The sequence below is a fragment of the Lagopus muta genome, chromosome 2 (genome assembly GCF_023343835.1).
Source record: "Lagopus muta isolate bLagMut1 chromosome 2, bLagMut1 primary, whole genome shotgun sequence".
Lineage (NCBI taxonomy): Eukaryota > Metazoa > Chordata > Aves > Galliformes > Phasianidae > Lagopus > Lagopus muta.
The window spans coordinates 23382095-23443042 of record NC_064434.1 but is presented as its reverse complement, the minus strand read 5'-3'; the positions used below and the strand labels follow the sequence as shown (position 1 = coordinate 23443042).

At 38.3% G+C, this 60948-nt stretch overlaps 2 protein-coding genes across 2 annotated transcripts; both read right to left on the bottom strand.

Annotated features, from left to right (window-relative positions):
• Positions 1-802: 802 nt before the first annotated feature.
• Positions 803-17304, bottom strand: GFRAL (GDNF family receptor alpha like). Its single transcript, XM_048934776.1, has 7 exons — positions 17249-17304; positions 13990-14124; positions 7098-7250; positions 5285-5713; positions 4511-4567; positions 3530-3857; positions 803-1070 (listed from the first exon to the last, which is right to left on the bottom strand). The coding sequence occupies exons 1-7, from the start codon at positions 17268-17270 to the stop codon at positions 803-805; spliced, it is 1392 nt and encodes a 463-aa protein (XP_048790733.1). The 5' UTR covers positions 17271-17304.
• Positions 17305-21711: 4407 nt separating this feature from the next.
• HCRTR2 (hypocretin receptor 2) lies at positions 21712-54157 on the bottom strand. Its single transcript, XM_048936201.1, has 8 exons — positions 53929-54157; positions 41068-41246; positions 39183-39426; positions 32560-32675; positions 27091-27311; positions 25541-25662; positions 24235-24435; positions 21712-22177 (listed from the first exon to the last, which is right to left on the bottom strand). The coding sequence occupies exons 1-8, from the start codon at positions 54155-54157 to the stop codon at positions 21984-21986; spliced, it is 1506 nt and encodes a 501-aa protein (XP_048792158.1). The 3' UTR covers positions 21712-21983.
• Between the last annotated feature and the right edge of the window lie 6791 nt (positions 54158-60948).

The following is a 60948-nucleotide window of genomic DNA, read 5'->3' as shown; positions in this document are numbered from 1 at the left end:
GCAAGGAGTTTTATATTTAGCACATACTGGCATGCATCATTCTGTGCCACTGCATAGAAAGAAAAACAAATGAATTCCTCTCCTGAAAAAGGCAGAATTTATTGCATTACCTTCTGTGTCCCAGTTTCTAACACAAACAGGATCTGTGCTCAGAAGTTAAAGCTAGAGAACTGTCAGTTTAGTTTTGTATTCTTTCTCATTGCTGTTAAGTAACCACTTGAAGGTAGCAGATCATTAATTCTTTTTATGAAGCTTCACAACACAGTTAAACTGTGTCTAAGATAACAATCATTTGTAAGGTTAACATCTACTAAATCGTTTCTTAATGTGTGTTAGCCAACTTAAAGTTTAGCTAGGCTAATATTTAGTCTCCAAGAAGAAAAGGAAAGAAAGAAATCATAAAAACATAATGTATATTGTGTTCTATGTACCAATATGTATGATATTGATTGTTCTAATGCTGTGCCAAAGTACAACATTAAGTCAGTGACAGAAAGACTCTGAAGCTTTTCTAATCTGCATAATATTTCTCACCCCCAAAATTGTTATTTCACTGTTATTCCAACCAGAAAATTAATGTAGTGAGACTTGTAGCCAATGTATTGACAGTATAAAATATCGCCCACAACCAGATAAAACAACTTGCACATGCAATCTGTGTTTCAATTTTGATTAAAAACCTACAGATATAATAAACCTTGGTGAAATCCATGGTATTATAGCAGAGATATGGTTAAGATTTGCTGCAAGTTAGCATTTTAATTTAAGATTTTAAATTAATTATTCTTTAAAGTAACATCTGTTACTCACGTAGCTGACTGAAGCAGGATGTGCTGTGAAGCATGTGATGGAAGAGCTTGCACAGCGACTGTTCTGCCGGTGGTGAATTCTGACAGGTGCACTCCACACGTAGCATTGTGCCCCAGTTGCCGATGTAGGCTGCTTTGCAATCAGCGTTTGCAGAACAGGGCATGTCATCTTTAATTAAAGTTTCAAGACAAGCTTCATCATCATAGCACTCTTTGGTCACATGTCTCCAACATTTGTCCCAAAAAGCTTTGTATTTTTTCCTGGCAGAAAAAAAAGAAGTGTACAGTGATGGTTTTGAAACTGTGATTTCACAAAAAGAAAGTTAAGGATGATCATAAAAAGAGAGTGTATTCTTGAAGTGCCATGTAAGCTTTAAAAATCAAAATATTCAGTAGGTGGCATAAATTCTGCTCTGATTTGATTGCACCTTGTTTGTTTCAGTGAAATTGCAAAATTGTAACTTGAAATTACACCATTACTCAAAAAGTTTTTTGAAACAATCAGCTGTACCCCAAACCAGCATCTGTGTAGTCTTTCCAAGGGTCCAGCAGAAATCTTTGTGAATGCCAGCAGTCCCACATCCTCAGGGACAGTAGGTGGAGGAATAAGACCGCTCACCACCATGAAAACGGAAGAGGCACCTTTCTATGGGATGAGATTGTTGGGCAGCATGATAAGAAAAATGAATATTGAGTTTAATTGAAATAAAATAATCTGCATACAGTGCTAAAAGCCAACCAACTAACCAAAAATTCCAGATAGAACGCTAACAAAATACAAAATGACCAAGGATATGGAGAAGGAATTTCATTGCAGATACTTGCCCTTAAAAATTAATTGACAGTGAAGAGATGTTACGTGAGGAATTGTTTCTAACTCTATGGACTTAAATTATTTTAGTTTATTTGCTCTTAGAGTAGAATAAAATTAATATTTAGTGCTTTTGGTATGACCAAAGAGAAGACTTACTAAAGATTAATTAAGTAATCTGTAGATATTGGCTGGAAACCAGTTTATCACTTATATTAAATCTTGGCAGACAAGAAAGGTAAAATGTTGTTATGTAGTGTACTGTAGTATCTTAAAATATTCTTTCATTAATCATAACATTAGGCTGTTAATTTACTACTGCTATTGTGTAATTGTTACAAGCAAGTCACGTAGAAAAATGTTCTTGGACCTTATTGTAAATATTTTTATTACACCAGCAAAGGTTTCAAAGCAGATGCCACCTCTGTGCTAATGGAATTATTTTTGTTCACCTTCAGATTTACAGATATGGCTAGCTATAATTCACAAACTAATTTAGCTAATTATGTCCACTTATTGTCAGTGCCAGGAAACATTAATGCTCCCAAAATAATGGGTAATTCAGCAAGTCTCCATTATGGTATTGCATGTGTACACATGTACATGCACAGACTTACATTCGTAGCCCAGTTCTTCCTGACATAAAAAAGGGCATTTCCCACTGACGTCAATCTGAGTAGCCTGCTCTGAACTGAAAGTGTCTCTTGGTCTCCTGCATTGTTTACTGAGAGTAAAATTATGCACAGCTTTGAAGGGAAATTGAGGTGTAATCCACAAGAGAACCAGTGACTACACTGAAAACCAATGTGAGCCAACTGGCCATCCCCAAAAGGTGTCCATTAAATAGAAGAGAGAGTATGGGCTAATCCTGTTGCATATTTTCTGAACTAAAATAAAATCTGAAAACTGTTCCTCCTCATGACTTTGGTGGTCTGTGTATTGTTCCAGGGCAGCTTTTTTTCATGTTCATTTGAGAATAAAAGAATAATATGAAAGTTTTACAAAGGGCCAAGTTAGTCTAACAGCAGTTGGATCTGAAGGATGAGATGCTAAGGTGGAAGAGGTAATTACTTTAACCAAACTTCTCCCAGTCTGCTGCATAATTTGTGTAAACTGCTAGGGGGCAAAGGAGCAGACTGGCAGGTGTTATCTGAAGAAAGTGGTAATGAAAATACTATACAGAATAGTTTGTCCAGCCAAAATGGTGTTAAGAGTCATGAAACAGGCACAAGAAAAGGCCACTGATGATCCAAGACCTGTCTGAAAATGAATGTTTGTGGTTTGCTTGTGGGATTACTTATTGAATTACCAGTTTCAATGCAGACATCTATGATAGATGTCCAAATGGAACCTGCTGCTTTGTAGTCTCTTTTCAGACTAGACTTCAATGAATTGCTGTCTGTGCCAAGGGATAGATAACCTAACTTTTTTGACTGGGTAATTGGGTAAATTATCCTAATCAAACCTATTAATGTGCCATATGTAGCCTAGTAAAATGTTCTCTGCCCACATCTGATTTTAAATATTCACTGCAGTTCTTACACACGATGATTTAAAGATCCCCTCTATTTGAGTTTGTGTGAAGAGGGTCTCTAGATGCCTATAGTTATCATGCAAGAGTAAGTCAAAGAGGAGAAAAGCACCTGGTGGGAAGGTGGTGTGTAAAAAATGTATCCTAAAACTGATAACTAAGATGTAAAGATCAAAGATTAAAGGCGGTAATTCTCTGCTGTTTGTATCCATAAAGTATGACTTTTTGAAATGTCAAGCACAAGAGATGATATAGAATAGATACAGTGCTGAAAATCATTTTGTTATAGATGAGAAATACAAAAATTATTTGATCAAGTCACTATTCACAGGCACACAACTGGCCAAGATTAGGAAAAGTAATCATTCTTCTAGTTACCTGCACAATTCATCTTCCTCACACATGTGAATTACACTTAGACATGATGGGAGTGGAGCTGAAGTAATTGCACAGGGCTTGCCATGAAGAAGTTCTTTGGCACTGTGGCAGGATTCATCAGGCTGGACGCAGTCACAAAATGTCATCATTTGGGCGACTTCAGAAGGCATGTTGTGATAGAAGAACCTCATGGCCGCTTGGCATTCTTCCATGTTGCACTTCTTATTTACTGAACAGACCTTAAGGTACAGGGACAACTGTTTGTTACATACTTCATCTTCAACACAGTCCATGTTCACATCCAAACAGGATCTGTTTGCTGTGTATGCTAAAAAGAATAATGATTTTTAAAATGAAACTACAAGAAAATCTTACTCACGTGATGATTGGCAGTCAACCTGCCTGCATTATTCCCATTAAAAACAAGTTAGTCTTCCCAAAACTCTTAGCCAGCTTTTCCAACACTGTCTCTTCTAAGCTCATTTTGTTGTCCTCATATTCTACCCTTGCACTGCTTGCCTCTCACATGCAATCCCCTTGTAACTTGTTGCCCTACCAGATAATTGAGTAAGAAGAAAGTGAGAAATGGCAAGATGGAAATTTCTTTGGAGTATCCCATAGCTTCCAAGAGCTACTACTGGATTCTTAAAAACACTGACATCTCCACTATGACATTTTAAAATCTAGTTCAGGTAATTGTAGGCTGTGCTATAAGCCTTCCAAAACTATATAGCTATTTCTAACTCCAAAAGGGCTATGGGATAAGTTTTGCCTCGATAAATATAACAGAAACAGGACTGTTACCTATCATTTTTGGATTCTCATCTATCCAGTTGTTTAACTAAAATATTCAGGGTTCTACTGACTCCTTGCTCTTCAGTAATCTGAATGAAAACTATTCATTTTAATCTGGAGATACAATGCACATTATGTGAGAACAGAGATAAAATGGGTTTCTAGGATCCAGAAATAAATGCATACCTTGCTTGGAGAGAGATGATAAACTCCATTGTAGCTTTGTTTCCATACTAATATTGTCTAAAACAGAAAGATATGGATATACATATATGAGCAGTGTTGATAAATCATGCTGCAGCTTAGTTTTCAGCTTTAAAGCATTGTGTTTTGCTGAAGTAGTGCTGGTAAAAATAAACAAGAATAAAATAGATCAGCTCAGTGATCAGTCAGGAATTGTCAGCTTTTAACAAACTTTAGCAGCACTGTGACATGTATTTATAGACTTTGGGGTGAAAGCACATTTTCAAAATGGCTGTTGATACATAATTATACATTCATGTGAAATGAAGGAGAGTTTGTAGAGATGCTCAACTCAGAATAAAATCAGGGTTATTGTGAATAAATAAGGCCAGTGGCCTTAACGCATTCATCTGTATACACATTTTTTAAAACTCAGAAGGCTTGTTGCAGTATGAAGTCAATGCAGGCAGAGAATTCTTATTTTTACTTTTGAAAAATGCAAAATGAAACTTTTGAAAAATGTAAAATGAAACCTTTTTCTTTTTTTTCAGCTATAGTGTAGTGCTAAAAGAGACTGATGAGGGTCAGGAGTAACCAAATTAACCAACTGAAGGAAAATAGTGTTTTCACTCAGGCTTTCAGATTATTCATTTGCATTTAAATAAGCCTCTCAAAACTATCCTGTTTCCAATGGTAAACTGCAATGGTTTAAGAATTTGTTTTTTCCAGAGACGCACGCATGTATGAAAGGGTTCTGAGTTCTGGAATAGCACCAACCTATGTCAGTGTTCTGATTTTTATCATGATCATCACCATTATCATCATCTTCATCACCATTTTCACTAGCTACTGAATCTTGGTTCCCTTGAGAATACTGCAAACAAGGGTTGCTAAATATTCCCTTCCATATTCTAAGGCATCTCCTTTGTAGTGGCTCCGAGCACTTGCACTCTCCCAGCACTGTTTTCCTCAGTTCTTTCCATGCTGACAAACACTCCTGGCTGCCCATCCTACATTTTGCTGCCTCTGCCTGGCACGCTTGCTGGAAGCTCCTATACACTGAAGAGCAGTACAGATCCTCTTGACAGAATCTTTTCGCAGTGGTGCAATCCTTCTCTGATTCATCGGGGTGTCTCTGGCTTTGGGGCTTTCTGTGCTGCCTAAAACTCAGCTCAGCATTTGATCTTGATGAACTTTCCATGCTCTCTGTGCAAACAGAAAAAAAAGACAGACATTGAACAGAAGTTGCAACGTCAGCTCACAACAAATTTCAGAAAAGTGGATGAAATGGTCCTAATTGTGACATGACTAAATTCTGCTGTATGTATATATACATAATAGTTTCAGATATCTTTTTCATTCCTGGTATCTGTATAATGTATAGTCTAGTTCAGCAATTCAGTTGCCAAATGCCACTCACTGCAATTACAATATAAAGGGATTAATGTCAAATAATTTTAGCCATCTACAGATTGGACATATGGTGGATTATCATTTTAATGGAGAGGAGAGGAGAGGAGAGGAGAGGAGAGGAGAGGAGAGGAGAGGAGAGGAGAGGAGAGGAGAGGAGAGGAGAGGAGAGGAGAGGAGAGGAGAGGAGAGGAGAGGAGAGGAGAGGAGAGGAGAGGAGAGGAGAGGAGAGGAGAGGAGAGCCCTTTTCCCCCTCCCTCTCCAAAAAAATTAAAAAAAAATTAAACAAAGATAATTCTTTTGCTAAAAGCAAAATCAAGTGGTCCAATGACATGAACAGCAGATTTTAGCTTCCCACACTTCATGCTTCAGGTCAGGATGTTATTTCCTCTGGAATAAAGATATATATCCTACTAGTCTGTGTGTGATAAACACTCATTGATGTCAGCAGGGAGTGATGGATCAGATGAATCAGACCAGGGAATCAACCTCAGGGCTTACTTTCCAGACTCTTGTTCTCTGGCTGATTTTACTGCTCTCATGTCAGATTTACTATCATTAAATTGGGTGAGGAGCTGCCAGTCTGACATGCACCAAGTATTTCTCAGTTATAGAACGTATTTTCTAGTTCTCAGAACAGCATAAAACAAGTTAGAAGGAGCTGGGACCCTTATTTACAATGGAATTCTAAAGAGGAAGCTTTCTATGTATTAAGAACTGCTTTATTGTACAGCTAATTGTGAAGGCAGTCACAGTGTCCCCCATACCAAGTAAATGCAATGAAGATGCAAAGTGACTCAACAGCACGATGGGGCAAGCCACTCACTCTCACTCCCATTCACAAGGGCTTGATGTGAGTAACAGGGATCCAAGGCAATGAGGAGACCTCAGCACACCCAGTGTTTTCACTCTTGCTTCCCATTGCATGGAAGAAGGGTTTGCAAGACCATTTGAATTCCTCACATGCCTTTTACTAATTTTATTTATTTTAAAGCATTGCTTTCATGTGCATGCTAGAATGTTAATATCATAGAAAAGACAAAACGTAACTAAATTGAGGGGGGTAAATTGTAAGGTTTGAGAAATGCACAAATAAACTTGAATCTAGTTAAAATGAGGGTTGCAGAGTTATATTTTAATTTTACTTCTTCACAACTAAAACTTCCCGTTTAACTACTACCTTTGTCACCACTGCATCGATTCCCGAGTATAGCTGTGATGCTGCAGGGACCATCTGTAGTGCAGACACAGTTTTTAAAATCTGGATATTTGTCAGCCAGAGCCCGGATGATTCTATTACAGCCAATAGCATCTTCTGCCTTGCATCTATTACCTGGAACTCACAGTTAAAATTATAATGCTGTTAATGCTTATGAACACTTAAGGGATATGGTTACATAAAACAATTCAATTGAAGCACAGAAATAATATGTTTTGCCACAAGAAGATGGCTCAAACCTCATTTTCCTTGAAAACCTGACATAATTTACAAATTTTAAATAATATTTAGAACAATGTAATAAAGATGTAGGCACAATATTTCCTTCTTGTATTCGGCCTGACCTGCTGCCAGAATGTCTGTTTCTGCTCTCTCTTCCAAGGTACATGAAATGTTAAAATGATTACTTTTGACAGGAATTGAACAGAATTAGTGCACTTTTGGCTTAAAGAGTTCATTTAAGGGACCATGTTCACAGTGAGGTAAGCCAGCACACATCACTGTGCTGGAGGTTGGTGGTGGAAATACCTGCAGGGGAGGGGAGTAGAGGAGGAACGTAGCTGCGATCAGAGGCCACTCAGCAGCATGAGACAAAATAAATCAGTTAGCCCTCTGCTTTATGGTCTAAATGGTTTTACGAGTGCGTCCATTTTTGCTTGAGAAAGTTTCAAGTTGGTTAAGAAAGTTATACAGGAAACAATTTATTACCATTTTTAAAAAGCTTTATAATGTGAAAGCCATGTTCTGCCTTGTGAAAGTAGGCACGCAGCTCCCTAGACCAGCACATTCCCCTCTCTTTGCTGCATGAGTTATCTCGCCGTATTAGGGTAAGGCATACATATATGGGGCTCACAAGATTCAGACTGGTCATGGGGCAGCATGAAGATCTGTTTTAACCTACAAACTGCCTACGGCTCCTGTCTGTGCCCTGTTAGCAGTGGTGCCTGCCTTGCTGCCTTGCTGCTTTTCAGGCGAGCGGTGCCTTCTGTCACCACTGCTGCTGACAACTATAATGTGATTACAGTTTTAATGTCATTTACAGGTTGCTGACATGAATGGCAGCGGAAAGCAGCTGAGATGAAGGCCTGCAAGAGGAAGGAGTGCCTGAAGGAATGAGAATTAACTGCACAATAGTGTACACACCCATTTTACCAATCCTGAATCCTTTTTCAAATGGTGCCTGCACTGTACTTTCTCCGTTTCCATCACTGACTATGGAGGGTTTGGGGATCCACGAAGATGTGCACTGCTCCAGGGGTATGTTGTATTCTATCGCAGATTACAGCTCCCATCCTCTGCTTCCACTTCATCTCTTGTCTCAGTAAAGTCATGGTGCCTTGGCTTACCTCGATATCTCCATCCCATCTCAACTTGCCTTCTGCACTTTCAGCAGCAGTGTAACCCCCATCCCTGGAGTCTTTCAAGGCCAGGTTGGATGGGCCTTGGGCAGCCTGATATAGTGAGTAGCAACTCTGTGCATGGCAGGTGGTTGGAAATGGATAGGCTTTAAGGTCCCTTCCAACTCAAACCAGTCTCTGAGTATGATTCTGTGATTCTATGATTCTATGATTCTATGATTCTATGATTTTATGATGTAGAGAAAGACATGGCCTTTAGCTCTCATATTTCTTTCTCTTCTTAGTAGCCAAGGAACTCAGGAAGTCTAATGGGAGCTATGAAGGTCACTTTCTGACAGTAAAGACAGGGAGGAAAGTACATGGTGACATGGGGACTATGGAGATCCACTGAGGCAGGTGGGAGGATATTCTACTTTGTGAACTGAGAAAGGGAAAATAAAAGAATTTCAGGATACAACTTCAGGAGGACAAAATTCAGTTGTAGATAAACAACAGCAAAGATCAGCTTGTGTAAGAAGTGGTTAATTTACAAAATTTTGACTGTTTTCCTGATGGGCTTACAGATACTTCCAGGATGGAGTTGGGAAGAGATAAGAAAAAAAGAAACTCAAATCCCAGTATATTTCATGCAGGCTTCCCAGCCTCACTTGGCTCATTCAAGTTGATGGCACCAGCCACACTTCCATCACTGTGTCCTACAAACACACTGCTGAATTAGAGCAGCAGTGGGTAGGATGTAGGTTATGGGGTTATGAACTTACAAAGAGCATCAACAGAATCAGGAAGCATATCAGATTTACCCCTTGCCTGGCCTCTTGAAAGCTGTGTAGAAAGAACCTATTATCAGCGCTGGTCTGTTTGTACTCTCTGTTGATTCAGCTGTGATGAACAGCAGAAAATATTTTATTGCTGGTTTTCAATTATTTCGCTTTATCATTCATTAGTTCTAGGTAATAAATTTCAGCTTATACAAATGCTACCAAGGCATTTACAAAAAAAAAAAATTTCTGACCTAATGCTTGGCAATCATTCTTCATTATCTGATTGATTTATATGTATGTAATTTATGTACATGTGAGCACAGATAGAAGTGTGACAGAAAAGAAGCTTACAGTTCCAGGGTGATAATCTTTCTACTTGCACAGTCAGCTCTTCAGTCATCTCAGTGGTAATTGCATCAGAAGGAAAGCATGGGGTTTTTCCCCTCTAGCACTGGTGAAGCACATCTCAAGTACTGTGTCCCCCATACTGGATTCCTGAATATAGGAGGAACATGGGCATACTCAAGTGTGTCCTGCAAAGTTCCACGAATGATGAAGGGATTGGAGCCTAACCAAGAGAGTCTGAGAGAGATGGGATTGTTTAGCTGGGAGGACATAAAGCTCAGGGGCATACTGATTACACACATATTCATGCATATAAATACCTGATGAGAGGAAGATGAATCAGTCAGGCCCAATCCAGTGACAGAACAAAAGGCACAAACAGAAATGCAAGAAATTCCACTTAAAGATCAGGAAAAAACTTTTTTTTACTATGGGGGTGGTGAAACAGAAGAAGAGGTTGCCCAGGAAGATTGCAGAGGTCCATATTTGGAGATATTAAAAATCCAACTGGACACACTCCTGGAAGACAACTTATAATCAACACTACTTGACCAAGGGTCTTGCTCTAGATCTGCAGAGAACCTTTCCAGTCTCAGTGATTCTGTTATTCTAAGTAAACTCAGTAAAAAAGTATGCTCAGTGAAATAAAAAGAAGGAAAAAAAAAAAAAAAACACAACAAAACCAAACCTTAAAAATCTTCATTCTGCAATGGTGAAACATTTTTGATATTTTCAAAGCAAAAATTTTGGATTCAAAATTTTCAGAATGAAAAGCGAATATTTTAATCTTTTCCATCTCATGGACATTTTGATCCCCCTTTTTTTTTTCACAATATCAGGGCATGGAAAAGAAATTAGAAGAAGGGTTTGTCTCAGAAGACTATAAGTTGAGATTCTGAAAAAGTTTTTGTAGTAGAGAAGCAGTGATGGGCAGTGTGACTGAGAAAGGAGTCACTTAGGCTGAGTGTCCCCAGTCCTGCTCTGGAGAGTAATAAATGAAGGTCATGATAATGCATGTATTTAACTTGGAGGTTGTCTCCTGAGTGACTGAACTGCTGAACTTGTAACACAGAACAGGAGCATGATTATCATTTGTAGTTAGGTTTTCATAAAGAAAAAGCAATATTTACCCCGTTGCCTATTGTCTCCAACTGACATCTTTGTGCTCAACACTGAAGGGACTCTTTCCATTCACACAGCTCACCCTTTAAGTTTTTTCTCTTGCACAGGTGGAGTTCTCTTAACAGGTAGTATAATGTTCTCAGCAGTAATGCTGTTGTTTAAGTTTTTCTGTTGCTGTTGCAGTGGGCTCTCTTTGAGGTACCATCAGTGTCTGACTTTGGGTTCATACCCTCTGAGGTCATGGCACATACTATACACATTTAGAATAATTTGTCCTAGACATAATTTGAGTGTTCTGCAACACCAAAGAGTTCTTGCCAAAAGCTATTATCATAAGGAAATCTACAAATGCAAAACCAAACAAGCAATCATGGGAAGAGTTTAATTTTAGAAGGGTTCTCTGGCACAGTTATATGCCATTAATATCAGTGAATAAATACACAGGAGAATAAGTGAGGGAAATAGTATAACATGGGAACATGCAACAAATCTAAGGGGGATTCCAGAGAACTGATCATGCTGGTTCACCTCACCTGGCTGTGGTGAAAGCTACAGCGCAAATCCTGACCTTTATGTCAAGTAGCCTTGGTGCTAATGCCTTTGTGAATGACGTGAAAGATGCAAATTCATCTTCTAATTTGAGGAAGAAGTTTGGGTCTAGACAGTTCATCTTTAGCTCACTGTCTTGATCCTGAAAGTACAGCATATTCCAATACTTTTCTTCAAATACCAATTTTTGAAACTCATAAAATATTTAAAAACTCAACAGAGCACAAGCTGAAACCCAGTTCCTCTGGGGACTCTTGTAGCCATTAGGATATCATGTATTTTTCATTTACTCTCTCTGTTCTTAAAAGTACTTGGCCATTCTGTACGAAGCAGATTTGTATCTGGAACAGGACACACTAAGAAGGAACTCACAGATGACTTCCTGCCCTAATTATTTTAAATATTGCCTGTGACATGGGACACCTGAGTGCAAATCTCTGCAACAAATCAGACAGCAGGAGCATTCAAGTAGCTCACACTGCAGGTGTGAAGTCAGTGTCTTCTTCTGCCTGGTGTGCCACACAGACCAAACATGAGGCTGGCCTCTGAAGTTGCAACAAACAGAGGGACATTCATTTCATGAACTCTGCTTCATTTGAAGCTCTTAACGGATCATGGCATCAGGAGATGGCTGATTTTGTTCAGGATGTGTCCATACAAGGAGAAGGAGCATTCCCATGGTGATTCAAATACTTTGGTAATTCCCAGAAATCGAGAACCTACCTTATAGAATTAAGTTACTAGAAATGGCAGTTAAATATCTAAATCCTTTTGGCTGAATTTATGAATAAGACCAAGGCACAGGCTAGGCTAATGGCAAGTGTCTGTGCCTAGACTGCTGCATTTTAGTATCGTACCTGTAATGGATTGAGTCAGCTACGTGGTGAGGATAGTATGGACAACATAGCATAAAGGCAACAAAGCTGTGAGGTCTTGAACATAAGTCTTACAGGGAGCAGCTGAGAGAACTAGCACAGGGGAGACCTTATAGCTCTTTACAAATATCCGAAAGGACGCTGCGGCAAGGTGGGGGTCAGCCTCTTCTCCCACATAAACAGAGATAGGATGAGACGGAATGGCTTCAAGTTGTGCCAGGGGAGATTCAGGTTGGATGTTAAGAAAAATTTCTTCTCACTGGAATGGGCTGCCCAAGCAGTGGCTATGTCACTATCCCTGGAGGTGCTCATTTAGGAGGAAGTTTTTGACGCAGAGAGTGGTGACACAGTGGAACAGGTTGCCCAAGGAGGCTGTGGATGCCCCATCCCTGGAGGCTTTCAAAACCAGGCTGGATGTGGCTCTGGGCGGCCTGGTCTGGTGGTTGGCGACCCTGCACACAGTAGGAGGTTGAAACCAGATGATCATTATGGTCCATTTCAACCCAGGCCATTCTATGATTCTCCGGTTCATTCTATGAATCCATGAAACTAAGGGATGTGGTTTAGTCAGGAAATATTGGTGATAAGGGAATGATTGGGCTAGATAATCTTGGAGGTCTTTTCTAACCTTGGTGGTTCTATGATTCTATGATCTAGAATCACTCCTGAGAGGGATTTTTTTTACAGTCAGCACTAAATTTAGCTGTATGGGTCCATGCTGTCCCATAACACTTGAATTCAGAGTGCTGTCCCATAACGCTTGAATTCAGGGCCAGAAAACAGCCCCTGCACCATTTTATTTTTGTGTACAGACGTAGTTTTTGGTGAATCAAGGCTCTTGACGTTTATCAGCACACAGAAGAAACATTACTAGGTCATCTTAATGACACTGCCATGCTGTTTTGCCACTGTTTTTCTCCCTTCTGTATTCACATCATCTCGTAAGTGAATACTTAATAGTTAATGATGAGCTCTTTAAACCTTTACATAAAAATTTAGATTACGAAAAAGGGAGAGGTGGTGACTGATACCTAAGTACTTCTACATGGTTTGTTCAAGAAGATAATAGGTCTATGGAGAAAGCAACATCTTCTACAACTGAGATTAAGATGAGTTTTAGATCAGACATATACCTGGTTTTCTCCCACTTACAACATAATTATATTTCACTAGGAAGTGATGGAAATGATGCACCAAACACTGGAATTGCAGTAAAGAGAGAGAGACTGATTTTTGGTTTCTTTTATGTAAGAATCTGTTCAACAATTCAAGGAGGATTAGTCATATCCATAACCTGCAATTTAGTATACCATCACTCCCTGGAAGTGAATCACTCAGACATATGGGTACTATTCACTGAAAAAAGACAATATACCTTCCTACATAACAACTTTCTTTGAGGAATGCTTTATTTAATTTGCTTCTTACTATAATACAGTATTAAAAATTAGCAGACTACTCCATTGTTTTGGCTATGGTATGAAATCAACTTTGAATTACAGAGAAAAAGGCTGAAATCTTATTCTAGTTACATGCTGGAAAATGTTTATCATAATCCTACAGGAGAATAATTTCCTCTGAATTCAGATTTGCTGAGTTGGCTCGGACTCTGACATTGCTTATATTTTGGAAATTACATTTACCATCTTATGTAAGGGACATCATCACTGTTAGTAGCAATAGATAGTATCGGCTACCGTCAAGGATTTCAGACATCAACTGTCTGCTGATGCCATTTGCTCTTTGGAATCTCACTGATTTCAGTCTTTTACCACAGCAATATTATGGCTCACTAACAACTCAGTCATTCAAAAATGACAAAGTATATAACATAAAGAATTACCTGAAATATTGCAGACATCCTCAACAATAGTCCAGATGCTCTCACACCCATTTGCAACATTCATACATTGTTTACTGAAGTGCGGGCAATCAGTAGTCTGGGCAGTAGATACACTTGTGAAGTACATGAGCAGCACTGTAAAACAGAATATAATGACTATTTAACACAAGTATTGTCTTTTCTCATTAGCACTTAGATTATAACAATACAATTTACTGTATTTTATCTATAAAGTGATCTAGTAATTTACTTTTTATTAGAACAAAGGTTTTCCTCAGTTTTACAGCTGAAAACTCCAAAATTTTCAAACTTGCAGTGTGGCTTCTTTCAAATTGCTTTTATCCCAGTATTATGACATTAGCTATAGCTATGTATGACATCTGTGTACAGATATATAGAAATGACTGGAGTTCTGAGAGCCACAATAAAGTGCAGAAAGGAAGATTATGACATTCAGAGAATGTATCACTTTATTTGATTGCAGTTTAATGAAACTGCAGGGTACATAGGAATTCCTATGAATAGAAGATACAAAAGAGATCTGACAGCTCTACAAGTGTTAGATAATAGACTTTTATTCAATCTCTTTGATTTTATTTTGCAAATCATCATCATGAAAGCAATCCCCACATTTTTTATCTATTTCCCTGAGTGCACTGAACCTAAAGGCAGTGTTCATTGCATTAGAAAGTTTGAAAACTTATGAAAGACTGATAGAAAGTTTTCAAGGTAAAGAATTTTAAATCAGCACCATCTCTGGCTTATCTGTAGAAAATAAGATTGCTTTGCTCTGAGAAGACAAACCAGATGGGGGTTAGTTCTTTCATCAACATTTCCATGGTAACACAACCTCTAATTTGTAACCATGTATATTTGATGTAAAATTAAGTTTCAGACACTTATTTAAGGTTTTATCAAACTTGCTGCTGAACATTTTCTGGGATTTTGCTTTGGTTATTGGGCAGCACCATTTTTTATGACATTCAGGCAAATTCATGTGGAATTTGAGGAGTTTCCATCTCTCTTCAAATCCTTAAATATGAACTGTAGGAGAGATGAACTATTCTCTTTGTGTTTGTCAGGCCATTATTCAGATAAATTAAGTGTTTCAAATGATGCATTTGAGAAACAAAAAAACAAATATAGCTCTTAATAATCTCAAAGAGCTCCTACTACTTAGAAGTGATGCTATCCCTTCTGTAAATGATGTTTAGCTTGATATAATGATAGGGATCACTTCGTGGAGACACACTGATAAGGATGCTGTAACATTTAATACTTTATATCTAACAGGTGCAATAGCATTTAGTGTGCTGCAGAGACACAGAAGAGGCCACATGTGCTCATCATAAGACAGTGAAGTTGGTGCTTATCCTTTCCCACTTGTCCATAATCCTCCCATTTCTCAGATCTATGCTGAGCTGGTTGTGAGATCAATCATTTTAAGCCTGGAACAGTCATGCAGGCTGCTTCTCTTAATCAGCCTAGAAGACTGATAGAAGCAACTTCTGCAGTCAACACTGAAAAATGTCAAACTGGCTCACCCAAAGGAATAAGTTTTGGCTCATTATCACAAAAGGCAATTCTTGGGGTTGTTCATAAATGATTATTTCTAAATGTGAAGTTACTCACTGTTTATTTAGATGACAGAAAATGCAGCTATATGGTATAATGCTGGACAGGTGAAAATGACTTGCATATATAAGGCAATGAAAAATTATGTACCCAGGAACTTTTTAAGAAAGGACGCTTTGCTGGGTGATCATCTAAATATGCTTTAGGTACTGATACAATGGGAAATATACATCTTCAGCTAGGATCTGCAGCACAAAAGACTCTATTAAAGAGTATTCCTGTTAAGAAAGCATTTCAGTACCTGTAGCTAAAAATGAATAGTTAAACTGGGGATTAATTAAAAAGCTCATTAGCAACTTTGTTAGGATTATTTCAGAGTGCATGTATTTTGAACCCAACTGGAAACTGTGCAAAATGGAAGAGATGTTTTTGTAAAATAATCTGTAGCCTAATTTGTGAGTGAGGCTAATTCAGTCCTAAAAAAAGGACTTCTCCAGATATAATGATACACTGCGATCTTTTATATCTTCAGCAGCACACAGAGGGCATGCAGTGTCAAGTCGACACAAAGCAGACTGGTCTGATTTCAGACTCCAATACACTTCAGTTTAAGCACAATTGCATGAACTGATAGCCATTACTTTAATCACTCTCTTTATTTATTTAGTGTTTGGAGTACTCAAAACTGGTTTGCTATTAGGAAAGTTCAGGGCATCTAAAAAATATTTTGAGCTAAAACTTTTAGAGTGATATAGTTTGACACAAAGGCACTTAAATTTAGACTTCTACAGTAATCTCTTTTTGTACAAGTGTAAAGATGTGGTTGTTTTTTGTTTTTATTTGTTTGTTTTGCTTCGATTTTTTTTGTTTGTTTGTTTTTTGTTTTAAGAACTTGATGTCTAAAAAGGAAGGGGGAATATGGACATTGTAGCACCTTCATTGTTTAGATTAGGCACAGGGGAATTACAGTCTTTCTTTCAAGACTGAAGAATGATTATCTGCTAGATAATAATGAACAGGAAGCTAAGATTTCTCGAGCTGGGTCTTCTTAACCAGCAGCAAGAATAGATAGATAGCAAGCTCCAAAGGAGAAAAACAAACAGTAGTTGTTATCAGGAGTTGCAAATGTGAAAAAGGACAGCTTTATTCTAATAAAATCCCAGGCAGAACTCCCTATAGAATGTTTTTAACAGTGGACTAGAAGTTTAGAGTAAAGTTTAGAGTAGAGGAGCAGCATATATACAGAATGTACCGAGTGGGAAAAAGAGGGCAGAAAAAATAAAAAGAAAACTTGTCTCATACTCCTTTCTACCAATTCTTTTTCTAACAGCTTTGTTGATTTTCCTATTTTTATCCATTCACCCTCACGGGGAAATGTCAATAATTACCCACATAGCACTGCCAGCACTGAACGCTATCCCACTAGCAAACAAGTGCCTGTTTATTTACAAAAAACATCCCGTTTGCAGATCTCCTCACCAGCTCAACTTCTTATCAGTGCTGGCGGTGCTTCTCTGCCTTTACCTCTGACTCGTTAGCGGACCAGGCTGAAGAAGTCCAAGCCTCAAGGCCTATATAACACACACCGGTACGAGCCCTCTCCAGGTGTACGCTCACACTAGCGTCTCGCCAGTGGAAGGGGCCTCCTGGCGGCGCCGCATCCCCCCGCCGCCCGCGCACTTACCGAAGCAGAGCAGCGCGGCCATGGCCGGCCGTCGGCGGTGCAGCTCCGCGCCGAGCAGCGGCAGGTGCCGTGCGGCGTCTCCCCTTCAGCACCCGGCGCGGGGACAGCGCCCGTCCGGCCCGGCCCGGCCCCCGAGGAAGGCGCAGGGCGGGACGCGGGGGAGCGGGGCCGGGGCCGCGGCAGCGGCGGGGGAGGCAGAGTTGAGAGCCCACCCGGGCAGACTTCGTGCCTTCTTCTTCCCACCTCCTTCGGGCGGGAGCAGCCCAAGCCTCTCCCTACGCCCAGAGCTTCCCTTGCTGCATTTGTTACACCCTTCTCATTTGTCTCCTCGCAGTAGCGGTTGAGCTGGACTGCCTGTAGGTGAGAGGTAGTTCTTAGGCGTTTATCATGCAATTTGGCATTTCTCCTGTGTTCGGCTAGTACTTGATTTCAGGAGGAACAAACAGAGCACGGCTTTCGCTGTTTCCTATAATCTCTTCTGAAATGCCTTTTCAAACATTCAGTTTTGTTTAACTGTTGCCGCATTTGACCATCTTCTGTAAGCACTTTTCAGTGCACTTCAGAAGTGATTTTGGTTATTTTCATCTCAGATGTGGGACTGAATCATGGTCTACTAAAGGGAAAGAGTTACTGTGGACCACATTGGACAGCAGATCAGAGGAACAAACAGTAAGTATATACAGACTAGGAATTTTGCTAAGATACATATTTAAAAGAACACAACCCTTTGCAATACAAATGTCAGAAACTGACTTGACTACTTAAAAGATAAACCAACTATGAATTTTATAATAGGTGATAAGTCAGATAAGTTTGCCTCTGTAGATAAATGAGAGCTAAAGCATGGTTTCACTTTTCCAGTTTAAATACACTTCTGCAAGGAATAAGCTAAGAGAAACATGTTTACATAAATGGGTAATTTTCTTCAATTCCTGAACAACTCTCAGGCAACTTGACAGTTCAGCAACAAAACATATGAGTGAAGTCATGAACCTAAAAACCCAAATCAAACAGAAGTATGAGTAGATAGTACAGACCACAAGATTGATAATGCTGTAAGGGTTCAGATGGAAGGCCCACCCAGCCATGTCCTCCTAGTATACTAGATACTGTGGACAGGTGTAAGACTACAGCCAGTTTAGGGTGGTCCTTCCTGGAATACTCAAATGATAACCATTTGCTGCTTGAAGAACTTCTTGAATTGGAGGACCATGCCACAGCCTTCTCGCCTGTAAACATGTCAAAAATTCCCATGATCTCAGATAAAATTTTTGCATTCACACTCACAAGTAATATCACCTGACACAGGTATCACAAAATCACAGAATTGCAGGGGTTGGAAGGGACCTCAAGAGATCGCTTAGTCCAACCCCCCTGCTGAAGCAGGTTCCCTACAGACAAGCCTTGAATATCTACACAGAAGAAGAACCTGCAACCTTTTTGAGCAACCTATTCCTATGTTCAAAATTTTAGGCCATTACTCCTTGTCCTAATGCTACACACCATCAAGGAGAACCTGGCCTCATCCATTTGTCTCCGACTTCCCTTCAGATATTAATAAACATTAATCAGATCTCCTCCCAGTCTTCTTCCCAGGCTGAATGAACCTGGGTTACTCGGGCTTTTCACATATGGGAGATGATCCAGGCTCTCATCTTTGTGGTCCTCTGCTGGACTTCTTCTAGGAAATCCTGTCTTTTTTGAACTGGTGAGCTCAGAACTGGTTGCAATAGTATAAATGTGGCCTCAGCAGGTCAGAGTAGACGGGAAGGGTCACCTCCACACTATTTCTAATGCATTCCAAGGTACTATTGGCCTTCTTGGCCACAAGGGTACACTGCTGACTTATGGCCAACCTGTTGTCCATCAGGCCCCCCAGGTCTTTCTCTACAGAGCACATTTCCAGTAGGTTATCCCCTAATATGTACTGATGCATGCAGTTATTACTCCCCAGGTGCAAGACTCTACATTTGCTTTTATTAAACCTCAGGTGTGTCTGCCAATCTTCCCAGCTTTGTAACATCAGCAAACTTGCTGAGGGTGGGTTCTATCTCTTCATCCAGGTCACTGATGATGATGTTGAACAAGACTGGACCAAGCACTGACACCTGGGAATCACTGCTAGTTACATGCCTCCAAACAGACTCTGCTCTGCTGATCACTACTCTCTGAGCTCTATCGCTCAGACAGTTCTCAATCCACCTCACTATCCACTCATCTATCCCACATTTTCTAAGTCTCATAACAAAGACGTTGTGCGAGACAGTGTCAAATTCTTTGTTGAAGTCAGGGTACACAGCATCCACTGCTCTTCTCCTATCCAGCCAGTGATGACATCTTAAAAGGCTATCAGGTTGGTCAAGCATGACTTCCCCTTGGTGAATCTATGTTGACTACTCCTGATAATCTTCTTCTCTCGATTGCTTGGAGATGGCATGCAGGACAAGTTGTTCCATTACCTTTCCAGGGATGTAGGTAAGGCTCACTGGCCTAGTTTCCCAGATCCACCTTCTTTCCCTTTTTAAGACTGGAGTGACATTGATTATCCTTCAGTCTACAGGCACCTCTCGCATTTGCCAAGACCTTTCAAAAGTGAGACAGCAGTTCAGCAGTCACCTCTGCCAGTTCTCTCAGCACATGTGGGTACATCCCATGGAAGCCCATGGATTTGTTTGTGTTGATTTTGGATAGATACTCTCTGACCAGATCCTCCTCAACCACAGGAAAGGCTACCTTTAACTTTTTCTCTTACCTCCAGGGTCTGGGATTCCTGAGTGCTAGTCTTATTATTAGAGACTGAAGCAGAAGTGGCATTCAGAATCTCTGCTATTTCAATGTCTCCTGTTACCAAGGCACCCAACTCATTTATTAGGGGAAATCACATTTTCCCTAATCTTCCTTTTATTGTTGACATACTTAAAAAAACCCTTTTTGCTGTTCTTTACCTCCTTTGCAAGGAATACTTCCAAGAGGACCTTAGTCTTCCTTCCTTGTTGCATCCCCACAGGCCCTGACAACATTCCTATATTCTTCCCAGTTTTACAAACTCTTTTTCCACGTTTCATGGATCCTCTTCAGTACGTTCAATTATCACTGTAGGGTTTATCTTCAAAGAAAAATTCAGAAAAAGATATCTAAGTAGTTCTCAAATTGTATAAAATAAAATAAAATGAATAAAGAAATAACAATATCTGCCTCAAAAAATATTTCTTTCAGAAAACCCCACATTTTGGATGCACTTTTTTTTTTTTTTTTTTTTTTTTTTTTTCTCATCAAGATAATAAAGTATTTAACTGGGTAACCATATTTGATGTACTGGCAAGAATCAGTTAACACTGCACCCACCTTTACAATTTCAAACCTTAGATAAGTTTTGATTGTATCACTTGTGTCGGAAAGATATGCCTTTCACTCTGGCTAGAAAAAAAAAGAATTTTGTCAGTGAATAAATTACATCTCATACTGTTCATACTAAAGAATATGAAGTTGTAATTATGAATAAAATAAGTTCTTAGTAGTGTCATAATATTTTGAGGATATGAGTGGAAGTCAGAAAAGAAAACAAAGAGGAGAAAAAAGAATTGTTTTTTTTCTTGCAAAAGAAAAAATTAAGGCCAGATCCTCAATTTCCAGCATGTCAAAGGGTTGCAGGAGTCAAAAATTGCCAGTGGCCTTTACCCCAAGTACACTAAAGCTCCATGGATGTATCAGCTTAATTCACCAAGGAAAAATACTACAATATGTGATAGGAAGCCCCAGGCCAAAGAATTTCTCCCATAAATGAAAAGTAGATGAGTGAGTACTTCATCTGCTAGAGCAATGAAATATCTGCTCTAAAATTCCAGAGAGAAATACTTTATTTTAGTTGTTCAAAAATCAACATTTTCTTGGCACATGAAATTGTTAAATGTTTGTATCATTGGTGTTAAATGGCAGATGAGAGAGAAATTGTGAGAGCAAGCAAAATAACCAGTGTTTTCTATTTTAAGTGTCTTCGAAGATCTTCTGTAGCAGCACTTGCAGACATTATGGACTGAAAGGAATTACCAAAGTTAAAATGTCCAGTTCTTCAGAAGTGCTGATACTTGTTATTCCTAGTGGCCTGAGTAGGAATAGCACCTTTGAACATCATGCAAGTTTTATTTAAGTAGTTACCTTTTAGGCACTCATCTGAAGAATAAGAGACTGGCTATTTAGTGTAACTTTTGAAAATATGTGTGACTTTCAGCACTTTTAATTCTTATCTCAGAAGCATGTCTGTGCTTAGAAAAGTAGTCTGGAATCTCCCAAAATCAATCTGAAATGAAACTTCCTTAATACAGAATTTACTACAAGTGAAACAGCAGAAAAAGAAGTGCAAAGTAATTCCAGAATACCACTAGTGCATAAGTAAGTATTCCTTGTAAATAAGTCATTCATTAATAGAAACAGGATATAAATAAATGAGACTTCTTTCAAATACGTAGAGTTCTTTATATGGTACATTTTAGAACATTCCACAGCATCTAAAATATATAAAAATAAATATCTACAGTATTTACAAAGTATGATACAATCCACTCTTTAAAAAGACTTGTAAAGACATGTTGCTTAGCTCGTACTGAGGTAAGTAGGTTTCCATAAGACTGAGAAGAAGTAGAAGAGGCAGTCGTTTTGCAGGAATCCTTTTGTCCAGTTATTCCAGTCTGTAACACAGCTAAAAACAAATGCCATTCTCAGCTGTTTTGAGCCAAAGTCATCCTTGCTGCAATTCCATTGAGGTAAATTTAGTTACACTAGGGACAAATTTATCCCATTCTGCATTCTCTGTGTTGCCAGTGCATCCTGCAGAAATTCTCACTGCTTCATCTAAATTTGAAGACACGTTCGCCCCTGGTATGTGGAGATGCAGTTCCATTGATTTCAAAGGGCTGAAAGTAGCTGTAATACCTGTAAGATAAGAATTTTAAGATAATTTACTGCTTGTAACAGGTAGTTGGCTGGCTCACCCTGCAACTGGTATTTTCTCTGAAGGGTATAGAGGTGTTGATTTACTAACAAAATAATCTGCCAGAAAACATTTCAAATTTCACTGTAAATGTAAAAGACTTCTTGCCTGAAGCCTTAGGGGATTTTTGATGTATTAAACTTTTAAAAATTTAAATATGTTCAATTTATTAAACATGCATTATTTGGTAAATTGCCCTGTTGTTCCTTATCCATGTGACACTGAACAGCAGAGCACTACAGGTTCCTGTGTCAGTACAAAAGAATGACAAATAATAGACTAAAACATCACCTACAGTCCCATTGCCTTCTGGGTTTCACTGCTGTGATCTTGCTTGCACCATACATATAGAAATGACAACACTAAAGGAGAAGGGCAAATCTGGCTAACCTGGTCACAATATGGAAAGTAGACAGTAGTTAATGACCAACTATCTGCTGCCTGTTTTGGAGAGAGCTGAAAAGCTTTTTAGGCACTGTTGACTGTGTTTAAAGGGTGTCAGTACAGCTAGCAAAGCACTAGTGTCCGTTTAAACATATGAGGTTTACAGGTAGAGATGGGAAGTGTAACATGCTTCTGGACCAGCAACAGTATGCCTAAAAATCAGGAAAAATCTCAATAGGTAGTTTCTGATGCCCGTGTTTATATAACCTAATTGAGCCTAGATCTCTTTTGGTTGCTTAAACATCTAGAGCACTTATTTGTATGTACATATAGGTACTGAATAAAAATCCCATCCTACAATCCTAGAGGAAGAAAGTCCTCTCTTTAATATTGTCATATAGAAGGAATTCATTTCTGGATTTGATTTCCAGCATTTTAGTATAAAGTGCTTTAGACATTGTGGAGTATGCTAATCAGCCTTCAGCTGATGCTCCAGCAAAGCATCCAGCAGAAAATTATTTCTGGGTAATTAACACTGACAGATTGAAATTGAACTAAGTGAGTCACCTGGTGAATCTTCTACAGTAGTGGAAGGCATACACCTTCAGATGTAATTAATTTTGTTCTTTTTAAATACCTGTATTAAGAATTGATTACCTGCCCTTGGACATACTAAGTTCTCTGTTATCAATATATAGCTATATAGTCCTAGCCTAAGTAACTTCTAGACAAACAGTGCTCACATATCTTGGAGGGCAAGGATGAATTCCATCTCTTGTAAAATCCCACTAGAATATAACATATAACATGTATATATATAATAAGAAATACAAAATCATAATTTAGATGTCATTTTCCACTTATTCACAAGACTAGAGAATTGCACAGTCATTTTAGTGTCTACATGAAACTAGCAAAGTTTGAACAAGTTCTGCCTTTTATTTTTAACTGTGCTCATCAACCTGTATTGGAGAAAAATCAAGAGTGGCTTCTCCACTGATTCGGAATACATATAAAAACATATCCAATACAAAAAAGAACATAAAATGTGAGAAGTTCATGCCAATTTCTTATTTGATCAGCTCAACTCACATCAGAACTCTTGGTGAGCAGATCATTTGAAATAGCCAAAGACATTTGGGTATTTCAAGCTACACTTTTTTTTTTTTTTTTGGCTAATACAGGTGTCTGTTACAAAACGTCTTATAACTTCAGCTAGTTAGCTCTAAGTAAAATATATCTGTTTATAAACAGATTGCAACATCACAGAAAATTATTTTCACATCTTCAGCTATCTGTTCTGTGTTTACTTAGGAAATTAAAGGATGCAGAAATCCAAAGAAAATATTTAAATGAAATATTTTTACTCTATGCCTTCTCCAATTGCAGCTCAGACTTTGAAGGAGATTAAATGAAATTTTGATTCATAAATATATTATCACGTTTGCAGCATACTGTGTAAAATATATTTTGTAACTTACTTTTCTTACTGTCAGTTCTTAATTGTGAACACTTTTTCTCATTATACTCAAAGACTGTTCTATGCACAATTAGATTTTACTAGCACAGCATCAAAAGACGTGGGAACAATGTCAGTGGGTAATTAGTGCATTACCATTTGCCGTAAGTGTATTTATGTTGGTCAGTACAACATGTTCTGAATGTTTTGAAACATTGTCAAAATTGCTGATTTGGGTGGTCAGAGATTTTCGACTCTCTGTACTGGCACGACCTCTTGTGAGTCGTTCATCATGGTGACTGTGAATACCAAAGACGCAACAAGAAAACGCTGCTTTAAATTCTTCTCTGAACTTCCCTGTCGAACAGAAGAAAAGAGTAATGACAAAAAATTGTAAACCATGTTTCAATCAACTTTATAGCTTAGAAAAAAAGGAGTTATCTAATGCAAAATTAATCCAGAACATTGACATGTTTTTCTATCACTACTGGAGCAGCAAACGACATTTTAAATGGTTTGGAGAAAGACAAAATACAATCTTCATAAGAATATATGTGAGGTATGGTATGAAGTCTAAATAATTATTTGCAAGACAGGATGGACAAAGTAGAACAACCTATGAAATTAAGGTATGGATAGTTTGTTGATTAACAACACATTAAAAAAAAACAAAACAACTAATTGAGCAATAGTAGGCTTAAATGACTGCAGCATTACTTTACATGTGAAATGAGAGAGGTTATTCTGTATTTCAATTTCAATAAATTTTTAAAAATGTATTCAACAGCCTATTAGTCTGCTTTTAGAGCTTGGGATAAATTGTTTAGATCATCCTCACACTAGACACCACATACACACACACACACACACACACACAAAAACCAACAAAGCAGGAAAACGTGTAGTGAGGATTACCAAACTTTTTTCTCCCTGCTGTAAAACAACCAGTTTTGGTCATGATTCTGCAGTTCATAGCCAAATAAGACGAATAACAAACTAAGACAAACATATACTAGTAAGTAAACAGCATCCTGACTGGTTCTTTAACCTTGAAACTAGTTGGCACAGTCTGGCCCTGCAAGTATTATTAAACACTTGCAAACTACAAGACCTGATAGCTGCATACAAAATACCAACTGGGGACAGCCCTTGGGCTGTGCTAATCCTGACATTATCCAGTGATTTGGGATAATGGTAATTTTTTTAGACTGAAGTCATGCCAGTGACTTCTCCAACAAACTAATGGCATGGACAGTTGAATTCAAGCACTTGGACTTGGGTGCTGGCACTCTTTTGGTTAGTTATAGGTAGATAGTCTGAAGATAATGCTATTCATCAGGGAACAGGGTCTAGCTCTCACTGAAGGAGTGCAGCTGATGTTATACAGTCATTTTCTTATTTACTATGGCTCATTACATTTAAACTGCACATTAAATTTGAATTCTAGATAACTGCAACTTACCACTGAGGAAGTTATAAATAATAGGATTGGCTGCACTGTTTGCATATACAAGCCAGTGTGAGAATGTGAACCAGGCATACACGGTTTCTCTGTCATCAGCATGATTAAACATCCCAAAAACCCTAAGGAAAAAGAAAATCAAACCTGAAAGACGGCAAAATTAAAAATCATATAAGAAGGAGTAATTGCCCAATTCTAGCCTAATTTTCCCTTTGATGACTTATTTGCAGTATCACAGAAAAGAAGATTCAATGCTGCTGTTTACTTGAGAGTATAAACTCCTCTCCCTATGGCTCAGCATCTATTCTCGGTGGGTTTGCACAATATAAAGCATTAGCACTTCGGAAAAGTGCAGATACATGACTTTTCTGCTACGTAGCAACACCAGTGGGTGCTAGATAAGATGGGAAATGTTGTTTTTGACCAATTCATATAACTGGGGTTTCCAGCTCTGGGACCGTTATTCAACAGGATCTCTGTGGAATTAGAAAAGCATTGAACTGGCCAAGAACTGAGCTATGGAGGCCACAATAGCAGCTTCTGTACTTCAGAAAAATCTGCCCTGATTCCTTACGCCCAATTTTTTCATTTTAAACACGCATCTACTTGCAGGCCTACTCTGCTAGTGTGGTGGAAGGAGACTGTAGTTCCTCTGTGGTTTAGACCAAATGGGCCCTGAGGTGGAAATACTTCTTTATTTCTGTATTGCCTACTAAGTGATCTGAGCATGAAAAGCGCTTAAATCAGACTTCAGAAATATGTCAGAATTCAGTGAGATGCATTCTAGCCTTCATATCCAACGTTAAAAATCAAATATTTCTCAAGCACCAACAAAACTAAGTTTCTTTTCTAAGGATCCTTTATCTCTTGAAGACAGCTAATAGCTTCAAGATCAAACCTGCTATATGTCATTGTTTATCAGTATGTCAGTGGTCTCAAGAGATGTAACTGTATCAAAACTTGTCAAGCTCTGCTCAGAAACAGAGTGTAAACAACTATATCTCAAATGAGAAGGAGAGAAAAGGGTAAAAAGTTAAAAAAAAAAAAAAAAACAACAAAAGCAAAACCCAAAAAACAACAGCTTAATGGAAAAACTGAAGGATTATCCTAAAAATAGATTCAAAACTGGGTTTCAAAACAGTACTTGATGAAGCTTGGGTAAAAGTCCTTGGGGCTAAGCCATTACACTATTTTCTCCTGGCAGCTTTCAGCTGCTGTTTTAGGGAAGTGCACTTCCAGGATTCATTTACAGCAAACAAGCTGTACTCCCATGTAAATGGCAAGTTTTAATGAGAAGATAAGATAGATCACTTTCATGAGGAAGAGATTACTAATAAGGCTTGTACAAACTGTCCAAGATTTTCAGTACTGTAGATAAGTTAGGTTCATTTTTTTCTTGCAAATATATGCTTATTTTCTATCTCTTTCTCATGAAATAAGTAGGCCTTGTCCTTCAAAAGTATCCGTCAGAATATTAAGATTCTCATAACAGAGGATTGATTTTAGACAGAAAACATTACCAAGTGTTTACATTTTGGGATAAACTTTACCTTTTCAAGATATTGAGGATGCTAATTGGCAGATAGCAAAGTGCAAAAACCAGGAGGACAACCATTAGCATACGTGCTGTTTTCCTTCTTGCACGAATCTGTTTTATTTCAGCTGCCACAGCACTGATCTTTGACTTTGTTGACTGTCCCAGCCCTCGTTGCTGTGCTGAGGACTGCAGAGACTTCCATTTTTTCTGAACAACAGAAGAAGTTCCAGGGATCTAAAAAAGGACAGAATAAGGGGCATCCTTATCATTGGCACTTGAAAAACGAGGAATGTAAGTAGTTTTAACAAGAAAAGTAGACATATTGACATGTCAAGATACGCTTGTATGGAGAAGTATTCTATTTTATCATATTAATTTACACAGCTGGGAGAAACAAATCAGATTTTAGACAAAAGGAGTGCTGTTTGGCTGTTTGTCCAATATACCAACTTATGCAATAAAATTATCCTTAGTTACCACTTGATTTGCCTTGGTATCTTCAGACTATCATACTTAACAACCCCACTTCTACACTTATTTTGCTATGAAGATCTATGTCAACTGTTATCTCATATGACTGTATTTTATTCTACTAATATATTGCCAATTTAGGCTATGAAACAGATTTCAGTGATAAAAAACAAGGATATAAAACCTACATTAGCCATTAAAATTTTAAACATGGCAATCTTGATGACAGTGAAGCAATTAAAGAGGTTATAGCTAAAATGTGGATCTTGTTGCAAGAGTCTTCAAAACTGGATATGTAGTAATGAAGAGTGTCAAGACATAGGAAGAGTTAAACTGATCATAGACAACACTCAAGGGGTAGATGTAGCACTGAACTATTAAAAAGTCATCTGCCTTTGCTTTTTGTCCTTGTACAAGCCTTGTACAAGTGAAATAAAGCAATTTTGTTTTAGTTCTTCAAAATTACTTCCTGTGCGCAGCCACATGTGCAAGACTATGGATGGCAAGGATTTTCTCAGAGAAATTGATGCAATTTATGTTTTCAATATTAAACACTGTAAAAACTTCTTGGGTAGAAGCATAATTCTATAATGAGTAATGCAATTGTCTACAGGATGATGAGTCCCACGAGTGTAAAATGGTTCTTGTTTAAAATTATCTGACGAATTCACATCCTCTATTGTAGAATTTTAAAATTAGGTCTTATCCACAGAAACTAACCAGAAGGGAATGAAATTTTAAATACATTTTTCAGGAGAAAAAGCAAAAAACAAAAAACAAACAAACAAAAAAAAAAACAACAAAGAAACCAAGTCAAAATGGAAACAATTATTCTAAACTAAAAAATGCACATGCAGAATTGTTCTAGAATAGCTATTATCTATTTTTCCATGAATTGGTTGTTTTTTTCTTTAAACAAAAGTCTGTATGAACACAAAGCAAAAAAACAAAGAAAAGGCGAGGGAAGGGAAGGGAAGGGAAGGGAAGGGAAGGGAAGGGAAGGGAAGGGAAGGGAAGGGAAGGGAAGGGAAGGGAAGGGAAGGGAAGGGAAGGGAAGGGAAGGGAAGGGAAGGGAAGGGAAGGGAAGGGAAGGGAAGGGAAGGGAAGGGAAGGAAACAAGTCTTGCACTTATTCACTTTCTTCTATTCATTCAGTTAAATGAGGATTCCTACTCATTCAGTTAAACCAGAAATGCCAGTTTCATACCTGAACATATCTTGTTCTATTTAAAGGGATTCAATCTATTTAGCTGTGGGGGTGTAGTACTGCAATGTGTACTTGCCATGCACTACAAAGATGGCATACTAAGATTCTGATTCTGGCTTATATGGGGTATTCTGTGTTCCCATTCTTTTAACTTTGAAGTTTTTCCTTCCTTTTCTCATATACTGAATTATCTTTTTTTTTTTTTTTTTTTTTTTTTTTTTTTTTTAGCAAGAATCATCAGATAATGGAGATGCAAGCAGTAAAAAAATTAGCTAAATCTCTACTGACCCCTCCCTCCTGATGATGCTGAAGATTCATAAAAAGAGTTCTGTGACCATCTTTCTTAACAGATGCAATTTCAAAGAAGATAAAGAGTAGCTTGTCTCAGAATTGTGAATGGCTATTTCTGTAGAAGTGTTAGACATGACTGTGTACATGGCTTGTTCAGTTATGTATGGTTTGCTCAGGTAGAAGGAGCTTTTCTGCTCTATATGCGGTCTTCAATAGCAAGATACGATCAAAGCTAGGGACTGTATACAATGTACAATTCTACTCTACATCAAAGTGACAAATCTTCAGAAGTTTGCACTGAGAGCCTTTGCACCTTTTCTACCTCTATACCCTTTTTATCTTTGTCTTTATCTGGCAAAGAAGTGGGCCTTGCTACTTAGAGTCCAACAACCAATGATAAATAAGAATTTTATCAGAAAAAAGTACCATCTACCCATACATGCATAGTTGAACCAGGACCATCTAACAGACAGAACACTTCACAGAGGTCTACATATACAGAAAGATTTACAGATCAGTATTTAGGTAAACACACACATGTATTATGTATGTACAGGTATAAACACATTAGTAAAATACATGTAGTTGCTTTGGTTACTGAATCAGTAACCAAATATATATATATATATATATATATACAGTTAGTTGCATAGTATACAAGTACGAAAAGTGGTGCTGTTTTTCTCAGATGCACCTTTCCTCTATCTCCTCAAATTATTACCAAGGGATATACGAGTAAACTCAGTCTCCTCAAATGTAAGAACAGCTTGCAAAGAGTTGGAAGGTGTATTTCAGCTGCCAAAATAAAAATGGGCAGGGCTCCTGGCTGTTAATATGAAAAGACTTTTGTGTCAATGCATTTGGACATCAATAAAACAAAGTATACAGGACTTGATAATATGAATTATGTATCAACTCTTTTACCATAAGACCACTCAGTCCTATTTATTTGTTTAGATGTCACTTTTTATCCACTTAAAATCCACAAGAGAACACTGTCACTAAGATACTACTTCCTTTCTAATAAATAAAATAAATTACTCAAAATCCTGGTGTTTGTGGCATGATTGTTCTTCCCTTTGCACAGATGAATCATTGAATCAAAGACTGCAAAGTTTATATGTGAAGATCTGCCTGAAAGGCACAGTCAGTAATTTTAAGATCTATTGTACAAAGTACAAAAAAGATACTTCATAAATTTCTCTTATCTTTAGTCATCTGAATGTTAGTATGCAAAAAACACTCCATTTAAAAGACAAACAAACAAACAAAAAAAAACAACACAGAAAAGCATCAATGAACCTTTAGAAAAACTGTAAGCCTCAGAAGGAATTTACTGTTTGTGGTGTTTTTTCTGTCACATGCATCTGGGATGCATTGCGTCTTGCAACAAGATATTTAACATACTTAACTAAAGTTCTTGTAAGCAGCATCATTACTTAACTGAAGATACTATCAAATAATACACTCACAGTGCTGCATTAATTTGCTCTGCATGACTGATTATGGTCCACCTTTTGCATCTAGTAAAATGCCTGACATCTGCAGCCAACTTGAAGTTCTTAATAGGCATGAAGTGGTTTTAATTTTACTTACTGCACACTGTTGTATGTACTGCTATCATCTAAGCTAGGAAACAAGGTGTCTGCAGTTTCACATCACTGACAGTCGTAGGTGTATAAAAGTATTTGTCTTTTTGCCACCAAAAAAAAAACCCTAAATCCCTTTACAGTTTTTAGCGTACAAGATATATGGGGAGAAGAAATACTGTGAAGAAAAAACAGAACAACTAGAATAACTGAAAACAAAAACAAAACAAAACAAAACAAAAACAGAAAAAAAAATCAACCAGAAACACCAAAATGGTTTGTTTCCAGCAACTTATCTTCTGTTTTTAACTTTAATTAGAATTTTCAAACTACATTTAAGTTAAGAACAATTGCTTACATAAACTAAACTAACAGATAGTTTCAGATTATAGGAGGATTGTAAAGAAAATACAGAAGAGAAGGTGAAGGAATATGGTGGTAAGGTCATTAAGCACCACAGAACAGAAAAAGTCACAGATAATTATTAAGCAATAAAGAGCATCTTAGGGCTATGTTAGACTGAACTTCATTTAAAAAGTAACCCATCAAAGACTTTTTCCTATTGAAGATTCTTATCTTGAAACTATTTTATTGTTTAAACTTATTATTTAATGTAAGAAATTAAAAGTAAAAATAATCAACAACTAGATTTTACTCTAGTTTAACCAATAAGTATTAAAAATGAGAATAATTCCTATTCCAGTGAGATATCAAAATGCCTTAAAGAGGTTTTTTGTTTTTTTTTTAATATTTTATTTTCTCGAAAGAGATATTTTTTGTCACTGTATAATTTGATTTTAATTTCTAAACATATATATCTTTAGAAATCTGAAATCCACTAGAGATTTCCACAGTGACTCCATCTGATCCAATGAGAATATGCCCTTGATATGGTAGATAATACACACTGGCTAGGACATCCTCAAATTCAGACAGTTGCAAAGAGAAAGGGGTCATGTCCATGTCCTGATAGCCACTGTCAAGGCCATTTGAGAGGGAGTATCTTGCATTATCTCTTTAATAGGATGAACTGATTGCCTTTCATAGAATGATCGGGCAGGGGATGGTGGGAGACTACAGCTATAGATACATCCTGGACAAAGCAGAAGACAGCAGAGGGAACTGCAGATAGGTGTATGATAGATTATGGCACTGTTCACATCCAAAAAATTATTCTCAAGCAAGCTGACACCAATTCAAAATGTTGGAGGGGAAAAAGCATTTCTGAAAAAATTCACATGATTTGTACCACTTCAGTTTACATGTTGTATGCTTACTTATTTGATACTATTTTGTTCTGTATTTTTGTTTACTTTTCTATATTTTTAAAATGAAAATTGAAAAACTAGATGTTCATGTTATAGATTATGCTAATTATTTCTCAGTAATTCACATCTATCATTACTGATGCTAGTCAGGTTAACATCGCTCACATCAGATAATTCCAATCTCACAGTTCTGATAGATGAACTTTCTTTTTCAACTTATGTTCAGACTGGACCTGCTCAGAAACTGAGACTTTACGGAATGAAAAATACAAAAGCAACTGTACAAACTATTAACAAAATGAGGAACTGACTACTCTCACTGAATACTCAGTATTTCAATATAACATATGAGACCTTTCCACCCTCTAAGTCTTTCTGTTGACTTTTCCTCTCCTTCTGTCCCTCACGGAAGCCCTTCACAGACACAAACAAGAAGAGTTTTACATTCAGCCTGACTGCCCTGCCTTCATTTTTTAATTCTCATTTTTTATCCAAGGTGTCTGTAAGCTAGCAGTGTTGTTGGACCTGGTGATAATGTAAAAATCCATGTAAATCAGATCCTATATGACAACATGGAACATATATAGAAAAAGGGTTCATGTGAGAATCAGTCACGGTCATAAAAGCAAGCAAAGAGAATTAATGCAAGTGACTTACCTGGCGACACCACAGCTTTCGAAATATTTGCAAGTAGGCCAACACCATAAGACACAGTGGTGCCATGTATGTTACCAGGAAAAAGCACGTGTGATACATTTTGGGGTAAACCTCAGCTGGAAAGACAGTTAAAGAAAAGAAAAGTGTATTTAAATACAAGTCAAAATCACTTAGTGCCATTATTCATACAGATATTCATGTATTTCAGACACAATACATACTAATGGAAGATGCATCCAGCAATCTTATTATCAGGATTTATTTTTCAATTGCTTCCATACCCATTGCCTTCATATGACAAGATTCTTTACATTCTCTCCATGATTAAGTTTTGCTTGTATTAAAACAGTGAACATTCTCTAAACAGTAACTAACTCATTTTAAGCTGCCTCATCTTTGACACTTTTAACAAGTTGTCTTTAGCTTTAGAATCAGAAATGACCATTCAGTAGAGTGACAGTATGTTGCAAAACTTTGCACTGTATGAGCAGTTAAATTGCATGATAATTAATGTGTTACATTTTGAACTAGAAGAAAAGAATGAGTGATTATATTAATTTCTGAAATTTCCCAGTGTTTCAAAATTATGAGATCTCTCACTGAAACTGTTGACTGTAGTTGTAACTTCAGAAATATATATCATAGAAATAGAAAATTGCTATGTAATTGCAACTATATACCATACCAATGAGCAAAATCTTGCTTGTATTAACTGCTAGTGAATGCAGTAGAAATATTGCCATTGATATTTCACAGCATTGATGGATATGTGTTCAAGCAGTTCAGATGAGAAGTGTTTGGCTCCTGACTTGTTTTAAGACTCTGTAGCAAAAGATCTTACTAACTTTCACCTGAACAGCTGCAACTACGAGCTCTTGTGAATATCCCTGTGGGAGGCAGGCCATTTGGATCTTCTTAAGAATTATTTGATTGATTGATGGATTGATTGATAATTAGCAGTAACTTGAGTTTGCATATTTTTGGATGATCTCAAAATTGTGAAATTGTTTTTGTATTTCAGAAAAAGCAACCTCACCACGGACCAATCAGACAGGGAAATATTAACATCCATGCTCCACAGGCAGAGAGATTAAGGAGAAACTGAAGGCACGTGACTTACTGGGATCACAGGAGGTCAGAGCTGAAAGCACAATCCTGCTATTCAGGAGGTGCCACCCGCCTCCTCAGTGCTCTGCAGGCAGCCAGGCCCCATTCAGGTGGAAGGACAGTACATATTTAAAAGGACATCTGGAGTTTATGGCTTCCAATTTACCATTCCAAGTAAAGTGAAACATTAAATGAGCCTAGCTATCTACAAAGAACTGATGAACCAGGTTGGAGGAAAATCCTAAGACTTGCCTTTGAAGTTTAGCCACCTGGAAAGTGCCAGCTGCATAACATCAAAGGCAAACTGTCCCTCCTCCACCCACAGCAAAGCTCTTTGTAGAACTTTTCTCTAAGAAGCATGACTCTGTTTAGCTTCTCAAGCCAACAAAAAGCTTTAAAGCTGTTTGACAATCACAGCAGAAAGGAGGAGGAAGGGCGTGTTTGGGGTGCTGTTCATTTATCAAGCGAGTTGCAGGCTCCTTGAATGAGAGCATCAATCAGTCTGTGGGACCTGGCAATACATCAGCTGTCTGATTGGAACCACTGATCCTCTTACTCTAATGCAGAAAGGCTGTTTTTGCCATCCACAACTGACTTAATGGACTGTGGGACAGGGCAAAGATAATTCTTTGCCAGAGTGATCATCATTTTAATAAGAAATTAATGATTCTCACACCACCACACTACAGTTTTGTTGAAAAGAGAGAATGGGACAAAAAGAAAACAAATAGTCACAGGGACAAGAATTGAAGTGGGACTGGCATTCCTATGTAGCATGATTACTCCACCAAATAAATGACCTGTATCCTACAGTTTTCTTTGTTGCAGGGGTTACTAAACAAACTTCAGACTTTATTCTGAAGTTTCCTTCTTAGATCTGCGTTGCAGTGCCAGACTTTAGTTAAGTAAGTAGGCATAAATTTGAAACTACATCTTCCAGATTTTGCCAGAATTTTATATGTGAATATACGTGTTCATATAAACTGAAAACATCCCAGACTCAAAAGGTTTTATTATGGCTAGCAAACAAAATATTCCTGTCAGTCATAAATGTACAACTAAATTGGTACCCATATCAACTTCCCACAGAATAGGGAAAGATAGTAATTTTTTAGAGCATCCATGGAACGTTCCCAGATTTGCTAATCTCAGGAAGATGCCTATGCATTTTTGAATTTACCAATATGCAGAAGCAAAACAGCTTTAAAAGTACACTTTTGGAATAAAGCTCAATAAGTAAAAATGTTAGAAAATACCTGCACATAGTAGAGAAAATTATATTACACAACACAGTTGCTTTCAAACTATGTTCCTGTGTCAGAGTACTTACAACTAGTTAAATACTAAAATAACATTTCAAAGCAGCTATATTATTCTTGTGGTATCAATCCATCACAATGCCAAGCATGATTTCAGTATTCACAGTAATCTGGCTTCCTGCTGCATTAAAACATTCCTTACATTTTGCTTTAACTTCTGCATTTTTAAACCACTTAATATAGTTCAAACATTCTCACTCCTTGCATTTATTTTGGACATAATAACATAGTTTGTGTTTTTAGTATCACTCACACGCTGTTCCAGGTCATATCTAACTCAAGTAGCTTCTAACACTACTCAACAGAGTTGTGCCTGTTCAATAGCTGCACAGTGCTCTTAAATAACTTACAGCATTGATCAAAATTCAGGGTCTGTTTGTTCTTTTCTACACTCCAGGTAGCAATACAGGATGTACAAACCTTCATGTAACAATGCAATTTCCAGTTATGTTATTTTCCAGAATTAAGACAGTATGTTTTTGTACTATTTCATGAGTAATCCAGGAGGAAATGGAACACAAAGTCTTCCTTTTGTCTCCATTCAATCATATAGTATTTGGAAAGGATTATCTCCACATCATATGCAAAGGGGTTGGCTAGTGCACTTTGGCTAACACCCTTTTCACGAACAGCTCTAAGAGAATGTGTTTAGCTGGCTTGGACACATTATGAGCTCATTTTAATATATGTTTCTTTTATTTTGGCACTTTATCATCAAATTCAGCACATAGCAATTACAGACTATTATAGAACTGTGGCCAATGCTGGCTCCTTAAGTGAGTTGGATCCTTCTGCATTCCCAAATAAAATATTGTTATTAGACAGTACTCAAAATGAAAAACCCTCAGACTAGAATTGGCAATGAATTTCATATTCAGGAATGCCAGAAGCAATTAAAAAGGAATTGCATCTTGTTTTAGATTGAACTATTACACCATTTGCAGTCGCTGGCATCTGTCCAACCACATGTTTGAAATCTTTTTATTAGTCAGAGTGGCTACTATTTGTTCTCCATTTAGGAGCCCCAGTGTCACAGTATGGTTCAGACCTTCCAGACACTCACCAGACTAGTACAGATTTCAGCAGCTGAACCTAAGTCTGGGTACAGTGCTGTCTCCTGCTTTGGCATCTCTGACATTTTCCTGGACTGTTCCAGACATCCTCCTGTCTGTTAGTCCCCTATAGCACCTCATGTTTCAACGGTCCTAAGTTCCCAGAACTAGTATAGACTTCTGAAATACTTTGGAAAGTGTCATCAAGCACCTCCTGTTAAAATTTCAGTCTTAACAATTCTCAATTTAACATCCTTGGGATATAAGGTGCACATGATACTCTGAAAATATTTCATTAGATGTATCTTAATTTTAGACAACACAAATTATTTCCAGTTCTAAATGAAGCAGTTAGCATTCAAATATAAGCACCTTCCTCTTCACACAATTTTACTCTCCTGTAGAATTTGCTCTTGAATGTCTGCAGTTTCAAGCACATGTACTCTCTCTTTGCAAGTATGACTTCTTAGGAACAAATTTCCTTCTCCTTCAGCCTCCTCCTGGTTAGATCTCTTTCACCTTAGATACTCTATAGTCAAAAAAGGCAAAATAAAACTCAAGGAAAATGCAAGTGTTCTCATGGAAAATATTAGCTCTTTAATCATTCTTCTGGCTGCAATGCTCACTCATCTTTTCTAATTGATGTCCTTTTAAGCATGTTTTGTTTATCTATCTGGGAGACTTTGTGATTTCAAACCCAGATTCTCAGTAGAAAAATTACATCTTCTATGCAGTGGCCCAAGTAACTGTCTTTAGACAATTCAAATTGTATCAAAATTATTTGTGGCTAATGATACTCCATTCTGCATGATTAGAAAGAGATGTATTATATTTTATCCTCACGGTTAATATATAGTTAACTCTATATTTACTAAGACGTACCATGATTTGAGCAACCTACTTGTATCTTAATAAACAGAAAGGTCATCTTCTCAAGTTGCTAAGGTAAGCTCTTATTATGAGGTGATTAGAGGATTATTTTTTAAGGGCATAAGAAATGCACTAGAAGAATAACTAGCAAGAATGGTGCTTTATCACTAGAAGAAGAATTAATTGAAAAGGCATCAGGATAAAAATAGAATTGTTATCTTAAGTAAAATGAAGAGTTTTGCCATTTCAGAAAACTTTAATGGATTTCTAATGTGAAATTATTTTCATTTTATGTTCAACATCAATTAAAAAAAAATTATTTCGGAGTGTTTGCTATTCAATCCTGAATCCATGCAAAAAATAACTCAGTTCTGCAGGCAAGAGCTTGCCTCTACTGTTCCCATTTCATCTCTCCTGATGTCTGAGTAAAGGCTAACAGCATCAGCTGAAGATAAACAGATTTCACTTTGGATATATACACTTCACTGGAGTAGAGCCTGGGAGCTTCTTTTATATAATGGGTACTTCAGCTCAGATGTATTTGTGGGCTGCAACTATTCTTGTTCAATACTGAATAAGACACTTTTTGAAATAGTTCCACAGTTACTATGAATTCAAGTCTGAAAGACAAATTTTCTTGTTGGAAATCAAGAAGAGGCCAATGGAGATCTGGGAATTTTGAGATTGTGTTCCCTCATGCAATACTCTCCTGACTCTTCAATTAATTAACTACAGTGCTTTCCATCATTTTCAATAACTAGGTTGATTAAGACAGTCTTTACTTCCAATCTAACCTTCAGGTGAGGAATTCGTGGATAAATAACCCCAGGATGATTGGACACATTTGTACATTTCATATTTGTGACTATTGTAAAAGAAAATAGTCACAAAAAATACTGCAGATTGGGGTTCAAAATACATAGGCGAATAAAGAACAATAGAAGTACAAATGTACCACTCCAATAAAACACCAGCTACAATAGTCCCACCTGAACAGGGTCTTAGTTTAACCTACATACCTTCTGCACATCTTTTTGTCTGGAATAACATCCAGCTAGCTAATGGCCATGTCTGCCCCATTGCCTTGTCCCAGAGGACTAACAGGGATGAAGAAGATAAAGAACAGGGAATGCGAAAGCCATTGTCTTCACATTAATTCCACAATGGCCAGACAGAGGCCATTAGCAGGGGAGAAACTTTCGGAATAGTACATGGAAGCGCCCTCAGCAGTTCAAGCTGCTTGAACCTATTTATCACAGTAATTAAGTAGAAGTGGTCAAGTTGTATTTTATTTCAGTTGTTCACAGGACTGGAATCATCCACAGACACAACTCTGATGGAGAATACAATTGTTATATGGAATGTCTTGAGGCTGTTAAACAATCACATGTTTTGGCAAATTTGGCTTTATTTTCCTGTGTGTGAATAATGGTATTACTGATGGTCACTGTATCCAGTATCAAAGTGATAGTATATAATGCATATCTTCTATTAGCATTGGAGTTATGCCAAGACCCACCAGAGTTGAATCTTAACCATTCAAATAAGTGTCTTACACAACTTGTTATGTGAGCTGAGACAAAATGGAAGAAGATACTCCCAGGCAATACTTATAACTTCCTGCATTTGAATTCAGATACAGAGGTAGTTAGATTCAAAGTTAATCTCAAAAGACAGTAACACTTCCTGGATAGAATAATTCGTAACTGATTGTAATATTAAAGTTATTTGAATTATCTTGTCTATGACAAATCTCAAATTGTAGACTAACTTGCTACCCTATATCCATGACATCTCTGTCATCTTCTGCTATGACATGCAGATTGCATTGAAATCACAGGAGATATCTATAAAGACCTAATTAAATATTATCAATTAGCAAAATCAATGTATCAGGTAAATAGGAGATCTGCTTTTTTGTAATTATTTCTGAAGACTGAATTCTCTAAATCTGCAACTTCCATCAATCACTGGGAATTATATAAGCATAAGCTTTTAAAAATAGGAATATTTTTACCCTGTGGTAAACATTAACATGGCCAAGACATTAGGCTGCCTCATTCATTTAAACTTGGTTCCAAATCTACTTTTAGTCTTAGCAGTATAAAAGAAAATTAAAATTCAGAGTATTTCAAAAAACAATAGTTTTTTTCTAGGAAAGATTATATAATTATGAACATTGTTTATGAAACCTGACTGCATTTTAATACATTCTGATATTTTTGTTACATAACAACAGGAAAAATTCAGTCTTTATGATCAGTGACACACTCACCTCCCCAATGTTCATCACACACTGTGAATAAGGTGGTTTTATTGGCTAATCCTGGGAACACGCTGCTGCACTCCATAACAATAGCCTGAGGAATCATTATGATGCAGGACACAATCCAGATAATTATAATGCTGTTCCTTGCACGCTTGGCTGTGCTTTTAAACATCAAAGGGTGACAAATTGCATACCATCGATCCAAAGCAATGCAGCTAAGTGTTAGTACAGACACAGAGACTGAAACTGTCTGAAGAAAAGGAAATATTATGTAAATGTAAACGTAATTATTCAGTTTTTAAAATGATTTCAATTTTCAACATACCTAGCTTTCTATTTGAACATACTAAGTGGAAATTATTTTCTGAGAAAGACTCTGTTTTAAGTCATTTATTATGGAATTCCAACAGATATACCCATCTACTGTACAATCAAATAGCAAAGTTCAGTGGGAGAGTACCTCCAAAGATCATCAGGTCCATCTGCCTCATCACTGCAGGACTAAATAAAAGTTAAATATATTATTAATGGTATTATCTAAGTGCCTCTTGAACACTGACAAGTGTGGGGCATCAGACAGCTCTCTAAGGAAGCCTGTACCAGTGCTTGACCACCCTCTCAGTAAATACATTTTTCCTTATATCTCTATTTCTGTGTCTTACATCTGTATACAATACACATATGAGGGTTCTACCCAGAGTAGGAGTAACAGTCAGATTCTGAAAGAATAAATTTATACAACTTAGAATTTGCAAAGTATGTGAAAAACTTACTCCAAAAAATGGTCACATAGTTAGATCATTATTTCTTTGATGAACAACTTTTTAAAATGTGCTTTTTCTTTCTGCTATATTTGATTATCTGTACTACTGCTTTACCTTTTCAATTTTCAAAGGAACAATGGAAATCTAGAATCCCATGAAATAAAAAAACAAACAACAACAAACCAATGAACTTAGAGCAGACAATATTACTTTAGCCCTCTGTTCAGTATAGCAAATAACCTATCACTTTGGTTTTATTGTTCAGTGATCATTTCATTTTCTCTTCAGATTTTCTCCCTTTAGAATGGAGGCTTTGAAAGTCTTGTGGTTTTCATCCTATGCAGTAGAAGACATACTTGCTGGAGAACTGTTGCCCTTGAGAATGTGTGTTTTCAGCCTGGTCTCTACTGAAAACACAGATCATGCTTGGTGCATGGAGATGATCATCCACCTGCATTAAGAGTTGTACTTCATTCTTTTGATTTATAATGACAAAAAAGGCCAAGTATGCTGCCACTCTACTAGGCCCAGTAAGTTCACCTGAGCAGTTTTACTCAGAAAAGGTATCTGTCAATCATATAGGTGCAAATGATCTCATAACTACTAAGTCCATTGGTAATAAGTGGCAATAAGACAGAAGGCTTGATCAAGTATATTAAAAGTAGCCAATATGATTGGCTCCCAGGACAGTATGACTACCTTTAAAGAGAGAAAAACAAGTCATTAAACATACATGTAGGCATAGAGTCCCTTCAGACTTCTTCAGAAGTTCAGATTCTATGTCCTGGATACTTGTGTAGCTTTTTAGGTCCCCTTACAGAGTATAATTCTGTATTACCAGGCTTTTTTTTGTTTGTTTCATATCTCTTCTGAATTGTCAAAAAGATCACAAAAAAGTGAAGAGTATTAGACAAACGATCCAGGAGGTGCATTGCCCAAGTCTAACAGTGTTTGCAAAGCACAAATTTATTCACAAGTAGAACAGTGATTTCATGATCTGTAGGTATCCTGAGGTTTCTACCTCAGTAGCTGTGACAGACTTGCATTATCACCATGAGCGAGATACTATAGCTCTCTCTCTTTTGTGTAACATGGACAACATATATACAAACACAGTAAAATAATACCTGTAAGTAGGGAATTGCTTTGCAGAGGTGTTGCCCAAAGAACCAAGTTTCTGTGATGTCCACCACTAAAGTTGCTGGAAGACAAGTAATTGTGACCAGAATGTCAGCCAGAGATAGATTCACTATGAAATAGTTGGTGACTGTTCGCATGTGATGATTCTTCCACACTGCAATACAAACTGAATTTGGAAAGAGAAGTCAATAAGTTGGAAATGTCTTAGGAAACGTTTTAACAGGAAAACTTTTTTTTTTTTTTTTTTTTTGTTGGAATTAAGGAAATGTTGTCCCTTGTTTACGGGACAGAACATTTGAGTATGTCGTTTGGTGTAGAAGCTGTGTGTTTTCTTTTAGAGTGGAAAAAAAAAAATGTTCATGTAGGGAGATTCTCAATAAACAAAGAGTAGTTTTGCACAGACCACAGCAGGGAAAACATCTGATGTTTCATAAACTAGCTTATTGTACTTCAAGTACTATTTTCACTGACTATTCTTGCAACATTCTTCATGACTATTTTAATCCATTGGCTCTATTCCATGACAATAAATACCTACCTCTGTAAAGGTTTATGGTTTTTTTTATGCTATTGTGCTGCTTGATTTGAACTGCTACATGGAGTCTTATGAACTCTATCAAGAAAACAACAATTAATAAAATTATTTTGCTGGACATAATGTGTTATTGCATTTGCAGAGAATCTGTACCGTTTGCCTGGGGAAAAGGTATCTATGATTTGAAGTAAGTAAATGAATGCAATTTTTGCTGTATTAAGAGCAATGTACTTTAAGCGTGGTATATTTTTGACCATGATTATTGTAATCAAAAGCAGTGTGTAGAAAATACTTTAAAAGATGTGCTTTTAAATTTTGCTTAGTGTCTTTTCTCTCTTTTTATCTTTTTCAATATTGAAAGGCTTTTTCAGATGAAACAAATCCCTTCTTTAACATGGATACAATAAATTCATAAGCTAATACATTAAAAATACAAAGAATGAGCCCGAGAAACTTACCTAAAATAGATTTTGTAATAATTTTAATAGTTAGCTCCTCAGAGATCATAGCAATCAATAGCTTTTGAACACTGCAGATTCATCAAAAGCTCTTTAGAGACTCATACTCAGCATTTTCTTGCAGTGCCACAGTATAATTCTTGTAAGAAAACAGTGCAATTAACTGTATGTCAAAGATTCTTCTCCTACAAACATTATTTCATCCATCATACAAATCTAAATGAAGAGTCGAAGTCTCCTTAATCTGTCAGGATATAGCACTATGCTTAATTTAGAAATACTAAACAGATCACAGAATGCCACAGAAAAGAGTTTGAAGGGTTCTCAAGAGCTATAAAACAGAATCAGCTAGAGTTAGACCATTCTCTTATTAAACAAACACAGATGGAAAAAAAAATACAGCCTTGAAGTCACATAAGTTCTTGTGATAAGATGCTTCTTCAGATCCTAAGAAGCATGGTGTGCATGAAACCTTGTGTCCAACTCCCAGCTAATATCAGTTGTTCTAGTAAAATAGATTTCTTCACAAATCTTGTCTTGCTTAAGTCTTTATGCCAACCCAACTACATCAGAAGCACCAGTAAGCCACTACTGGCAAGTTTGCATTTCAAAATCTGTTACAGGTGAAAATATCACGCCTCTCTTAAATGTGCTGCAATGCTGAGCCATATTTCCTTTCATAAAAAGAAATTAATCTTTTAGTGCTTGATCTACTTCTCTTTTGCTGCTCTTTATATAACATTTCTGTACACAGGCAGCAATGACAAATAGCTTTCCCCTGTGGCAACACTTCACATATGTGAGATATGATATATAATGATTGTTATTATACCTCTACACAGTTTTCTTTTCAGATTGTACAACTTCAGAACTCTGATTTTTTAATATTTATTTGTTTGTTTCTTTATTTATTACTGCTGATGTTTCTGCAAACATCCTCCTTGCTGCTCTCTGAATGATCTTCAGATTGGATCACATCTTTGTTGTCAGACTGAAGTGATCCAAACTGGCACAATACCCACTCAAGTCCTCACTAGCCCTTTAGCAAGAGTTAAGATTGGAGCATTTCCTCATGATGTCCAGATCTAAGTATTTGGGGGTGATTTAGGACAGTGGGAGAGGGAAGAGAGAGATGGTCTTCAATTTCTTTAAGGAAAGGTGATTTTACCAACTAACTCCTTAAGCGTTTCTTCTAAAACCCCTATTGTGTCAATTTAGATGTTCTTAATATCTTCTTGTCAGTGGTTCTGACTTGGTTTGGCCTGGTTCCATGACTAAATGAGGTAGGGGGACTCACACCGAGATGGGTCTAAAAGCAAAACAGCAGCAGTGAGATAAGGGAGGAAAGTAATTAACTAAATTTGATAGTGGAATGTGAGATGACACAATATAATACAATATAATTTGAATTGAAGTCACAAATGAAATAAATTGAGATTATTGATTTATTGAGATTGATTGAATCATGGTTTTGTAAAATCAAGCCAAATTCCCGCTGCAAAGCACTTTTCTGCCCTTAGAAGTGTATCCCACAGTATTCAATTCTTACATTATTTTCTTGCTGATACTGAATTTCTGTTTTTTGTTGGATATTTTATTTTATTTTTATTTTTTTGGCTGTGGCTCTGGATATGCGAAAGGCAAGACTTATAAATCAAAAGCTCAATGTATAAATATTAATTGTATTTACTGCTCATTTGGGTGATTTCAGTTATCTACTCAAGTAACTACTTATCTATCACAGTAAGATAATTATAACTATCCAGAGCTTCATTAATTATTGCTACATGGGATTACTAAAATTATCATAGGATCATAGGATGATGACAATTATAACAGACATTATGACAATGCAGATTCAGTCAGCATGTAACAGAGGAGAAAATCCACAAAGTTAACTAATGCAAGTTCCATTTCACTGACAACAAGCTACGCCAGAAATCAATTCATTGCATGCTGCACGTTGTGTTCAGCGCTTTCTACAACTGTCAGCAAACAAAACCTCAAAGGGCTAAAAAGAAAATAAATAATTTTCATCTCTGAAGTAAGGGAAGTAAAGCACAGAACAGAAGTTGTCAAAGGCTGTACGGTAAAACAGACATGGGATAAAAATATTAGACTCCTAATTCACAGCACTGTGCTGAGCCTTCCAGATCACACTAGCTTAACTAAGATGGAATTTAGATGAACTTCAGTACTTGCTGCTCCTCAGGGAAATAAAAAGGACTGTGTTTCTTGCTACTTAGCAAGGCAGGAGTGCACAGGAGGCAAAACCAGTACAAAGAAAGTAAGTCTGAATTCCTTTGAATTCTAATTTACAGGGTCAAGAGACTCCCGAAAGGTGAAAAAAATAATAATTTACAAACAGAGAAATGAAAGATAATTTCTGTATGTCTATGTGTTTACCTGTCTGAACTCATGCTTTCTTAGCTGCACTGCTCATTTTTCATTCTTTGTGTGATTTAATTAGCATGCTTACATACTACCTTATTAATTAGGAAGTCTTCCAGAGACTTATTCCCTGACTCTATTAAAAAACAAAACAAGCACACAAACAAAAAAAGATATGGTTAAGAAAGACTCTTACAGAAGCCTTTGAAAATAAAGGATTTTAAAACGTTTCCCCCCATCCATTGCCCTCTGCTGGCTGAAGCACTGCATTCACCCTGCTTACACACTGGCAATGTTTTCCTTCAGTGCCAGGCTAAACAGAGCTGTAAGGATTTGATTCAAGATCTCCGAACAGGGCAGTATGGTATAAGTGACAGCAAGTAAATTCAATATATTTCTCCTAGACTGGCTATCTTTCTAAATCTACCCCTTGGTCCAAGCTTGTTCAGTTGCCCTGGATGTCAGCCTCACAGCCACACCAGTGATTTAGCAGATCACAGAGAAAAGGTCTTTATGGGATGTTCAAAAAAATATTATTTTATGAGAGTGCAAAGTAGTCAGATTATGCCATTGAATATACTAGAAGTAATAAAGTATCCTAGCAAAATAATTTTGTATGCTCTCTACTCTCATCCCATCCATCTCAAATAGTTCAACAGAGAAGTGAAGCCATGCAGATCCTGTGCAAACCCTACAGGAACATGCCAGACAAAGATGTCTCACTGAAGTACAACATCTGCCTACACAGAGGGAATGACAGACATCAGCAGCTTTCTTGCTGACCTGGAGAAGATAAGCAGTGATGAAAAAGGTAGGAACACTTCTCAACTGGAAGTGGATTTTGCCAAGGAGTACTCCAAAATCATGAAAGATGAGGCTAGCACCAGTCTTTCTAAGAAAAAAATGGGAGACACCACAGACTGAATGGATTTCCTATTTAGTTAGAGCATCCTGTGGTGGCCCAAACTGGGATTTTCAGTAGATCTATGAACCAGTGAAAACATTGAATAAGCTTTGAATAAGTTCAAACCTTTTACTCAGCCCTGGATATTTCCAGCTATGAATGTGAGAAAGAAAGGTGGGAGAACATGCATAAACATGGGCAGTGAAAAAGAGAAGCTCACAAGCTCAATAAGAAATGGAGAGATAAACAGAAAATTTCTCCTGTGTTGTGCTCCCAGACTGAGAGGACACCGTGCTGGAACTTAACTACCTGCATTATTGAATAATTTCTGTATTTTAGTTTTTATTTTATAAAATGATTAAGGGTTCCAGCTAGTAACTTTTCCACAAACAAAAATAAGCAAGCAGATGCTTTTGTGTTGTTTTGTTGGTTTTCTTTTCCCCACCACCAGACTCAAAAGAAGAGCTTTAACCAAAACGACTGCTGTTCTTGCCTCAGCCACACAGTGTCAGTGAAAGACTGCAAACTAGCTCGAGTTGTCGGGCAGGCAAGGCTTGGGAAAATTTGTTGAGGTTTTCCCCATTGAGGACATTCTGCTCTAACGAAGTTTTTTTCAGCACTCACACTTCAAGCATCCCTCGTCCATCCCCCGAAGGCTCACAGGAGAGTATCCAGAAGGACTAAACAGAACAATTAAAAGTAGAGTTAAAATTTAAGAAAGATACCAAGTTCATTGAGAAAATTCATATACCTCATAGTCCTGAGGATAAGACAATGTGGTAAGGGTTTTAGATTGTTTTTTTTCATGTTCAAATTGAATCCCTGTTGGTTTTGTGCCCCAGGGCATTTTAATTAGAGACTGTAATTCCACCTATTCAGTGAGCATAGCTCATTCTATCTGAAGATAAATATGAAAACAGTACAGAGGCTCCAGCTGGTATATAAGGCAGCTGCTTGCCTCCTGGAAGAATTACAATGACTTGAGCATATTAAACATTATGCAGCTCTCCTTCCATTGGTGAATAGCCAGTTCAGCTGTCAATATATGCCTTACAGAAGACCTAAATTAATTTCCTAAGACTCTAGAAGTCCTGTCAACCACATTTAATGGGTCATCCTCCAACTAGACTTCTTGGTCAAAATAAAAACGTAATTTCTGCAAACAGCAATACATGACCTTTCCTTAGATAATTAAAGGCACAATGTCTTGTCTCGTTTTTTTCTTTTTTTTTTTTTTTTGTAATAAATTCCACCTGAGTATAAATAAAATGTTATACCTTTGCCTCCACTATGCTGAGCTTCAATGGCTTTAGTTCACTGTAGAAACTCATTATCACAATCATTTGACTAAAAATAAAGCCACAAAGAAGTTATGCGGTTATAAACACTAGCCATCAAAATTTGATCCTTTACATGGATTTCTGGTGGTCCTGTGTGCAGCCAGAAGTTTGACTCAATGAACCAGCTGGGTCCCTTCCAACTTAGGATATTCTATGATTCTATGAAATCTCTCCCTTGTTCTTTTACATGTTATGACATTACGTACTGTGCATCAAAGCCTCAGTGGTGGAGTGTCTATCAACATGATCACGCTGAAATGAAGGCTGAGTAGATAAGCTACAAAATGAGATTCTTCCAGAGCTCCTGTAGAAACAATAAATGAATGTATACTGTTCAGTTAGAAAAATCTATCACTGAAATTACTTTCATTATGTTCTATTCCTGATTGAGAATTCTTCTGCTTTAACATAAGTGTATAAAAATTTGGTGCCTAAATCCAAGCTTATTTTGTTTATTTTAGGAAAGCTTTCTAAGAGTCTTTCAATAACTTCATTGAAAATCTTGATTAAGGGGTGCAAAGCACTGTAAGTAAATTGCAGAGGATATATAATTAGGGTTTTTTTAAACCAGCAGTGAGAACAAAAGATCTAAAACAAAGAGATTTCTGCTGTGAATAGGAAGATGATATCTAGTGCCTGTGCTGTCAGTCTCTTATCCACTATTAAGCTCTGAACTCAAACATTTTTTCATTTTTTTTGACCACTCGCCCTATCAAAAGAAAAAAAAAAAGAAAAAGAAAAAAAAAGAAAAAAGAGTCTAATACAAGATTAGGGCTACATTGAAAAAGTAATAGAAAGAGTAATACAAAAACAGATACTTCTGATACAGTGGCTATTGTAATGAAAATATTGAAAATATTCCTACAGTTGGCAACAATGCCCAGCAGAGAACTATCCTTGAATACATTAATTGGAAGCAGAATAGATGGATTATGTTCTAGGCTGCACCTACAAAGGAATTACATACCCTGTATGTAAGGTGACAGCTTCTCCTCACAGGACAGACTAGACACCCATCAACAAATCATCGAAGCATGACAAAAGGAGCAAGTGTTAGGTGTGCAGCCCATGTATCACAGATAAACAAGTCTAGATGTGCTGTTTCCTTTGCATTTTCTTTTTTTCTTACAGGAGTCTAGGAAACACTGGAACAATAAGACATATAGCTGAATAGCAATGGAAAAATGTAATTGTAAGACATTTTCTTTGTTGTCAGCCTGGTTGAAATGTACTATTGTCTCCCACAGAATGAGAGTTTACATTAAAACAAACAAACAAACAAAAACATATACATTGCACAGTTAGCAGCAGTGTAACTTTTGAGGTGTTTTCTAGCTACCAAGTGCTCTATTCGACTCTGGCTTTTAAAAGGAATTATGAGCTGGAGTTGCTGGCTGTCCATTTCTGTATTTTACATATTGCTTCATTATTACAATGCAAGAGAAGAACATAAGAACTAAATTCTGCTTGCTGGGAGCTTATCTGTACAAATTACAATTGGGAGTAATAGCGCAATCATCTAATTGGCACAGAATTCATTTTCTACCTCAGTCACATTACATAATCTTGGGCAATTAACAGTCTAATGGAATGCGAGTTTTTACTGGAAGGTCAGCTACACTATGCAAATAGTCTGCCAAATATATTAGTTTTGATCAATTCTAGATGAAGCAGAAATTATCTTCACACAATTTCCAGAGTTCACTAAATGGATTAACACAGACTGATCAGTTTTAAATTGCCCCACCACACACAAAGATGTGTTTATACATATTTGTCTATCCATAGTAATGATAAAAAACTACAAAATCCTGACACACTTCATGTTAGAGATGGAAGGACCTTTAATGTAGCTGTCATAGTGCACATAATATTATGATAAAAAATTTCACACTTCACTATTAATCAAATTTGAACCTGTGTGGCTTGGAAAAATCAAAGAGAGCTCCAGAGCTGAAAATCTCAGCAACTTCTGAATTATATATTTCAAAATGCATCTGTCATCATAAAATGGAATTGCATTAGGAAAACTAGGGGAAAGGTGTGTTAGTCCCTGTTCAGCTCCTGGTAGACTGGGCTTTACTGTTTCTGGAAGTCTTGTAGGGCTGGATAGAGGCTGAAGAGCTATGATGAGTTATTTTCCTTCTTCCTTATGTATATAACTCTTTCAAAACCTCACTCATCAACATTGGGCAACATACCCTGACGCCCTATAACTCTCGAGACTGCAGCTATTTTTCAACTAAATAGCAGATTTAGTCTTCAGATCTACCAGACTTACAGCTATGAGAACATAAGATTCAATTAGATGAGTTCTTCTAGAAGAGTTCCACATGTTTATCAGGAGGACATCTTGAAAGTAAAAATGACAAAATAGAAAAAAAAAAAAAGGAATAATAATGTTTGCTATTTGCTTCCTAGGCAATCTGTCAAATGCATGTGAGTATGGGAATTCTGACTACTGACTGATAGTTTGTTCTTCTGCAGGAGCTGCTGAAATATGCAGCACTTAAGTCAAAGCTTATGGCTTATCAAATAATATCAGATAGGAGATATTTCATCAGCAGTGCTGTAGAAAGCAGTTGCTAGATGGCAGACGAGCCTTAAAGTTTTACTTTCTAAAATGTTCTTACAGTTCCAAAAGTAAAAAAAAAAAAAACAAAAAAACAAAAAACCCCACAAGACTATGAAGAACAGCTATGAATAAAACACAATATGGGAGCCCATATGAAAAGGAATACAATTTTTGTTTCTTTTTCAGTACCTTTTGATGGTTTCTGACCATTAAGACTAGGTACTTCCCCAATTTTTCTGATTCCAATCCTCCTCCTTTGTCATCAAATGAGTTTACAGTAGAATTATTGTTTTGTATTCTAGTCCGCATCAGAAGGGTGGCCAGCAGGGACAGGGAGTTGATTGTCCCCTTCTACTTTGCTCTCATGAGGCCCCATCTGATGTACCGCATCCAGACCTGGGGCTCCCAAACAAGAAGAATGTAGAAGTGTTGGAGCTGGTCCATAGGAGAGCCACAAAAATGTCAGAGGGCTGGAGTACCTATCCGTGAAGAAAGGCTGAGGGAGTAGGACTTGTTTATCTTGCAGTAGAGAAAGCTCCAGAAAGAGCACCTCACAGCCTTCCAGTACTTGAAGGGAGCTTATAAGCAGGAAAGGGATTGACTGTACAAGGGGTGATAGGACAAGGGGGAAAGCATTTAAATGAACAGAGAGGAGACTTAGGTTAGATGTTAGCAGAAAATTCCTTACTCAGAGGGTGGTGAAGAAACAGGTTGTCCAGACTAGGTGTGGATACCAGCCTGCCCTAGTGGGTGGCAACTCTAGCCATTGCAGGAGAATTGGAACTAGATGATCTTTAAAGTCCCTTCCAACCTAAGCCATTCTATGATTCTATAATTCTATGAAAATCGTGGCATCATTTACAGGAAAACATGGTTCATCCAGTTCTGCCAACACATGCATGTATGCATAGATCTCAGTGTTCTCTAGATACCTGGGTAGCGATAACAGAGCAATCGCTGAGATATTTGCTAGCATCGAATAGACTATTGATAGCATCGACTTGAAGTTTGTTTTTGAAAGCATACATTCAATTTTTCTTCTACACTCAGAAAAAAAAAAGTTCTAAAAATCAAATAATAGTTTGTTAAAATAGAACATAATATAAAAGTACATAAAAAGAACATAAAATAAAAGTAAACATCAAATGAATGCTGCTGAGTTTATGAATCAGACTGTGAATTTTTTGAGGAAAGGACAACAGTTGGGTTCTGTACAGATGTTGCCATAACATGGCAGAAGAGATTATTATGAAAGATGGTAAATAATAGATCTATCCAGAGAAGACTAGTTTTCTGTCAATTAGGCAGGATTTCATTCTAAGTTGGAAGGAGAAACAAATATCACTTAGTTCCATGAATAAATAAGGTTTCTGAGGCCTCTGGCTGATGTTCTGCATGGTTTCCAACCCACAGAAGCCAGCAGTGCTGAAGAGCTTCAAGCTGGGTGCAGGCAAGTAGCTCAGGCCCTCAGCCCTTGCCAGCTGCAGGGAGACTGCCAAGAGAGCCAGCAACCCAGTTGTCAAGACACTAGAAGGCTGCTTGTGTTGTGTCCTTTCTTTAAACATGTCAAGTGATCTCTGCCGTACCATTTGGGCTTGATGAGTGTATGCTCCCTAAGGGAAAACATTTCACTAGAAAAGTTCTGACCTACTTGAATAAATGCATTAAATGAGAACCATTCCCATTCTTTGTCTGTGTAATTGCAGTTGAATGTGTGGGACTGGACATTACTTATTTATCCCTCTTAGTCTTATTCCAGTTTTTAACTGCTGCAACTACTTCATGAGGAATCTTTGTGCCAGTAACCAGAGACCTCCATGCATCTTAAATATATCCTTCCTTCTTTATTTTCCTGCATTTCTATTTCAATAACTGTTTTTAAATAAAGAAGTAGACAATTAGTTCAAAGTCCACTGTTAAGAAGTCCCTTGGCTTCCCCTTGCTTTGCAAAGAAGTTGTAATTTTGTTTCTGCGTATGGTAAGAGAATGCTTTGGTCTTACATGAAAAACAGAAAGTCCTCACCCTCAGTGACTGTTCTGCTTTTGCTGATAAATCATGTCTAAATGAAAAAGAAAATAGGACAAAACATATTGATGTTATCACCATGATTTCAGTTTATCTGAATGTTTTAAAACCTTCAAATTTCTTCCTTTTTAGTGGCTTCCAGTGAAATCTCTGGTGAGCAGCTAGAGTGGGCACACACAAGAATTACTGATATGAAGAACTTGAATGCTGTAATCAAACCTGCATTCAAACACAGAGGCTTGCCTAGGCCTTTCATTTTAGCTGGTTTTTGCAGCAGTTTGGACAGAGTATGTCAACACTCCTAATTAAACTGGCAGCTAAATAGCAGTGCAGACCTTGCTGTATGCTACTATTAGCAGGACAATTCCTGCAGAGCAGATCAGCCAAAAGCCCAGTAAATGTCAATCAAAATGTCAAAGTTCAAGCTTTCTACCTTGGCTGTTAATTAAGTGTCAGAATGCTTAAATTTGGTTCATTACTAATATCTAAGGGTTGTGCTATGCTTTCCACTTGCACAAATGTCGTTCTGAGAGTACAATGAGTGACCTAATTCTATATGAATACACAACTGAAAACGACAACCAGATATTAAGATTTTCAAGGGTCTTTCCTGTATTTCAATGTGCTAACTGAGTGAAACATGGGCAAATGGAAGCAAAACTCTGACTTCTCATCTCACACTAGTCCAAATGCATTAGTCAAATCTAAGCAGAGGCTGCATCATTAAGGATGACATGATGAAGCACTAGAACTTTACTGTACTCTACCAAAACACTGCTAGCCATTTAAACCACATCTGGTTTACTTTGAGAAGGTCCAAGACTAAATCACAGATTAACCGTATGTAAGAATTTTTCAAGCAGGAATTTTCTGGAGATTCATCATTCTCAGACTTTCACTGCTAATTGAATAAACAAGGTTTCACAAAAATGTGTTTTCAAGACCACATCAATTTCTGCCCTCAACAACACATGAGCCTGCAATCAGTTTTCTTGCATAAAGATGAGACAGTATTCAGCTAATGAACATCTGCACCTGCAGATCCCAATAAGTTGGCAGTGAACAGGGGCAGCATTTTGGAAGGGTGAGGTCTGTGTGATGCATAAAGGCTTGGAGGCTTGGATAGAAGCAATCCTGTCGAAGGACAGGTGGGTGGACAGCTAAATGCCAGCTTTCATCCCAGGCACAAAGATAAGGTAGGCATGACAGGGAGGAGCACCGATATTGCTCCTGTTTGCAAGTGAAAAGAGAGGAAATCTTTTCTTCTCTTCCTTCGGGGGGGTGGGGGGGGAGGGGAAGTAAACAGGATGAGAGCTCCGGTAGCTGAAGATCTGACCTTGAATATTGAAAGGCTAGAGGACAACCTGTTTACAGAATGAGTAGATTGGGACGGCTAAACACAGACAGTTCTAAAAGCTGTCCTCTTTCAGGATCAGACGGAAGGCACTTTTCTTTCTAGTACAAAACACAGGCTCTGTGAGAAGGCAGCTGTCTTATACTGTGACCACAGAGCAGCAGTCCAGCACACACTCTGCTACACAGCCTTTGTGGTGAAGGCTCCATGTGTTGCCCAACGTACACTCTCGGTGTTTATCGGCAGCTCCAGACAAAAATAGCACCGTCAGACTATCGAAAGAAAAAAAGAGCCGTGCAGAACGCTGTCTTTGGCTGAAGCTTTATTTGCATCGTGCCTCGGGAAGCCTGGAGCGCCGGCAGAGCGCATGACGCGCTGAAATTCATGAATGAAGGGCCCACATGGCAGGGCTGGGCGCTAGTGAGCCGCTCCGTTCATGAGAATGTCAGTTATGGGAATGAAAAATGCAAATGGCCGTGGCTCCGCTGGAGCTGATTCTCACGGCGTACTCCGCTCCCTATGCGCACGTTCATTCACAAAGACGTTATTTATCGCGCTCAACGCGTTCCGACGAGCGCAGGGACCCCCGCGGCCATCTCCCCCGCGCCGAGGCGAGGGCGGCTGTCACGGCTCGGTCATAGCTGGGGCTGGGGACGAGGAGCAGGGCAGAGCCGCTGCCCCCCGGCCCTCATACCGCCCCCGCCCGTCCCCGTCAGCGGCGCCCGCGGGAAGCGGCGAAGCCCCCCGCCGCCTCCCACCCGGGTGCGTGGGAGCGGGGAGGGGGCGGGAGAGCGGCAGGAAGGAGCCCGCCCCCGCCGCCGGGGCTGCGAGAGAGCCGCCGACCGCCGACCTGAGGGCGGACGGCCGCCCCGGCCCCTCGCCGCGGGGCGAGGTCCCGCGGCCGCTCCCCGGCGTCCGTCACCCCGAGGCCGTTCCCCCGCGCCTGTCCGTTAGAAAACGCGCGTCTCTTACGGACAGCCGTTAGAAAATGCCCGCGTTTGTGATTTCCAGCCCGGGGAACGAGGGCAACCGGTTGAGAGGCGGAGCCGCCGGCGGGGTGCGTTGTTTCAGCACCTCACCCCGCGGACAGCGACGGAGCCCGCGGCGGCTCTACCCGGGCTGCCTCGCCGAGCTCCGAGCTCCGACCCGCCCCGGTGACCGCAGCCCCTTCCCCGCAGCCCGGTTCCCCGAGGTTTGCAACGGGGAGAGGCGGAATCTGCCCGCGAGTGAAGGCAGGTTGGGCAAACTTCGGAAGCCAGACTCACCCAGCACGTTCCCGACGAGAGCCACGATGAACACGACGATGTATCCGGCGATCAGCGCCCATTCGTATTCCTTGGGATGCAAATACTCCTTCCAGAGGTAGCGCAGGAACTCCTCATCGTCGTAATCGGCGGATGGAGTTAAAAAAGGCTCCCTCGTTTCGTTCAGCTCTGGAGAGGATGTCCAGTTCCTGCACGGAGGCGAAGCATCCTCGGGCTGAGTCCCGGACATCCCTGGTGGTGATCCGGGGGGCTGGAGGAACCCTCTCAGCGCTCCACAGCTCTCTCCCGCCCCTCCATTGAGACTTGTGATTGCCAGTGCCAAGCGGGGTGTGGGGAGAAAATGACGCGGGAACTTCGGGAACCAATGCCGGACCAGGCTGGGGCTTCGAGCCGGCCCCACACGCCCGGTTGCCTTTCCCCGAGCGGGCAGGGTGCGCAGCCTCCGCGGCCGCGGGGAAAGGCATCCAGACGGTTGCATCCCTCTCTTCTGACTCCACTGCTTCACTTTTCAGCTCTCCCGTGTTTGGACGTGAAAGGGCATCTGTTGGAAATACCTGCAGGTGAAAGGACGTGAATTCAACGTGCTGCTGCGGAGGAGACACAGGATGAAGGGAGCCATTCAAAATGAGACATTCGTGTCTCTTTGTGAAAGTTGTGTGACTCTACTAATGAATAAACTTAACACAGAGCCAGATGTTCATGAACACTTAGCTCTAGTGGGCACTGGCTAAAACAGATCAATGGGAAAGTCTCAGCCGATATAAGCACCATTTCCACTATGAAATGACACGTCTCACTCAGTTCATTGTCTATATGCACCTCCAGAAGAATGTGAGTCTGATTTGACTGTACTTCCAACACATAAACTTAAGAGAGAGCCAGATATTCATAAACACTGCAGTGCTTAGCTCTAGACAGTGCTTTAGCTTCCCGAATCCTTCGTAAGCATACAGCATTCCCTATTGCCTTCAAAGTCTAATCCAGCATTCTTCTACCTGGTGTTGCCTTTGGGCACCTATTTCTATAGACTTGCTCTCTTTGATATAGCTTTATTTCCATAAAATAAAGAAAAAATATCCCTTTTCCATCCACAGGGAAGTTACATGAACCTTTTAGGACAAAGATATTAAAGAATGAGATATACTTGGATATAGAGGTAAGATCAACACCTCGCATAAACTAGAAAAGTAGATATTGCAGACCTCATAAATAAAGATTGGACACTCCTGACTAGTGAAAACAGCTGGGGTTATATCACTAAATGTGCTGGGTTGAGTGCTGGGAAGAGATCTAAGGTCTCTTGAGAATGTGGAAATGCAGGTGTACTTGGTGCACAAAAAGAGATGTTTACAGAGTTTCTCATGGTCTTCACAGCTGACACAGAGTATGGCCATTTGGTGATCAGTTGAAGGAAGCCACATACATTCTTCAGCTTGTTTCATATATTAAAATGTTGATCCATAATTTCAATGTTTGCTTCCAAGTAGCCGTGAAGTAGTGTTTTTGTTTTGTTTTTTGTTTTTTTTTGGACTGAGTTCTTCTTTCTTCCTCTCTCACCAGTAGTAAGGAATTGAACTAAAAAGACACAAATATTAAGAAACAACATGGTTTTGATGAAAAATATATCCTAGAGTTCTTTTTTTTTTTTTTTTTTTTTTTTTTCTAACTAGATTGTGAGTTTGATTGATAAAGGCATAAATGACCGATTATACACAAAATTTGCACACAAATCTGCATAAATATGCTATTCCTAGAGTGCTGTAAGACATTTGCTCTTACTGGTACATTACATTTTGATCAAGTAGACCATATAATAAAAAAAACATGCGCCACACATTATAAAGGTTAATAACTCCCTAACAAACAGATTCCAGAATGAAACAGTAAACAGAGCCATCCCTGAGCTCATGTATTTCTGCTGTCAGTTCTGGGTTCTGTTGCACTCATCAGTGAATGACCTTCCAGAAGTTGGCAAATTATCAAAAAATTGAGATAATCAGCTACACACAGCACCATCATGATTCTGTAGCCAGAAAGCTTTGTGTTATAACTGATAGTACAAATAAGTATACCTGTAGAAACAGATGAAGATACATAGAAATATGAGAGAAACTCAACTGAACTATAATATGCTTCAGTCACAAAAACCTACTACTGGGGAAATACTTCTCAAAGTGAGTCATTTTAGCAGTGTATTTTAAAATCAAGATTGAATGCTTTTCTAAAAGATAAGTGCCAGCTGAAATGGGAATTAATTCAGAAAAGTTGTCTGACCTGTAGCATGCAAGAGGTCAGACTGAATGATTAGAGTATTCCCTTGTGGCTTTCTAATTTGTGAAGATGTGTTAGTAAAATAGATTAATTTGATGAATTTTACCGCTGACTTATCTTTTAATTATATTATTTATAATAAGACTAATGTAAGAGTTTAAATCTGTTTCTTTCATATGCAAGTGAACAATAAATGCTCAAAAGTAATTCCTATTTTGTTACCGCTTTTTTAATTTTTAATTAACAATTTAAAATTCCATAAATTGTGGCTTTAAAAACTCCTACAAAGAATTTATTGGCTGTCCTGCCCTTAAAAGGAGGATAAATTCAGGTTTATCTCTATTAAAATTGAGATCTAATGGAAATGCTGTCTAATACGTTATTTATCTGAAGTCTTCACATACACTGATATCATCTCTAATCCATATTTTTCCATCACTAATCCCCAAATACTGCAATTATCAGCCCTGAAAGATATGCCCTGTGGCTTTCAGTGCCACTTATTATATGATATTAGATAATGTGAATATAGGTCAAACACAATTCTATGCTTTGTTGCATCTGATAGCTAAAAGGATCTGACATTCATAGAGAATAAACCAACTGTAATTCAGCATCCAAACTTAATGGCTAATCAAGCATATTTTCCCTCTCCATAGTAAACATTCTATTGTTGATATATGATTTTATTGATTGCACAAATGAGCAGCAGTTTTTCCTGTGTAAAAGACTAGTCTCTTCATTTTAAAACTGATTTTATTCAGAGGATTAGTTTCATACTCTTCTAGTATCATACCACATTTGGAGCCTTTTATCAGAGCAGAATGGAGTCAAAAGTTTTTGCAGACTTAGGTTTAGAGGAAGCTGAGCCTTAGGATCTCTTGGCTGAATACTTAACACATATTTTCATTCTTGGGAAGCAAGTCCATAAACATGTCTGCTGAAGAGAAATAGACTGTAGTATTGGCAGTGGTGATGTTTTGTGTGAATATGTCCTTCCTTCCCATTTTTCTTTCACTACTCTGATTTAACAACTTTTCTCTGCCTCCTTTCTTGCTATTATGAAATATGCCACATGATTGCTCAATAGAAAAACAGCCTTACCATTTATTTGCTTGAGCAATCGTGCTCAGTCATATACAGTGTTTTGTCTGTGAAATCCCTCTGGTATCTTTCCTCCTGTAATGTTATTTCAAGGTGGAACTACTGCTTCCCTGGCAGCAGCACTAAGTAGTTCTTGAAAGAATTTGACTGTCATCAGCTAAATATTACGAAGAAGAGAAGATATTAAATGGGTAAACAGGGAGAAGCTGAGAGCAAGAGAGAGAGACAGATAGAAAAGACCAGATTTGGAAACCTCTGCAGCCATAAAATTTGGTGGGGTAATAAGGGTAATAACTACCAAGAAAGAGGTGCAAAGAACTATAAAAGAAAAAATAATACTGTAGGCTTGTGAAAACAATGGAATTAATCAGAAAACCTTAGAAATGAAGGTAATGATGCTCCATCACACAACACACTTATAGCACCACATTTTCTTTAGGTCCCCTTTTGTCTTATCATTAATTCATTAATAAACTGTGGACTGAAAGAGCAAAACTAGTTTTAGCATGACAAATATTATTCAAATCTGCTGCTGAATTTTTGAAACAACCACTGATACAGAAAAAAAGCCTTGTTTAGCCAACTTCAGGCATTTTTCTCTTTATGTATAGAAACCAGAACAGAATCCTGCTTTATGCAATCCAACAGCATGCTAAACTACAGTTACCCAGATATATTAAGATTACCAGCTAAGCTCTATTGATTTATTAGCTCCTAGCACCATTACAATGAGGCAAAGCCAGGGTGACTTGCTCTAATTCTAGCAATGATCAGATAAGAAAAGTCAGCAGCTGGCTAATTCATACCACCATCATTATTAATATCTATCAACACAGAAGGTATTTCAAGAGAAAAAAATTCTGATTCCAGCCTTCCAACTTGGTAAAATTCATAAAAATTATTTATTAGTGTAAGCACACAATTCCTCCATGCTTCACTTAGGCCTCCTTCTTATTTACTGCCCAATACTGAAAGGAGTTCACAAAAACGTTCATTTTGATTAGGAAACTGAAAGAGCTCCATGTGTAATATTCACTACTCCATTAAGTATACAAGCATTTAAAAGCAAACACACTTAATGATCAGGCTACAGATCCAACCTCGGTGGAACAAATTACGATACACCTTTCCTGAAGAGATCTCTGAAGTATGTATGTACATAAGCTGGAAGAGGGACAATTTCAGTCAGCAGGATTTAATAAGTAATAAAGAAAAAGCTCTTCTTCACCTCATGTTTATGTGAATACCAAAACTTGCTGTAGAAACAATGGCAAATTTATTACAAAATTATTCAATTTGTTACAGCTTCCACCAAGTGCTTAGATGAAACTTTTCACTTGAGAGAAGTCAAATAAAATTCAACTACAAATACTTTTTTTTTTTTTAAATAATTTCCCTGGTATCTATTCCTGATCCACTTAGAAGTAGCACAGGGTCTTTATTGTGATCTGAGACAAGATAGGTATGTTCATGCAGAGTATTTTGAGAAATAAGAATATAGAGGCACAAAGATCTTTTTGATCATTCTTTTTTTTAATAATTATTTGAAAGGAATAAAAGTCTTCCATATGCATCTATGTATTATATGAAGATTTTAATGTCAGAGCTCTGGATCTATCCTTTGCTACATTCAGAAAGGAACAATCTATGTTCTTCAGAATGAAAATTCCAAGTAGGCAATGTGGATTAATAGCGGGAATTAAAACAGTGACAAGGAAGTTTTTATGTAATGTATCACTTTCAGTGCTATGAAAGGTAAATGACATTGATTTGCATGACAAGCTTTGACCTATATCTTCCGTATTCAGATTCAATGACGTACTGCCACTCGGTGACATAATATCAGACCAAAAGTACCACATTGTCTTTAGGCTTTCATCAGGCTGTTCATTTTCTAATTTCTCAGAAAGCAGATCATATTGCATGAGATCGAAGATTGTTCTAATCGGTGTTGCATCTCTGACAGTGGGAGACTTCAACTTCCCTGATATATGTTGGAAATATAATATAGCACAGAGGAAGCAGTCCAGGAGGTTTCTAGACTGCGTGGAAGATTGGTTCCTTATGCAACTGGTAGGAGAGACTACCAGGGGTGGTGCCCTGCTGGACCTGGTTTTCGCTAACTGAGAAGGACTGGTGGGAGAAGTGAAGGTTGGGGACTGTCTTGGGCAGAACGACCATGGAATTGTAGAATTTTCTATTCTTGGGAATGTCAAAAGAGTGGCCAGCAAAACTACCTTCTTGAACTTCCAGAGGGCGGACTTTGATCTGTTCAGGGAGCTTGTAGCACAGGTCCCTTGGGATTTGCTTCTCGAGGGTAAAGAGGCCCAGGAAGCCTGGATGCTCCTCAAGACGGAAATCTTAAAGGTACAAGAACAGTCTGCCCTGAGTGCTGTAAGGCACTGTAGGGAAGATGACTGGTGTGGATGAGCCGGGAATTACTGTTGAGACTCTGGGAGAAAAAGAGAGCCTACGTTCTCTGGAAGAAGGCACAGATTACTTGGGGAGATTATAAGGAAGTAGCTAAGGTATGCAGGGAGGAAGTTAGGAAGGCAAAAGCCCAACTTGAACTCAGATTGGCCACTGCAGTAAAAGACAATAAAAAATCCTTTTATATATATATCAATGGCAAAAGAAGAACCAAGGATAATTCTCATCCTATACTTGATGCAGCAGGGAATGTGGTCATTGAGGACAAAGAGAGGGCTGAGGTCCTCAGTGCCTTCTTTACATCTGCCTTTAATAGCCAGATCAGTTATCCTCTGGGCTTTTTATGCCCATGGGATGCTGCTCAGAATATGCCCCTAGCAATTCCAGTGGAGACAGTCAGAGAGCTCCTCCTCCATCTGGACTGTCACAAGTCCATGGGACCAGATAGGCTGCACCCTCGGGTGCTGAGGGAGCTGGTGAGGGTGATTGCTGAGCCCCTCTCGGCCATCTATCAACGCTCCTGTTTAACTGGTAAGGTCCCAGATGATTGGAGGCTTGCTGATGTGACTCCTATCTTCAAGAAGGGCTGTAAGGAGGATCCAGGGAACTATAGGCCTGTTAGCCTGACCTCAGTACCAGGGAAGGTTATGGAGCAAATCATCTTGGATGAGATTGCATGGCATGTGCGCAGTGTCCAGGGGATCAGGCCCAGCCAGCACTGGTTCGTGAAAAGCAGGTCGTGCTTGACCAACCTCATCTCCTTCTATGACTGGGTGACCAGTCTGGTAGATGAGGGAAGGGCTGTTGATGTAGTCTTCCTAGACTTCAGCAAAGCCTTTGACATGGTCCCTCACAGGCTTCTTCTGGGGAAACTGGCTGCCCGTGGTCTGAACAGATATACACTTCTTTGGGTAAGGAACTGGCTAGAGGGCTGTGCCCAGCGGGTAGCGGTGAATGGAGTGAAATCCAGCTGGTGACCCGTTTCAAGTGGTGTTCCCCAGGGGTATGCATTGGGTCCCATCTTGTTTAATATCTTTACTGATGACCTAGATGAGGGGATTGAGTGCATCCTCAGTGAGTTTGCAGATGGCACACCAAGCTGGGGGGTGGTGTTGATCTGCCTGAAGGTAGGAATACCCTACAGAGGGATCTAGATTATCTGGATCACTGGGCTGAGGTGAATGGGATGAGGTTCAACAAGGCCAAGTGTCGGGT

Coding starts and splice junctions, on each gene's coding strand:
- GFRAL (XM_048934776.1), bottom strand. CDS start 17,270: ATGGCCGCGCTGCTCTGCTTCG. Junction 14,125..17,248: donor GGCCGCGCTGCTCTGCTTCG/GTAAGTGCGCGG, acceptor TCTGTTTTACAG/TGCTGCTCATGTACTTCACA. Junction 1,071..3,529: donor GAGGAAGATGAATTGTGCAG/GTAACTAGAAGA, acceptor TTTTTCTGCCAG/GAAAAAATACAAAGCTTTTT.
- HCRTR2 (XM_048936201.1), bottom strand. CDS start 54,157: ATGTCCGGGACTCAGCCCGAGGATGCTTCGCCTCCGTGCAGGAACTGG. Junction 41,247..53,928: donor TCTCGTCGGGAACGTGCTGG/GTGAGTCTGGCT, acceptor TTCCAAATTCAG/TTTGTATTGCAGTGTGGAAG. Junction 24,436..25,540: donor TATTTATAACTTCCTCAGTG/GTAAGTTGCAGT, acceptor TCTGTTCGACAG/GGAAGTTCAGAGAAGAATTT.